Genomic DNA, 72,089 nt, shown 5'->3' on the forward strand with positions numbered 1-72,089 from the left:
GCCAGCGGCTGAACATACAATTAAAAAGGGTAGGGCTAAGGGCCGAACCCTGCGGAACACCCTGAAGAATGGGGCGAGGAGCAGAGAAAAAGGGAGGTGTGGATACTTTGAAGGTTCGATCCGTGAGAAAGGATCGAAACCACTCAAGTGCTGTCTCTCCAATTCCAGCCTCCACGAGACGTCGCAGAAGGATCTGGTGGGAAACCGTATCAAAGGCGGCACTAATATCCAATAGGATCAGTGCCGCCGTCTGACCCAGGTCCAACATCTTCCTGATATGTTCCACCACAACCAAGAGCGCAGTCTCGGTACTGTGGCCCGCACGGAACCCATTCTGGGAATTGTCCAGTATATTAGCTTCCTGCAGATGAGATGATAAAATATGATTAGCATGTGATTCTGCTAATTTAGCTAGCCAAGGGAGAAGGGAGATAGGCCGATGTGTTCGGATTTGGTAGGGTCCAGGGCAGGCTTTTTGAGAATAGGAATGATAGTCGCCTGCTTCCATGCCATGGGAACACTGCCGGTGTTAAAGGACAGATCAATCAAACTGTGCATGGCAGGGTAGCAGCACTGGGCGAGTTCCAGGAATTGAATAGGTCTCATAGGATCATCCGGGGAACCGGATTTGACTTTTGTCGTCAAGGCTTTGAACTCCTCCAGAGTAGGACTGGGGATGATTAACAGTGGTTTAGAGACCATAGGTTCAGTAATATTCTCCCTGATGGGGGACTGAGAGAATGACCTATATATGGCCTCCACCTTTTCAACAAAAAACGAGGCCAGATCCTCACAGTGAGCCAGCGAGGCTTCAAGAGTAGTAGTATCAGTCTTTTTACTTGTGAGGTCTTTGCTTACCCTGAAGATAACCTTGGTGGGATTGGTACTGTTCTTTATCTCCTGAGAATAGAAGGCAGCCCTAGCTGAACATATAGCCCGATGGTAGACTGTGGTGCAGGCCCTATAGGCCGACTTGAGGTCAGCATCATAAGTTTTACACCATGCACGTTCCGCTTTTTTGCAGGAAGATTTGAGCGTTTTGAGGGATTCGTCGTACCAAGGACTAGAGGGACTTGATCTGGTCTTACTCCACCTGGCCGGTATAAGAATATCTAATGAGTGATTTAACCACTCACAAAAGCTATCATAGCCACGGGAAACTTCAATGGGAGGTTGGGGATGATGTTTCATCAAAAGCTGGTGAAAATGCTCTAGATTCAAATTTCTCCAGGGACGTTTAAGAATGTCAGGGGTATTGTTTCTAGGGGGAGGAATAGGAGTAATGATGTGAGTTTCGATCAAATGATGATCGGTCCAGGCCATAGGTCTGGGTTGGAGCACTGAAATATTGGTGGCGAGATTCGTCAGAAAGGGATCTAACAAGTGACCACCTATATGAGTCGGTAGTTGTACCAATTGGCTTAGTTGAAATGCTTCAAGATCCGCCAGCAAGCAATGAACCGAGTTGGAGAATGGAGCTTCCATATGCAGATTAAGATCGCCGATAATCGTGAAATTAACAGTTTTCATAACTAGAGAGGAGACTACCTCCGGAAGGCTGTGACGGAAGGCGCCCTCAGGACCGGGAGGCCTATAAATTAGTAATCCCGAAAAGGTAAAGTGGGGATTCACAGTGATGTTAAAATGCGCGCTCTCACACCCTGCTATGATGGTAGGTTTCCAGGCGCAAGGATAACAAGCTTTTACCGCAACTGCGATAACTCCGCCTCTAGCATTACGGTGGAGAGAGTGCATAGTGTATCCCGCAGGGAGGGCTAAATTCATGACCGCCGTAGATTGATCATGCAGCCAGGTTTCGGTAAAGAAAAAAATATCCGGATTGTCATCTGTAATCAAAGAAAATACTTCTTGATAGTGACATGCCAGAGATCTGACATTCAGATGAAAAATTTTAAGGGTGGTTTGGGTAGCTCCGCCTAAAACAGGATCAGGCTTGTGAACACAAGGCGGTCTAGATTGAAGACTTAAAATAGGCTGCGGCATAGGGAGTTTAGAAGAGCAGGTGGGGCAGTGAAAAGGCCCACTAAGAGGATCCAGGGTGCCATGATGGCAGTCTCTTACCTCGCGGCGCAATACACGCAGGTTCCCAGCCGATATCATCTTGAGGGAGCCAGAGTCCCCTGCCCTAGCCCTGCCTTAGCGCTGACGGGCGCAGACGGGCAGGACTCTGGCGAGACTCAGGCGTAGCGAAGGCGCGACCGCTGGGCTAGACCGCTACGCTCCAGGCGAGCATTAAATAGGCGAGTGGCGGTGATAAGCGCTAGCGCGCTAACCCCCAAATCAAGGAAGGGAACAGCCTTCCCAAGATGGCGTCGTCACGTCGTCGTCACGTCGTCGTCACGTGACCCAGGAACCCCGGAGCCCGGACCCGCAAAATAGCGGTGCTTGATTTTGTAATTATATGCGGTGAGGGCCAGGGAGGGGTCGCAGCAGCAGCACCATAAAATCGGGGGAAAATAAAAAACAAATGAACTCAGATACAAAATAGGGTGATAATAAAAGCAAGAGCGCGAGCCAAAGCACAGCACTGCGCCAGGAAATCTCTGCAACGCGGTGGTCACCTTCTCCATCACATATGTCCATCACATATGTCAGCATTTCTCCATCGACGCATTCTACTCTCATGTGTCTCTCCCCATAATCCACGGAACCAACCCTTAAATCCGCGTGGATTTTCTAACCTTTCTCGTTCTAACTCATGCATTTCATCCTCCCATTCAACTAACGCCTCAAACTGAGTTGGTCTAGGTCTCGGTTCAAGTCTCATCATTTTTTCACTTAGATTTCGCAAAACAGCCAGATTAAAAGATCCTACTTCTGGGAAAGCTACTGCACCATCATTCTTTGTATATTTAGCCCAATTCTCTAACCATATACAGGTATGATCTCCACATTTTTTGCCATGTAAGAAGTGGGCGTTTTTACCGGCGGAAGCACTTTTCCTTCCCTCGTTACAATTTCTTTATCTGGTTGAAATACATTTTTTTATCTTTTAAATCATGAAGGTTTCTCCCTGTGTTCTCTGTAAAAATAATCCATATTTCTTAATTGTTTTCCTGTCTTTCAAAAGATTGCTTACTCTTCTGTTGCTGTTCCGTAACACCAGCCTATCACAGCTCGGTTCACACTAGCGCACCAATTAGAACAAGATATGTCACTTTAGTGCTAAACCAATTGCTTCGCTGCTCTCGCTGATGCACCAATCAGCCTTTACTCCGTCTTGGTCACGAGGACCAATCCCTGCGCGACACTTTTGACATCACCAGCGCTCCAGCTTCTGCAGCGCTGACTGACCCCTCCTTCACAAGGTTTATCGAGAAGCCGTATTTACAAAATATACAACTGAATCGGTTAGTAACTTACACAAAACAACTCCATTCGTCTGTTTCGCTAAACAAAAGTGATAGTTTTCTCAATCACGCAAGTATTCTGTATTTCCGGTAGACAGCGCTTACCTCTTCTCTACCACAGAATTTTACACTCGCCGATAAAGCAGCGCTTACCTCTACCTTTACCCTTCTCTCAAGCTCGGGTTAAGCTCTATTACTCACCTGGCAGTAAGTTTTAAATCAGGATACTCAATGATCCCTGTACTCGAAAGGTAAGATTTTATAGGCTGTCCTTTCTATGCATTAATCCTTTCACACGTAAAGTCCCTAAACTTATGATGTGCGACAATGCCACTTGTGATATACGACAATACCACTGCAGTATACAACAATATTACTTTTTGAAACAGACTATGTGATGTGCGACTTCACTTGCCACACTTCCTCTGCCTGCACCTGCTTCACCCAATCCTCGGAAGCCTTTTCAAGACTACATATAATGTAACACAAACTCAACAGATGTTAGTCATAATTCTATATATCAAACTCTATATATTTAACCTTATACATTATCCTAGCTAATTCTATAGCAACCAAGGCTCTGCTACCAATATATGTACTTTCTCTCTACTTCATGGATTTGTGTGATTCAAAGGAGGGCGGCTGGATCATAGCGGAGTGTCTATATTCAACTAAACTATTTACAAAATATACACCTGCGGTTTAAACTCTTTTACCATGGTTCTAGTATTAACTCAGCTTATTCAAACACACCACCATCAGTTCAATGGATCTGGCTAGTAAAAAAATAGACTAAGGATGAACAAGACCAGCTTAATTCTTCATTTCTCTGATTTTTATTTAGAAAGATTCTTTGTCATGACATATTTTATTAATGCGAAAATTAAAGTATACAGAATTTAAATTATTAATCATAAATCTCAAACATTTAATTTATTAAATGTAAGCTCAGAAAAATACATTTATTTACGTTCAAAGGACACTGGGGCATATTATCAAGCCGATAAAGTGGTGATAATGGGCTTGATAATATGCTCTATGGAATTCCAATCGAAGCTCATGTTAGATGTTCTTCACATTTAACATGAGCTTCGATTGGAATTCCATAGAGCATACTACACTTTTGGGCGAAGATTTGGGCATGGACATTGCTCAAGCTGACCAGCTCTATTGCTGTAACCAGACGTTGAAACTATCCCCCAACTACCGTCTTCGTCTCATACATTTCAAAAATCTGCACAGGCAATATCGAACTCCTGTTCAGCTACATGAACTGGGATTAATTCCTAACGATAGATGAATACGTTGCTCAGTTGCAGATTTCACTCATCTTGTGTGGTTGTGTCCTAAGGTATCAGATTTCTGGCTGGCGGTTTGTGCTGCCATCTCTGAGATTAACTCCGCACAGGTTCAGCCCGATCCTCCATTGTGCCTGCTTGGCTTTGATAAATTTTGATCCGATTGCTTCTCGCCACCTGATTGCAATGCTGCTCATCCTTGCTCAGCGCAGGGTGGCTATGTGTTGGGGTTGCAGACCAGCGCATAAGTTCACTCACTGGCTTGAAGATGCTTCGAGATACCAGACCTTGTTATCTGAATTCTGGGACCTTCTGCCTACGAGGCCCTGCCCACCTGACATGGTGCCCCTTAGTGGCATACTTACAACCCGACCACATCTGAGCGAACTGCCTCTCCTGCGCTCCCTGCTGGCACTCCGCCCGTGGCGGTCCCCTGCGCTGGTCAGTAATCGTCTTCCTCCCTGTCCCCATCTCTCTCGCCGTCCATGTGTTGCTCATGGTGCTATAGTCGTGTTGTACAGAATAATGCTTCTGCTTGATTGAGATTTCACTATTTCTATTGTATTCCGCAAATAGCTTTGATCTGATGCACAAGTGTATTTTGATTCTGCTGAATCTGACAATAAAGGTTTTGGAAAATTAAAAAAAAAACTCAGACACAAATTCTTCCACTGTCTCTCCCTTTTTTGTCCTCTTTTCCCAAAGTGGTATCGTTCCATGATGATGCTTCTCTTACGCAAGAAATGTATGTCTAGTTTTTTCAAGCTTATTTCATATTCGTTAAACCTCTGGCGTCATTGGCATTCAACTCAGCTAGATGTTCTAGGATCTTTTGCCCTTCAGCTCCTAAGAAGTGTAACAACAAAGCTACTTTCCTTTCCACCCTAGATTAGGACCACATACCACAGCATAGTTTTGAAACACTTTTTTCCACTTGTTCCATTTTAGAGGAGGCTCCCCTGTGTGCCCAAAAAGAATGGTGGAGGAGTAACCTTCTGCATGTTTTGCGTGAGAGAGGGATTTTTCTTCCTAAGAAACAATTTAAAAATATGTTTTCATCGGTGTCCCTTCGTTCTCTACAGATCTACAAAGTACACGTTCAGTCTCACCAAACAAGAGGCAGTGTGATGTAAAACCGCGGCCTCTCAGCTCACAGACAGCCAGCGGAATGGTACAATGCACTTCCCAAAAGCCTCAGGTACTACATGCTCGCTGCCAGCCTTCCACCGCAGTGAGTATGTCGCTATTCACAGTACGTCCGCCTCATGCAGTACCACAAGCAGCAGGTGCTCCTCCATAATTGCTCACAGTACCGAAGCTCCCACACTCCAGTGATAGAAATTCCTCCCGTGTTGAGGTCAAATTCCTCCTTCACACCCCCGCTCCTGTGCCTGTCCTTAGTCACCAGTGTAGAATTCACCAGGGCATGTAATTCACAGGTAGACGTTGTTTACTTAAAAGGAGAACTTTATTCAGGTAAATACAGAAGAGGACCTCAGGCACAGCTCACACCGCTGGTGCCTGCCGTCTCCACGCAGGGAGCTCGACATCGAACCTTCAGTGCGGCAACATTCCACAGGATCGCGCTAAGGGCGAGAACACTCTGGGGCAGATTTACAAGCCCCCTGCTCCTCTTTTACACCACTGTGGCGTCACTTTTGGGATGGAGCGGCGACGCAAAAGATGCGCCATGGTGTGGGGTATTTACAATGTGGCACATCTCCCAGATGCATCACGTTGTAAAGCCGTGCCCCAGAGGAGGCGTCCATCGCAGGGGGGGGGGGGGGGGGGGGGGTGAGGGGGCGTTCCGGCGCAGGAACGCCTCCCAAAAGTGGCTGAGCGAAATCTTCAAGATTTCACTCAGTCACTTTTGGGCCCATGCTGCGTCAAAACCCTGCGCCTGGTTTTGAGGGTTGACACAGCATTGTGGGGATAGGGCCCCCAGAGCATTGCTGGGGCTGTGTCGTGCTTGCGATGCAACTCCAGCAATGCATCGCTTTTACGGCACAGATTCATGACGCATCTGTTCCGTTTTTTCCGCATGGTGCACCGCATTGTAAATGCGGCGCATCCAGGGTGATGGAGCTGCGGCGCACAATAACTGGCGCATCCCTGCATATCAGCAGTCATTGTAAATCTGCCCCTCTGTTCCGAGGGGAGGGGCGCAGCCAGAGGATCTCGGTCCCCCTAAACAGAAGATACCACAGTGGTCTTTTTATTTCAAAGGGTCTCAAATACAAAAAGAGCAATCACTTGTTTGTGTCTTTTATCATTTCTGATAAAATAATTAAGCAATCCAAGAAAAGACTACAATACTCCTTAATATCTTGTACAAATACAAAACAAACAAAACAAGATGTGGAAATAGAGATAAGATGCTTGGGCTGACATTATTCCCACCTTGCCAACTACATCAAACACAAATAAAGATAAGTCCTTCAAAAGCTGTAGGACTCGGGAAAGACTTTGATTGGACATTAGAACGGTCAAATATGAACTACAATGTTTAACTCAATGCACCTTCACCACTGCAGCAATCAGGAGGCGTGAGTTGTACGTAGTGAGAAGCACACAACTAACAGAAGTGTGAGACAAATGTGCACTTATCTTGATGTGGCTAGCGCCGGATAACTGAAGAGCCGTTAAGCGGCCATAACAGTATCCCGATAATGATGTTATGTTGGGGTAACAAACATCTTTCCACCAACCCATGTGTTCCCGATATAGCCGCTTTAAGATCCAATGGCATGAGAATTAAATGGGCTGGTGTGGACCCCCAAAAGACACAAAGGGATGTGGCAATAAGATGCAGTAAAGACATAGACTATTGTTTAAGTGATGAGGTCCACCCTAGTATACTGCTCTCCAGGCTTGTAAAAATAAATGAAACACGTAGAGGGTCTTCTAACCAAGAATAAGGGGAAAACCAAGCCAGCTACTACTGGATGGTTTGATAAACAATGTTCCGAAGCTTTGCCTAAATTAAAACAGGCACTTTTTATCAAACCACGAAATATTTGACATATTCAAGAACAGCGTCAAATGGCGTTATTAGCACGGAAAAGAGAACTACAGACAGAGGCTTGGAATAAACTCAATCAAGAAGCAGATACAAAAGATAGTAAATTATTCTGGGAGACTATAAATAGCATTTTCAAATGGAAGGGAGAAGGGAGATCACTTGATCAACGGGCACCATTTACCACTCGAGGGAGTGGAAGGTCCAGTCACAGTGTGTGCCCGTGTCAATGGTTGCAACAAGGGGGTTCCTGGACTGTTCCTAAGCGTGACTGAGGGAAAGATTAGCTGGCGTGACCAAAGGTGTAAATGTGACACCCAAGGGCATCCATTTTGTTGGATGGATTGGCCTCACACACCCCGAAGGATGTCATGCTTCATCATCGGCGGTTGCTCCTCGTCGGGGAGGCGGTGCAATCCCCGACGGGCTCACCTCAAAGAGGGGCTCTTTGGCGGAGATCTTTTTCCAACTGCCTTATGGTGAGGTGCGGGTGTGTGGGCAGGGTGGTATGTGATAGTGATAAAGGGATATTAAAATGTAGCTAAGGGTACCGGAATGAACTTTATTCTGGGGGTCCCTCGCTGCAGTTAAAAACAAGGGGCTAGCTCACTAGGAGTCAACGAGTAAATTCAGGTGAACCTAGATGGGGCTAGTAGTGCAAAACGGTCGACATGTTTCTCGCAGTGGGCAGTAGTAACCCGCGATTCATCAGGACCTATAAAAGGTGATTAACCACATGCTGGTGTCATGTGTGGGTTTGTGTGTATATTACCTCTGTGAGAGTTGTCCTATGCCTAAGTATGGAAAGGAGATAAAACAACAATGGTTAAAACAATCTGCAAAAAATGCAAAATTGGTCACGCCAATGGGGAAGAATTGTGAAAAGCGTGGCATGCTGTAGGTGTACTTGTGGTTCAAGTAACAATCAACACATGCCTGAGTGGTTAAGTATGCCAACTGTCTGTAGTATGGCGTACACAACAATCACTAAGTGGGTGAAGTGGGTATTCCTGTGAAGTGTGAGGAGGTTTTTTTAAAAAAAATATATATACAAAGGAATCACATGCAGTAGCTAAGCAAGCTCTATAGTGCAACTGGGTTCATACCCTGTGAAGGTATCAGTAAGTAGCAGGGGGAGACACCCATTAAAACATGATGATTATAACATGAGCAAATTGCACATACACTCCGACTTAAGGGAGCCACAGTTCTAACAAACATTCCCATTATCCACTCACCTATTTATCAAGAACTAACTGCCACATGAGGGGTCGGCGGGATGAGGCATCAGGGATGAGTCATAAAGTCAAGACTGGGTTTGGGATTTAAAACAAAACAACACAGCCAGGCGAGCATTAATGAACTAGCAGTGTCTACTACTTCGAGTGGCTCCCAGCCTAGAGCCCTTTTGTCCCGCTGGAGCACTCACCTCTGATCTCCTGCGCCCCGGCTGCTTGACCTACCCTTCTCCGCCGAGCTCGAGTAGATGTGAGAGCTCGGCGGGAAGGGTTATTTACATTACTTGCAGCGAATCACCACGGAGCGAGCGTCCCCGCCTATCTGCGGGTCACGTGGTTACTGCCGTTCGTGGGGCGGCCATTTTAAGCTGGTCAGTCTATGGCTTTCGTTAGACTGAGTTGTGTGTCCGCGCGCCTTATAGCTGTATATAGTGCATCAGGAGCCCGTTGTTCCGGGTATTGGAGCGCGTGGGAGTTGGATTGCAAGAAAGTTAAACCTTGCTTATTTGTCGGCAATGTGTAGAGGTGTGCTCGCGATACTAGAGAGTGTTTCGGCGGCCATGATTAGATGGTGTCACAGCGCCAAAGCCCCTGGGTGAGTCACGTGATTACCGTCGTTTAGCGGGGCGGACATCTTAAACTAGTGGGTCTAACACATTAGATGGGTTTAATGTGCAGGGTCATTGATATAATGTATCAGCCAGATATCAAGCCCCTGTGGTGCTGTGGCATTAGTTTTGTTCGTGATGTGGACAATGTAGGGGGTGGTGGGAGCCCTTATTAGAGTGTTGTTATTGCAAATATACTATGCCAGATGTGCCCATAGGTGGAAATGTAGGGGGGGGGGGGGAAGATTATCATTACAGATAGCAGCCCAAAGCTGGATGTGGGGCTGCCTGGAATGGTTTGCAACGGTGTACAAAAATGGGGTTGCAATAGCTCATAGCGAATGCCAAGGGATATCTTCATTGAGTCCCAGTCTGTCAGAGGATAGACGGTGGACCCATCTCTGTTCCTTCCTAAAAAGGACATTCTTTGGGCAATTGGGGCTAGACTCGATTATTACCCACTTGACAGAGTCCTCATCATGGCCTTGGTCTACATAATGTTTACACATCTTTGTGTGTGTCCTTTTGCAACGGAAGTTGCTCCGATGTTCAATGATCCTAGTTTTGATAGGGCGGGTTGTCATTCCGACATATTGCAAACCGCAAGGACACGTGAGGAGGTAAACGCAGTGTGAGGTGTTGCAATTAGTATGGTGCCTCAGCTCCCATGTAAAGGTCTCAGAGAGCTGTATAGTTTTAGCTGTCCGGGTGTACCGGCAGACTCCACACATACCGCAGGGATAGTGGCCCGTAACTGGGGGAAGCTTCCACAGTGTCTGTTGGGTGTCTTTTATCGCCTTCTTAGGTCGGGTGCTGATGAGAATATCTTTTAGGTTCTGCGACCTCTTGAAGGCAAACCTAGGGTCTTCCATGGTCAACTCACCCGTGCTCAATATTCCCCAATGATGTTTGATAGTCTTCCTGATTTGGTTAGACCTAGGGGTGAATGTTGTCACACATGTGATGGGTTGGTTCTCAGTAAGGACCTTTTCCCGGTGCTCAAGCAGTGCCTCGCGATTGATGTTCCTTGCCCGTTTCTTGGCTCTCAGAACATCGCTTTTGGGATAACCCCTGTCAAGAAGGTTCCTGGACAAGATTGTAGATTCCTTTTTATAATCACGCACATCGCTGCAATTGCGCCTAATCCGCAGGAATTGCCCAAAGGGCAAATTAGTGCGCAAGGCCTTCGGATGGTGACTTTTATAGTGTAAGAGACTGTTGCGGTCAGTGGGTTTCCGATACATGGTAGTGCTTATTGACCCCTCGTCTAGTCTGATTGTTAGATCCAGGAAAGCGATCTCCTTGGGTGATGAGGTCATGGTGAATTTCAAATGCGGGTTCAAAGCATTGACCCACTCTAAAAACGCTTCCTGGGAAGTTGCCGGCCCTTTCCACAAGATCAGGATGTCGTCAATAAAACGTTTCCACATTTTAATGTTATTGCGGAAAGGATTGGACTCATGGTCTATGTGTGTATTTTCAAACTTGGCCATGTAGAGACAGGCTACCGAGGGAGCAAAGGTACTACCCATAGAGGTGCCTTGGGTCTGGTGGTAGAATTTGCCCTTAAATTCGAAAAAAAAATTCTGTAAGCGCTAGGGTGGCGCATTCCAAGACAAAAGATTGCGGAGTGTCTGAAGTCCAATTCTCCTGACTAAGTCTCTCCTCAATTACCTCCAGAGTGGCCCTCTGAGGAATGTTTGTGTAGAGGGCCTCTACGTCCAAGGTGATCAACAGATCAATCTCCTCAGCGTGCTGGACATTGTCCAGGATGCGTAACACGTCTGTGGTGTCCTGGATGTAGGAGGGGATGTTTTTGACAAGGGGTTGCAGAAAGTGATCACAAAATTGTGAAAGGGGCTCCAGGACTGAGTCTATCCCTGAGACGATTGGTCTCCCCGGTACCGGTCTGGTTGCTTTATGAATCTTTGGTAAGATGTAAAAATAGGGGACCCTCGGGTCCTTTTTGATGAGGAAATCTGCCTCCTTTCTCGTGATCCATTGATCACATTCTGCGCTTGTGACTAGACTCGTAATGGTAGTTAGTAAGCGCTGGGTTGGATCGTTAGGGATGGGGGTATAGTACTTATGGTTGCCCAGTTGTCTATTGCATTCTGTCTCATAGTCTTTGGTGTTCATGAGAACAGTGGCGCCGCCTTTGTCCGCTTGTTTTATAGTGATCAGAGGATCATCAGCCAGTGATCTCAAGACTGTCATCTCATCCCTGGAGATATTGCAGTGTGGTTTGTGTCTGTTCAATTTAGAGATATCTTTCAACACCGCTTGTTCGAATGTGAGCACCTCCGAGGGGACCATTCCATTGTGTGGTGTGAACGTAGATGGATTATGTAGTCCAGAGTCATCTATCTGTTCGCTGGGTTTGCCTTCAAAGAAGGCTTTTAACCTGACTTTTCTGAAGAACGACTTCAATTCCCTAGTCTCTTGGAAATGATCAATCTTAGGTGTCGGTACAAATCCTAGACCTTTTTGAAGTACCTCCACTTCTTTTTGTGAGAGGAGACGGTCAGAGAGATTGACCACGAGGCTTACTGTGGTCCTGATCGGCTCGTGCTCCTCGTGTCCATCCCTTGTGGGCGTGGTTCCTCCCATTGCACCCTCTTTTCTGGTGCGTTCCCTCTTTTTCGCCCTCGCCCTCTGCCCCAGCCTCTGCCTAAAAAAGGAGGGTGTGCAGGGTTTTGAGGGGGGTAGAACGGGGGGTACTGGGGGGCAAACGGGGGTTGGAAATGGGGGAACTGGGGATATTGCCAAAAGGGAGGGGGCCCGGTGAGGGGTCCTTGGTTAGGATAGTTAGGGTAACTTTGTTGCCCTCGGCCCCTTCCTTTTCTAGCTCTGGGCGGCATTTGTGCTGCACCATTTTCTCCACTGCTATCGGAGCCGCTGTTAGAGCCCCTTCTGGAGGAGTTATTGCTGGAGTCCGAGTTATAGTCTGTATTCTGGTTGGTCCCTGGGGGCACATAGTCATACTTCAGGTATGGATAGACCTTCTCTTTAGAGAATTTCTTGATGTCTTTTTGCAGCTTGGCAACCTTTTGGTTCATCAGAAATTCTTTGTGTTCTGCCATCTCTTTGTTAATTTCCGCTAGTTTTGTCTTAAAGCCAGGATTTTGTACCGCTGATTTCAAGGCCGCTTCAGCTGCTTGTATTCTCACTAGAAGTGCGTCTGCTAGGCGTTTGGCTGTGTTGACTATCAGGATGAGGAGGTCGTGTGTACACTTCCATGCCACCTGTGACCACTCTACCTTAAATTGACCGTCCTCCCAGAAAATCCTTGGGAAGTTCCTAACGATCAGCCCATTAGGTGCTATCTTGGCTTTAAAATATTGGGCCATCATCGTGCCGTGGATGGTTATCCTTATCCATTCCCGCTTTAGATCTGATAGGGATTGCCACTCTGTGGTATTACTCCCCGTGGCTGGTTCAGTGTCGATACCAAACAAAGATGGTATCCTCATGATAGCTGCTGCATCCTCCTCACCAAAACTCAGTCCTTGACCTTCCATAGTGGAAAAGTCAAGGGTGGCTGGTCTCGGCGGAGTGGAGTCCTTCACAGAAGGTAGGGAAGGGTGGAGGAAAAGGGAAAAAAAGGGAAGATTCCAAATGCCGGAATAGGCTCTGGACCTGGTGTGACCCACCTATTAGGTATGGGGTCAACAAGTTCGGGGGATCTGAACAATCTAACCCGCCTCGAGGAAACTCCCACGGTGTGAACCGTGCTCGAGTATTTTCAAATGGAAGGGAGAAGGGAGATCACTTGATCAACGGGCACCATTTACCACTCGAGGGAGTGGAAGGTCCAGTCACAGTGTGTGCCCGTGTCAATGGTTGCAACAAGGGGGTTCCTGGACTGTTCCTAAGCGTGACTGAGGGAAAGATTAGCTGGCGTGACCAAAGGTGTAAATGTGACACCCAAGGGCATCCATTTTGTTGGATGGATTGGCCTCACACACCCCGAAGGATGTCATGCTTCATCATCGGCGGTTGCTCCTCGTCGGGGAGGCGGTGCAATCCCCGACGGGCTCACCTCAAAGAGGGGCTCTTTGGCGGAGATCTTTTTCCAACTGCCTTATGGTGAGGTGCGGGTGTGTGGGCAGGGTGGTATGTGATAGTGATAAAGGGATATTAAAATGTAGCTAAGGGTACCGGAATGAACTTTATTCTGGGGGTCCCTCGCTGCAGTTAAAAACAAGGGGCTAGCTCACTAGGAGTCAACGAGTAAATTCAGGTGAACCTAGATGGGGCTAGTAGTGCAAAACGGTCGACATGTTTCTCGCAGTGGGCAGTAGTAACCCGCGATTCATCAGGACCTATAAAAGGTGATTAACCACATGCTGGTGTCATGTGTGGGTTTGTGTGTATATTACCTCTGTGAGAGTTGTCCTATGCCTAAGTATGGAAAGGAGATAAAACAACAATGGTTAAAACAATCTGCAAAAAATGCAAAATTGGTCACGCCAATGGGGAAGAATTGTGAAAAGCGTGGCATGCTGTAGGTGTACTTGTGGTTCAAGTAACAATCAACACATGCCTGAGTGGTTAAGTATGCCAACTGTCTGTAGTATGGCGTACACAACAATCACTAAGTGGGTGAAGTGGGTATTCCTGTGAAGTGTGAGGAGGTTTTTTAAAAAAAAATATATATACAAAGGAATCACATGCAGTAGCTAAGCAAGCTCTATAGTGCAACTGGGTTCATACCCTGTGAAGGTATCAGTAAGTAGCAGGGGGAGACACCCATTAAAACATGATGATTATAACATGAGCAAATTGCACATACACTCCGACTTAAGGGAGCCACAGTTCTAACAAACATTCCCATTATCCACTCACCTATTTATCAAGAACTAACTGCCACATGAGGGGTCGGCGGGATGAGGCATCAGGGATGAGTCATAAAGTCAAGACTGGGTTTGGGATTTAAAACAAAACAACACAGCCAGGCGAGCATTAATGAACTAGCAGTGTCTACTACTTCGAGTGGCTCCCAGCCTAGAGCCCTTTTGTCCCGCTGGAGCACTCACCTCTGATCTCCTGCGCCCCGGCTGCTTGACCTACCCTTCTCCGCCGAGCTCGAGTAGATGTGAGAGCTCGGCGGGAAGGGTTATTTACATTACTTGCAGCGAATCACCACGGAGCGAGCGTCCCCGCCTATCTGCGGGTCACGTGGTTACTGCCGTTCGTGGGGCGGCCATTTTAAGCTGGTCAGTCTATGGCTTTCGTTAGACTGAGTTGTGTGTCCGCGCGCCTTATAGCTGTATATAGTGCATCAGGAGCCCGTTGTTCCGGGTATTGGAGCGCGTGGGAGTTGGATTGCAAGAAAGTTAAACCTTGCTTATTTGTCGGCAATGTGTAGAGGTGGCCTCGCGATACTAGAGAGTGTTTCGGCGGCCATGATTAGATGGTGTCACAGCGCCAAAGCCCCTGGGTGAGTCACGTGATTACCGTCGTTTAGCGGGGCGGACATCTTAAACTAGTGGGTCTAACACATTAGATGGGTTTAATGTGCAGGGTCATTGATATAATGTATCAGCCAGATATCAAGCCCCTGTGGTGCTGTGGCATTAGTTTTGTTCGTGATGTGGACAATGTAGGGGGTGGTGGAAGCCCTTATTAGAGTGTTGTTATTGCAAATATACTATGCCAGATGTGCCCATAGGTGGAAATGTAGGGGAGGGGGGGAAAGATTATCATTACAGATAGCAGCCCAAAGCTGGATGTGGGGCTGCCTGGAATGGTTTGCAACGGTGTACAAAAATGGGGTTGCAATAGCTCATAGCGAATGCCAAGGGATATCTTCATTGAGTCCCAGTCTGTCAGAGGATAGACGGTGGACCCATCTCTGTTCCTTCCTAAAAAGGACATTCTTTGGGCAATTGGGGCTAGACTCGATTATTACCCACTTGACAGAGTCCTCATCATGGCCTTGGTCTACATAATGTTTACACATCTTTGTGTGTGTCCTTTTGCAGCGGAAGTTGCTCCGATGTTCAATGATCCTAGTTTTGATAGGGCGGGTTGTCATTCCGACATATTGCAAACCGCAAGGACACGTGAGGAGGTAAACGCAGTGTGAGGTGTTGCAATTAGTATGGTGCCTCAGCTCCCATGTAAAGGTCTCAGAGAGCTGTATAGTTTTAGCTGTCCGGGTGTACCGGCAGACTCCACACATACCGCAGGGATAGTGGCCCGTAACTGGGGGAAGCTGCCACAGTGTCTGTTGGGTGTCTTTTATCGCCTTCTTAGGTCGGGTGCTGATGAGAATATCTTTTAGGTTCTGCGACCTCTAGAAGGCAAACCTAGGGTCTTCCATGGTCAACTCACCCGTGCTCAATATTCCCCAATGATGTTTGATAGTCTTCCTGATTTGGTTAGACCTAGGGGTGAATGTTGTCACACATGTGATGGGTTGGTTCTCAGTAAGGACCTTTTCCCGGTGCTCAAGCAGTGCCTCGCGATTGTTGTTCCTTGCCCGTTTCTTGGCTCTCAGAACATCGCTTTTGGGATAACCCCTGTCAAGAAGGTTCCTGGACAAGATTGTAGATTCCTTTTTATAATCACGCACATCGCTGCAATTGCGCCTAATCCGCAGGAATTGCCCAAAGGGCAAATTAGTGCGCAAGGCCTTCGGATGGTGACTTTTATAGTGTAAGAGACTGTTGCGGTCAGTGGGTTTCCGATACATGGTAGTGCTTATTGACCCCTCGTCTAGTCTGATTGTTAGATCCAGGAAAGCGATCTCCTTGGGTGATGAGGTCATGGTGAATTTCAAATGCGGGTTCAAAGCATTGACCCACTCTAAAAACGCTTCCTGGGAAGTTGCCGGCCCTTTCCACAAGATCAGGATGTCGTCAATAAAACGTTTCCACATTTTAATGTTATTGCGGAAAGGATTGGACTCATGGTCTATGTGTGTATTTTCAAACTTGGCCATGTAGAGACAGGCTACCGAGGGAGCAAAGGTACTACCCATAGAGGTGCCTTGGGTCTGGTGGTAGAATTTGCCCTTAAATTCGAAAAAAAATTCTGTAAGCGCTAGGGTGGCGCATTCCAAGACAAAAGATTGCGGAGTGTCTGAAGTCCAATTCTCCTGACTAAGTCTCTCCTCAATTACCTCCAGAGTGGCCCTCTGAGGAATGTTTGTGTAGAGGGCCTCTACGTCCAAGGTGATCAACAGATCAATCTCCTCAGCGTGCTGGACATTGTCCAGGATGCGTAACACGTCTGTGGTGTCCTGGATGTAGGAGGGGATGTTTTTGACAAGGGGTTGCAGAAAGTGATCACAAAATTGTGAAAGGGGCTCCAGGACTGAGTCTATCCCTGAGACGATTGGTCTCCCCGGTACCGGTCTGGTTGCTTTATGAATCTTTGGTAAGATGTAAAAATAGGGGACCCTCGGGTCCTTTTTGATGAGGAAATCTGCCTCCTTTCTCGTGATCCATTGATCACATTCTGCGCTTGTGACTAGACTCGTAATGGTAGTTAGTAAGCGCTGGGTTGGATCGTTAGGGATGGGGGTATAGTACTTATGGTTGCCCAGTTGTCTATTGCATTCTGTCTCATAGTCTTTGGTGTTCATGAGAACAGTGGCGCCGCCTTTGTCCGCTTGTTTTATAGTGATCAGAGGATCATCAGCCAGTGATCTCAAGACTGTCATCTCATCCCTGGAGATATTGCAGTGTGGTGTGTGTCTGTTCAATTTAGAGATATCTTTCAACACCGCTTGTTCGAATGTGAGCACCTCCGAGGGGACCATTCCATTGTGTGGTGTGAACGTAGATGGATTATGTAGACCAGAGTCATCTATCTGTTCGCTGGGTTTGCCTTCAAAGAAGGCTTTTAACCTGACTTTTCTGAAGAACGACTTCAATTCCCTAGTCTCTTGTAAATGATCAATCTTAGGTGTCGGTACAAATCCTAGACCTTTTTGAAGTACCTCCACTTCTTTTTGTGAGAGGAGACGGTCAGAGAGATTGACCACGAGGCTTACTGTGGTCCTGATCGGCTCGTGCTCCTCGTGTCCATCCCTTGTGGGCGTGGTTCCTCCCATTGCACCCTCTTTTCTGGTGCGTTCCCTCTTTTTCGCCCTCGCCCTCTGCCCCAGCCTCTGCCTAAAAAAGGAGGGTGTGCAGGGTTTTGAGGGGGGTAGAACGGGGGGTACTGGGGGGCAAACGGGGGTTGGAAATGGGGGAACTGGGGATATTGCCAAAAGGGAGGGGGCCCGGTGAGGGGTCCTTGGTTAGGATAGTTAGGGTAACTTTGTTGCCCTCGGCCCCTTCCTTTTCTAGCTCTGGGCGGCATTTGTGCTGCACCATTTTCTCCACTGCTATCGGAGCCGCTGTTAGAGCCCCTTCTGGAGGAGTTATTGCTGGAGTCCGAGTTATAGTCTGTATTCTGGTTGGTCCCTGGGGGCACATAGTTATCCTTCAGGTATGGATAGACCTTCTCTTTAGAGAATTTCTTGATGTCTTTTTGCAGCTTGGCAACCTTTTGGTTCATCAGAAATTCTTTGTGTTCTGCCATCTCTTTGTTAATTTCCGCTAGTTTTGTCTTAAAGCCAGGATTTTGTACCGCTGATTTCAAGGCCGCTTCAGCTGCTTGTATTCTCACTAGAAGTGCGTCTGCTAGGCGTTTGGCTGTGTTGACTATCAGGATGAGGAGGTCGTGTGTACACTTCCATGCCACCTGTGACCACTCTACCTTAAATTGACCGTCCTCCCAGAAAATCCTTGGGAAGTTCCTAACGATCAGCCCATTAGGTGCTATCTTGGCTTTAAAATATTGGGCCATCATCGTGCCGTGGATGGTTATCCTTATCCATTCCCGCTTTAGATCTGATAGGGATTGCCACTCTGTGGTATTACTCCCCGTGGCATGTAACTATCGCCCGATTTCATTACTGGACTCATCGATTAAAATCATGAGCAGGATTTTATTAAAACGTCTAGAAACTTGGGCTTCTGAAAATGGCATATTATTGCAAGCCCAATATGGGTTCAGAAAGGGCAAAGGGACATTGGAGCAATGTGTCAACTTGGACTTCTCATTAACAAATACACAACTGCGAAAAGGGGGAACTTGTTTTTAGGTTTTGCAGATCTGAGTAGTGCTTTTGATCTTGGAGACCACTCTATTTTATGGCCCACACTACTTGATTGAGGTGCCCTCAAGGAAATTATTTATTTTTTACCCAGATTATACGAGAGGTTATCCTGCAAAGTACGTCATGGACCGGCTGGTGAATGCACTCCGTTTTTTACTGTGAAAAGAGGCATTCGCCAGGGTTGTGTTTTGGCCCCACTTTTATTTTCATTATTTATTAACCAAATTGATGCAATACTAAAAGAAATCCCTGCTGATGCCCCACTAGTAAATCGGAAATCAGGTCCAATTCTGCCTTATGCAGATGATGCTGTTTTACTCTCACGTACTCAAAATGGCCTTCAGTTACTTATCGATAACTTCTCAGCTTTTATTATTGGGAGGAAACTTTTAATTAATAAAACTAAGACTTTTACTATGACATGCGGTGAGAAGATCAAATCAACTCGAATCTTTTACATAGATAATTCGAAAGTGCAATCAATTAAAATGTTCTGTTATCTTGGTATAACTTTTGCAAGAGATGGGAAGTGGTTCCATGAACAAGAAAATGTACATTTTAGAATGAACAGGAGCATCAATAGTATTTTTAGGTTTTCTACTAAACTGGGAGAGCGAAGAATAAAAGACATGGTAACGATTAATAATGCAAGGTGCGTGTCATCTGCTCTATATGGGGCGGGAGTTTGGGGCTACCAAAAAGGAAAGCAACTCCAGATAGATGAGAATATATTCCTCAAACTTTTACTATGTGTACCAACCTCGGCCTCAACACAAATAATAATGTTAATGTTGTTAAAGTTAGGGAGAGTTTTATATAGCGCTCAGCTACTCCTAGGAGTATCCCGGCGCTTTCAAAACCCTCGGCGGTACAGACGGTGGAGGCAGAGCAGGGCATCTACTGAACAAAGAGCAGAGTTTTAAGGTCCTTCCTGAAAGCTAGCAAATTGCCATTGGATCTCAAAGACAGAGGCAGGGTGTTCCACAGCTGTGGAGCCAGACGTCTAAACGAACATCCCCCACACCGGGCATGCCGAATCACTGGAACAGATGCCAAGGCGGAAGACCTAAGCGATCTCGATGGCTGATAAAACACCATCCACTTTCGGATGTACGCAGCTCCTGTGCCATGAAGTGCTTTAAAGGCCACAGTGAGTGCTTTGAACACAACGCACTTTCTGATTGGGAGCCAGTGGAGGGTTTTAAGAAGGTCTCCAGCACTGGCTTGCCGATTGAGGCCAAAAATGGCACGCGCAGCAGAGTTTTGGACAATTTGCAAGCGCGTTAGGAGAAAACCCGGAAGGCCAAGATACAACACCAAGAAGTAGGACTGAATTATATTGCAGATTTAGCTGCCCTACGCCCTTTGTTATTATGGCGTTCGATTTGGGCGAAAGATGAAACTCTGTTTACCCAGTCTATTATAAGAGACTGTATGAAGTTGAAACATAGCTCCCGCATCCCATGGCTCAAATACATTTATCATTGGTATAAACTCCTGTTCAATTGTAACATTTTTCTGGAACCAGAATTTGCAGCGTCAATTTCTAAAAAAGAGCTTAAAGCAACTTTTTTGGCTCATAGTAGGGTATCCAGGGTGAGTTTAATTGCGAAACTACCAATTGTTACATTTTATCAGGAATTAAATCTTAGAAGTGGCTTCCAGTTATATTTAACTGAGGTAACAAGAAACTCCCATCGCTTTGTGTTGGCATGCCTTAGGCTGGGAATTGTCTGTCACATCGTAGCATTCCCTGATATGAAAAAGAGTTCAAATTCCGCATGCCCATGTGATGGTTTATCTATGCCGAGCTGTTGCCATTTTTTTATGTTTTGTAAGTTTTATATTTTTTTAAGGACATTTTATCTGAAACCTATCTTTTTAAAATATCATGTTCGTACCACTAAAAATGCTATGAAGTTAATATCATCTCTGGAAGGTCCAGATGTTTGTTTTTATGTCGCATCATATATTTTAAAAAGTATAGCAGCTTGGAAATCTATTATTCTCTGAATTTGCACATGATACCTCCTAAGCTCATCAAAGATGAACTTTTATGATATTTTAGTTACTTAGTTAATTGTACTTGCACTTTTGCAAGTTTTGTACAAATGTATGCTGTTGGAATATGGCACTTTATTAAGTAATTTGCACATGTTGCATATAGCACTTTTTGCGGGATTTTGCACTTTGTGTAACCTTGCACAAGTAATATAAGATTTTATTTAATTGTTTATGTATTTATTTATTTATTTATAAAGTCTTATATAGCGCGAACGTGACCCACGAGGGTATCAGAGCGCTTTACAATAGAAGAATAAACAGTGGAAGAGGTAGTCAAAACAAACAAAATGTCAAATGGTCATAATAGAGCAATAGCATCTGCAGAACAAATTACATTAGACATTGTGCTATCAGCCGTACAGATCTATATCCCACGAACAACATTAATCAGCAAACAATTGTGGAGCAACAGGGGATGTGATAAAAGACAAGCAGCCAAATACATCCCATACTTAGATTTAGGACATGAGTTTGTTCATTAGTAGACCTTTTACTTCCTTTTTGAATACAGTAAGGGATGTGATTCCACGCACTCGGGGTGGTAGAGAGTTCCAAATCTTTGGAGCAATCCCTGAGAAAGCTCTACAGCCTGTTCTCTTCTTCCTGAAGGATTGGGGTTTCAGAAGTAGAGTGGTCGCTCTTCATAGTTGTCTGCAGCCTCCTGATTTTTCCAACTTTAGTGCCAAGTAGCTGGGTGTATTGTTGTGAATTGCCTTGTGCGTCATGCACGCCACTTTAAGGTGTATTCTTGCTTCATAAGGCAACCAGTTCAGTGCTTTCAAGGTTGGTGAGATGTGATTGTTTATTTTGGTTCCTATTCATGTAGACAAAATTGCATCATGTATTATTTTAAACGTGTCTGCTTGTATGGTTGTGTTACACAAACCGAATAAAAGCACCCCCTATTTACTTTTTCAACAGCCCTCTTCTCCTTTACTTGCTCTCTGAATTTACTCTTTCTTTTCCTCTGACACTTGGAGACTTTATTGCCTAGACTATGTTAACAATTGCCGGTTATTGACTTTCTTTTTCATGATGTGTTATGTCCCCTGTAAAGCGCTCTGATATTCTCGGGTACAGTAGCGCTATATAAAACATTTCAAATAAAAAATAAATAAATAATACAAATTGTTGTCCATGGTAGCACCCACTGTAGGCCAGTGAAGTTGTCAGCATCATGATTGTGGGCAGCGAAATCACCATGACTGCATGAGGTCAGGCGTCTTTTATTCACAGCCAGAGATCTCACTCTTTCCCATTCGTCACACACAGGAGTGGATGCAAGCATGTGTAATTTGGTGCCTCGTCCTCAGTAATGGGAAGCGTTATAATGCTAATCTTGTGTTATGTATATTGTAATGATACCCCTGGTCATGCCAACCTCTCTCTGTGACACCCCGGGCCCTTGCAGCATGTCGTTGGCCCCTTCAGAAGTGAGGCTGCTGTATTTGTTTCCCCATTAAATTGATTCAAGAGACAAACAGGATTTTGATTCAATTGGGAAGTTGATTCAAACATCTGAGGCAAGAGCAAAGGGAGAAATGTGTGTTTGTAGCAAAGACAGTTAAAGTTCTTCGACTTTAAAACCGGCCCTACTTTCAACACATGGCAAAAAGGGCACCCCCAGTAAAATACTGGCACTGGCATACCAGGGTCAACACCTGGCATAAAGTGTACCTGTAATTAAATACTGGCACTGACACACTAGTGCTCAACACATGGCAAAAAGGGCACCCCCAGTAAAATACTGGCACTGGCATACCAGGGTCAACACCTGGCATAAAGTGCACCTGTAATCAAATACTGGCACTGACACACTAGTGCTCAACACATGGCAAAAAGGGCACCCCCAGTAAAATACTGGCATACCAGGGTCAACACCTGGCATAAAGGGCACCTGTAATCAAATACTGGCACTGACACACTAGTGCTCAGCACAGGGCATAAAGGGCACCCATAGTAAAATACTGGCAGTTACATACTATGAGCAACACCCGGCATAAAGGGCACCCATAGAAAAATACTGGCACTGGAACACTAGGGTCTACACATAGCATAAAATACTAGCACCTGCATACTAAGGTCAACACATGGCATACAATACTGTCTCTGGCATACTAGAGGGAAGACCTGGCAAACAGGGCAGCCACAGTAAAATACTCAGCCTGGTATACTAGGGTCAACACATGGCATAAAATACTGGCACTGGCAAATTAGAGGGAACACCAGGTAAACAGGGCAGCCACAGTAAAATACTCAGCCTGGTATACTAGGGTCAACACATGGCATAAAATACTGGCCCTGGCATACTAGAGGCAACATCTAGCACAAAGGGCACCCATAGTAAAATAGTGGCACTGACATACTAGTTCTCAACACATGTCATAAAGGGCTCCCTCATTAAAATACTTGCAGTGAAATACTAGGGTCACCACGTGGCATACCGGGGACCCATAGTAAAATGTTGGCACTGGCGTACTAGTGTCAACACATGGCAGAAATGGCACCCATAGTAAAATACTCACCCTGGCAAACTATGGTGAACACATGGCATCAAATACTGGCACAGGCATACTAGGATCAACACCTGGCATAAAGGGCACCCATACTAAAATACTGGCACAGGCATACTAGGGGAAACATCTACATAAAGGACACCCACAGTAACACGGGAGCTTGTTTCCTTCCCAGTGTAAGAATTGGCTTTTGTAGTTTGGTTTGCCCTGTTCCCATCATGCACTGGGACAGGAACAGACTAATTTGCATACAGCCAGGTTCTGAAACTGGGATGGTGCAGTGAGCTAAAAAATGGTGTTGGATCTAGCCCTGATCTCTTGACTGGGTGAGAGCTTTCTGCTTAATTCAGAGACTCTGTCCCTCACCACCCCTTGTTGTAAATATTTTTGTCCACCCTAAGCGTGGAAGGGTATTCTCAGATGTGAGACCCTTGCTCATTGCACCATCAGGATTCAAGCAAACCGGGCCGAAGACGGCTGTAATGCCAGAAACCGGTCCCCGGGAGCTTGTTTCCCTCCCAGTGTAAGAATTGGCTTTTGTAGTTTGGTTTGCCCTGTTCCCATCATGCACTGGGACAGGAACAGAATAATTTGCATACAGCCAGGTTCTGAAACTGGGATGGTGCAGTGAGCTAAAAACGGTGTTGGATCTAGCCCTGATCTCTTGACTGGGTGAGAGCTTTCTGCTTAATTCAGAGACTCTGTCCCTCACCACCCCTTGTTGTAAATATTTTTGTCCACCCTAAGCGTGGAAGGGAATTCTCAGATGTGAGACCCTTGCTCATTGCACCATCAGGATTCAAGCAAACTGGGCCGAAGACGGCTGTAATGCCAGAAACCGGTCCCCGGGAGCTTGTTTCCTTCCCAGTGTAAGAATTGGCTTTTGTAGTTTGGTTTGCCCTGTTCCCATCATGCACTGGGACCGGAACAGACTAATTTGCATACAGCCAGGTTCTGAAACTGGGATGGTGCAGTGAGCTAAAAAACGGTGTTGGATCAAGCCCTGATCTCTTGACTGGGTGAGAGCTTTCTGCTTAATTCAGAGACTCTGTCCCTCACCACCCCTTGTTGTAAATATTGGAACTGAAGCAATAGGGTCTACACATGGCATAACAATGAATCAATCAAACAATCATGGCATGTATATAGGACGCTACTCACCCGGGAGGGTCTCAAGGCGCTGGGGGAGAGGGGTATGTTACTGCTCGAACAGCCAGGTCTTGAGTTGCTTCCTGAAGGAGAGATGGTCTTGGGTTCGCCGAAGGTGAATGGGGAGGGAGTTCCAAGTCTTGGCTGCCGGGTAGGAGAAGGATCTTCCTCCGGCGGTGGCTCTGCGGATGCGTGGTACGGTGGCGAGTGCGTGGCTGGTTGATTGTAGCTGGCGCGTGAGCGTGTAGAAGGTCATGCGGTCGTTGAGGTACTTGGGGCCCAGGTCGTGGAGAGCCTTGTGTACGTGGGTGAGGAGTCTGAACGTGATTCTCTTGCTTACGGGGAGCCAGTGCAGTTCTCTCAGGTGTCCGGTGATGTGGCTGTGTCGGGGGATGTCCAGGATGAGTCGTGCGGAGGCGTTCTGGATGCGTTGGAGTCTTCTCTGTAGTTTGGCTGTGGTTCCGGCGTAGAGGGCGTTCCCGTAGTCCAGTCGGCTGGTGACGAGTGCCTGGGTGACGGTCTTCCTGGTTTCAGTGGGGATCCATCTGAAGATCTTGCGGAGCATGTGCAGGGTGTTGGAGCACGAGTAAGAAACGGCGTTGACTTGTCTGGTCATTGACAGGGAGGAGTCCAGGATGAAGCCCAGGTTGTGTGCGTGGTCCGTTGGTTTGGGAGTGGTGCCCAGGGCCGGGGGCCACCAGGAGTCGTCCCAGGCGGAGGGTGATGATCCCAGGATGAGGACTTGCGTCTTATCTGAGTTCATTTTAAGGCGGCTGTTCCTCATCCAGTCGGCGACGTCTTTCATCCCTTCGTGTAGGTTGGCTCTGGCGGTGGTGGGATTGTTGGTGAGGGAGAGGATCAGCTGGGTGTCGTCGGCGTAGGAGATGATGTTGAGGTTGTGCTGGCGTGCGATGGCTGCGAGGGGGCTCATGTAGACATTGAAGAGGGTCGGGCTGAGAGAAGATCCTTGTGGTACGCCGCAGATGACTTCGGTGGCCTCGGATCTGAATGGAGGGAGGCGGACTCTCTGGGTTCTTCCGGTGAGGAACGAGATGATCCATTCCTGCGCTTTCTCTCGGATTCCGATGTTGCTGAGGCGCTTCACTAGGGTTCGGTGGCAGACCGTGTCGAACGCTGCGAAGAGGTCCAGGAGGATGAGGGCCGCTGTTTCCCCGTTGTCGATCAGGGTTCTGATGTCGTTGGTGGCTGCGATCAGGGCGGTCTCGGTGCTGTGGTTGGCCCGAAATCCGGACTGCGAGTGGTCGAGGGATCGGTTCGTCTCGAGGAAGGCGGCAAGCTGTTTGTTGACGGTCTTCTCGATGACTTTGGCCAGAAAAGGAAGGAGCGAGATGGGATGGTAGTTCTTGAGGTCGGTGGGGTCCGCTGTTGGTTTCTTCAGGAGGGCGGTCAGCTCGGCATGCTTCCAGCTCTCCGGGAAGGTGGCGGTGTGGAAGGAGGAGTTGATGGTGTCTCGGAGATGGGGTGCGATGGTGGCGACGGCTTTGTTGAAGACGTGGTGTGGGCACGGGTCGGTTGGTGATCCGGAGTGGATGGAGTTCATCGTGCGGGTGGTGTCTTCGGTGCTGATTGGGGTCCAGTTGCAGAGGGTGGTGGTGGCGGGCGTTGGTTCGGAGGTAGGGTGCGTGGTCTCTGAGTCGAAGCTGTTGTATATGTCGGCGATCTTGCGGTGGAAGAACGAGGCGAGTGAGTCGCAGAGGTCTTGCGAGGGAGTGATGTCGTTGGTTCTGGCGCTGGGGTTGGAGAACTCTTTGACGATGCTGAAGAGTTCTTTGCTGTCGTGGGCGTTGTTGTCCAGTCGTTCTTTGAGTGCCGTCTTCTTGGTGGCGCGGATCAGCTGATGGTGTTTGCGGGTGGCGTGCTTGAGGGCGGTCCAGTTGTCTGTTGTGTGGTCGAGCAGCCAGGCTTTCTCGAGGGTGCGGCAGTTCTTCTTGGATTCCTTGAGTTCGTCAGTGAACCAGGGGGTTTTCTTGCTTCCGGGTCTGCTGGGAGGGTTCTTTAGTGGTGCGAGGTCATCGGCGCAGGTGGTCAGCCACTTGGTGAGGTTGCTGGCTGCTTCGTTGGAGTCCGTTGTGCTGGTGGGAGTGTTCTGGCTGAGGGAGGCAGTGAGCTGCTCAGCGGTGATCTTGCTCCAGCTGCGGCGGGGGACCCGTTGCGGTTGGTGGTGGGTCGTAGTTCTACTGAAGCTGAAGTGGACGCAGCTGTGATCTGTCTAGTGGAGTCCGGTGGCGTGGCTGAAGGAGACGTGCTTGCTGGATGAGAAGACGGGGTCAAGTGTGTGTCCGGCGTAGTGGGTGGGGGTGTTCACCAGTTGCTTGAGTCCGAGGTTGACGAGGTTGTCCAGCAGGGCGGTGGTGTTCCTATCGTTGTTGTTCTCCAGGTGGAAGTTGAGGTCCCCTAGGAGGATGTAGTCGGCGGAGGGAAGGGCGTGCGGGCTGATGAAGTCTGCAATGTCTTCGCTGAAATGTGTGCGTGGTCACGGTGGTCTGTAGATGAGAGTGCCTCGGAGGGTGGTCTTGGGGTCGGTGTGTATCTGGAAGTGCAGGTGCTTGGCGGCGGAGAAGGTTTTGTCAGAGTTAGTCGAGATGCGGATGGTGTTCTTGTGTACGATGGCGATGCCTCCCCCCGTCTGGTTGACGCGGTACTTCCGGGTGATCTTGTATCCGTCCGGGATGGCTGTGGCGATGTCGGGTGCTGAGGAGGCGTTCATCCAGGTTTCGGTGAGGAAGGAGACGTCCGGTGCTGACGCGTCGAGCAGGTCCCAGAGTTCCACGGCGTGCCTGTGGACGGAGCGGTGTTCAGCAGGATGCACTTCAGGTGGTTGCTGTTAGTGTTGGAGTCGGTGGGGGCGGTGCAGGTCTGGTAGCAGGTGAAGTGGCAGGCTTTGCAGGCGAAGGGTCCGTTGGTGCGTCTCGGGGTGGCTCGGTAGCAGGCAGGGTTCCGGCCGGCATTGAGTGCATTGAGAGTGGCGGCATCGTAGGTCTGTCGTGAAGTCTTGCATCGGCGGTGGGGACTAGGGGTCCTGGCGATGGGCGATGTCCAGGCGCGGACGGGCGCAGACTGGCTTACCTGTGGCGTGCCTTCGGCGCGCCCGCTGCGCGTCAACGCTGCGCATGGGAGTGGGCGTCATAAGTAGGGAGCCGGGAGGGCGGGCCGGCTGGGTCTCGGTGAATGGGCGGCGTGGGGTGGGGCTGCAGGAAGGCAGCAGCGGGAAAATCGGAGCGAGCGGCCAGCTCTGAGTTGGCTGGGGCGCTCTGGCGGCCGGTTCTCGGGTGGCTGGGGCGCTCTGGCGGCCAGTTCTCGGGTGGCTGAGGCTCTTCTGCGGCGGTCGGTGTCAGTGGGGACAGGAGGGGGTGACCAGGCCTAAGGAAGGCGCGGTGGTCACTCCTGCATACTAGCATCCTGCATACTAGAGGTGACACCTTGCATAAAAGACACCCACACTAAAATACTGGCACTGGCATACTAGGGGCAACATCGACATAAAGGACACCCATAGTAACATATTGGAACTCAAGCACTAGAGTCTACACATGGCATAACATGCTAGCACCTGCATACTAGAGGTGACACCTTGCATAAAGGACACCCATAGTAAAATACTGGCTCTGGCATGCTAGAGGCAACACCTGGCATACAGGGCACCCATAGTAAAATACTCACCCTAGTGGTCAACACATAGCATAAAGGTCACACATAGTAAAATACTGGCACAGGCATACTAGGGTCAACCCATGGCATAAAAGACTGGCGCTGGCATACTAGAGGCGACACCTAGTATACTGTGCACCCATGGTAAAATACTGGCACTAACATACTAGTGTCAACACCTGGCATAATGGGAACCCAAAGTAAAATCCTGGCACTGGAACACAAGGGTCTAGACATCGCATACAATGATGGTATCTGCATTCTAGAGGGGACACCTGACATAAAGGACACCCATAGTAAAATACTGGCATGGACATACTTGGGTCAACACCTGGCATAAAGGGCACCATAGTAAAATACTGGCAGTGGCATACTAGGGGCAACACATGGCATAAAGGTCAAACATAGTAAAATACTGGCACTGAAATACTGGAGGTGACACCTGGCATGAAGGGCGCTCATAGCAAAATACTGGCACTGGCATACTGAAGGTGACACCTGGCATGAAGTGCGCTCATAGTAAAATACTGGCATGGACATACTAGGGTCAACACCTGGCATAAATGGCACCATCGTAAAATACTGTCACTGACATACTAGGGACAAACCTTGGCATATAGAGAATCCATAGTAAAGTACAGGCACTGATATACTAGGGTCAACATATGGCATAACATTCTGGTGCTGGTATACCAGAGGGGAGACCTGGCACAAACGGCACCTATAGTAAAATACTGCCACTGACATACTAGAGGCAACACATGGTATAAAAGTCACACATAGAAACACACTGGCATTGTCATACTAGGGTCAACACATGGCATACAATAATAGCACTGGCATACTAGAGGTGATACATGGCATAAAGGTCACCCATGGTAAAATACTGGCACTGGGATAATAGGGTCAACACATGACATATAATACTAGCACTGGCATACTAGGGTTACACCTGCCACAAAGTGTACCCATAGTGAAAACTGCCACTGGCATACTAAGGTCAACACCTGGCATAAAGGGCACCAATAGTAAATTACTGGCATTGATATACAAGGGCCAACACCTTACATAAATGACACCCTTAATAAAATACTTCCACTAGCATACTAGGGTCAACACCTGGCAATCATGGTACCCATAGTAAAACACTGGAACTGGCATACTAGGGTTGGCACCAGTAATAAAGTGCACCCATACTAAAAACTGCAACTGGCATACTAGTGTCAATACTTGGCATAAAGGGCACCCATAGAAAAATACAACCATTGGCATACTAGGCCAACACCTGGGATAGAGGGCACCTATAGTAAAATTCTGGCACTGACATACTAGTGGTCAACACTTGGCATGAAGGACAATACTGGTGCTGTCATTCTAAAGGAGACACATGGCAGAAAGAGCACCCATAGTAAAATACTGGCACTGGCATACTGGGGACAAACCATGGCATAAAGGGCACCCATAGTAAAATACTGGCACTGACATACTAGGCAAACCATGACATAAATTTCTGGTGCTGGTATACTAGAGACGAGACCTGGCATAAAGGGCACCCGTAGTAAAATACTCGCACTGACATACTAGGGTCAACACCTGGCATAAAGGGAACCCAGAGCAAAATAATTGCACGGACATAATAGGGACAAACCGTGGAATAAATGGCACCCATAGTAGAATCCTACTCCTGGCATACTAGGGTCAACACATGACATAGAATAATGGCACTGGCATACTATAGGCAACACCCGGCAGAAAAAGCACTCATAGTAAAATACTGGCAATGGCATACTAGGTCAACACCTGGCATTAAGGGCACCCACAGGAAAATACTGGTGTTGACATACTAAGATCAACACATGGCATAAAATACTAGCACTGGCATACTAGAGGTGATACCTGGCATACAATCAATCAATCAATCAATCAATCACAGACATTTATATAGCGCACTACTTACCCGGAGGGTCTCAAGGCGCTACAGGTCACCCATGGTAAAATACTGGCACTGGGATAATGGGGTCAACAAATGGCATAAAATACTAGCACCTGCATACTAGAGGCAACACCTGGCATTAAGAGTGCCCATTGTAAAACACTGGCATACTAGGGTCGACACCTGCCACAAAGTGCACTCATAGAAAAATGCTGCCACTGGCATACTAGGGTCAATACCTGGCATACAGGGCACCAATAGTAAATTACAGGCACTGACATACTAGGGTCAAAAACTTACATAAATGCCACCCATAATAAAATACTGTCACTGGCATACTAGGGTCAACACATGGCATGAAGGGCACCCATATTAAAATACTGGCATTAACATACTAGGCAAACCATGGCATATAGAGAATCCATAGTAAATACTGAATCTTGCATACTAGGGTCAACACATGGCATGAAGGGCACCCATATTAAAATACTGGCATTGACATACTAGGCAAACCATGGCATATAGAGAATCCATAGTAAATACTGAATCTTGCATACTAGGGTCAACACATGGCATAACATTCTGGTGCTGGTATACTAGAGGCGAGACCTGGCATAAAGGGCACCCATAGTAAAATACTGGCACTGGTGTACTAGGATCAACACATGACATATAGGGCACCCATAGTCAAATATATTGGTTCTGGGATACTAGGGTCAACACATGGCATAAAGTACTGGCACAGGCTTACTAGGTCAAAACATGGCATAAAGGGCACTCATAGTAAATTACTGGCACTGGCATACTAATGTCAACACATGGAATAAAGGGCACCCGTAGTAAAATTCTGACACTGGCATACTAGGGACAAACCATGGCATAAAGGGCACCCATAGTAAAATTCTGACACTGGCATACTAATGTCAACACATGAAATAAAGGGCACCCATTGTAAAATTCTGACACTGGCATACTAATGTCAACACTTGGCATAAAATACTAGCACTGGCATACTAGAAGCGACACCTGCCATAAAGGCCACCCATAGTAAAATACTGGCACTAGCATACCAGAGGCAAGCCCTGGCATAAAGGGCACCATGGAAAGTTACTGCCACTGGCATACTAGGGTCAACACATGGCATAAAGGGCACCCCTAGCATAATACTGGAACTAGCATTAAGGAGGCAATACCTGGCATGAAAGGCACCCATAATTAAATACTAGCACTGGCCTTTTAGGGTCAACACCTGGCATACAGGGCACCCATAGTAAAATAGTGTCACTAGCATGCTAGGGTCAATGCCTGTCATACAGGAAATCAGTCTTTACCCTGTGCTTCATGTGAACAGTCCAGCCTGAAATGCAAAGTCAGGTATTCCCTGGACCGGAAACAAGCATCCTGGGTCTGGTGTCGGGGTAACACCCCTCATCAGCCATGATAGCTTGATTCCAGTGGCAAAGTGAGGAAGGGACCCACGTCTGGGCAGACCCTGCCAACTTAGGGTGAACAAAGCAAACACAAGGAGATGATGAAGGAAGCACTGTAACTTTTCAGACACTCACCCCCAGACACAGGTCTGGGTTGAATCCATCATTGTTCTATAGCTCCTTTCGTCACTTCTGTTCAGACCCAGCCATATGCAAATCAGACTTGACCCTGTACCTTATGGGAACAGTCATCCCACTACACTGGACCGGAATCAAGCATCCCGGGACTGGTTTTGCGGTAACATCCCTCATCAGCCAGTCCAGCTTGAATCCTGTGGCAAAGTGAGCAAAGGACCCACGTCTTTGCATAACTTGCTAACTTAGGGTGAACAAAGCATACACAAGGTGATGATAGACAAAGCTCTGATACTTTTCAGACACTCACCCCCAGTCACCGATCAGAGTTGAATCCATCATTGTTCTTTAGCTCTCTTCACCACTCCAGTTCAGACCCAGCTATATGCAAAACAGTCTTGCCCCTATGCCTCATGGGAACAGTCCAGCCCAAGTTTCAAGCCAGATCTTCTCTGGACCAGAAACAAGATTCCTGGGACAGGTTTCAGGGTAAAATCCCTCATCATCCAGGCTAGGTTGAATCCAGTGGCAAAGTGATCAAAGGACCCAAGCCTGGGCATACCCTGCCAACTTAGCATACTAGGGTCAACACCTGGCATAAAGGGCACCCATAGCAAAGTAATGGCACTGGCACACTGGGGGTAATGTGTGACATTTGAGCACTAAAGGAAACATTCCTCTGATGGCAAATGGAGGAAATTCTTGCTGTAGAGGAAGATAAGAATAGCATATGGGAGGGAGGCATCCATAAACAAAATGCTGATCCATAATATAGGTATTTTTTAAACATACGGTTTATTCTTGACATATGCATGAACCTGATGGCCCTACTTTGACACTGGCATATTGTATGTATTCTTTGGCATAAGGAGGGCACCTGTAGCATGTGTGGGGGGGAGGCACCCATGTCAAAATGTAGGATCTGGAAAAGCAGAGGTACATTTTTACATTTACGGGTCCCGAGACACCATTTTGAAAATGTAGGAGTTTATTATTGGAGAGCGGCTGGTTTCATTTGCTTAGTATACCACAAACATGCGTAAATATTTAATGAGTGTCTTTTCAGATCCTATGGCTTTGTTTTTTAGCAAAGGTATGTGAGGATTTAGCTTTAAAGTGCGCTTTTTGATCTCTTTCCCTCACTTCGCTCAATCGCTACATCTCAGGCGCCTCACCCCTTTCAAAGCTCAGCAGCCGCCACTGCTTAAGGGGCCACGTGCTTTCCCCTGTAAAAACCTGGCCATTGATCTTTCAAAATGAGGTTTCCTTTCACTCAAGACAATAGGCATCTGATATTCCCTGTTTCCTATCAAAGTAGATATAGAACAAAAGAGCAAAGCCAACATAAACTGTTTACCCTCCAATACTATTTAAGATAAGACACAGGAAAAGGTCAAAGGACTGCAGATTAGTTGCTCAGTTTGCAGGTATGTTCACCTTGGCAGCCGCATTAACAACAGATAACAATAAGAGGTCTTAAAATGTGTGCATACTTTGTAGAGATGAAATGGAAAGGAAAGCAGAGGAAAATCAGCAAGGGCAGAAACTCTCAGAAAGGGCCGCTCTGTGGAGGCAAGTGAGAGGTGTCAGCACCAGGGTTAGGATCCTCGCACCATTGCAGACGCCTACACAAGAAGCACCTTGGAAAAGACAGAAAAAGTAGCTTCTGCTGCCCAACTAGCCAAAAACGTAAAACAGGTGTAATGCTTAATTAGAGTTTACATTTATCGCTGCAGGTGTGTGAGCACTTTTGGTGAGACCAAAGTGAAAGTCAGTAGTGGACGCCTGGCCATAGATGTGATACAGCCCTGCCAGGTACCACGCACCAGGCCTTAGGCTAACGCTTTTCAGTGTGGTGGTCCGCATCACCACACTAAAATGCATTGCCATACATTTATAGCGCCTCCTCAGCAAACCCAAAGCGAGCGCTGCAATTTACACGACACTGACAGAGTAACGCTATTAGCATGCAGCAGCGCGTCTGTGCGTGCTTGCGGCAGGGCTGGGGAAGGATCAGCTCGCTCAGCTGTCTACAGTGATTCACTCAGAACCCCATGACATCAATGCCCAACAGGTGCTGCAGAGGCAGCCTTCCAGGGCACACTGTGAGGCCCACACATATAGGCCTGTCACGTGGCCTATAGGATCAATGTCGCCCTTACTACGTTCGCATCAGCACTTTACCACAAGTCTTTATTTCTGCAATCATTTCAATGACTGCTTTCACATGAGAATTCTTCGCTGTCTTTGCTCTCTTCGTGTTCCTGGGATTATGAATGAACATTATGTGCAAGGTCGAACAACAAAGCCCCTTGTTATTTTGTTTATGGTCAGGCCTTAGCCCTAAAACAAAACATACCGATGCAGCTATTGTTTAGATAAACGTGCTTTGGTTTTATTAGAATACACAAATAGGTAGCACACACGTGGAGAGGGATCTTTCCAGGGAGAAGAGCGAGGCAGCACCTATGATGTAGATTCTCAATCTATAGGCTAAGGTATGGGGTCTGCTGTCAAAGCCCAGAGATCTTCTAATATATAAGAATAATGATTCCTTGCAAGGGGAGGGAGGTTAGTCTCTATTGTCTTTCCAAGATGACGTCTCCCTTTCATGATTTAGGGACTCGCTGCTATGCTGACTGTATTTGTACTGTGCATTTTCCTATTCGTTGTGGCACGTATACTGCATGTTAGGGCACATTAGTTAAACTAAATATTTGAAACTATTGTGTTTCTCTGTCAGATCTTATTGTGGACCAGTCCAAGAGTGCGAGTGAAAGGTTGTGCCTTGTTACCTCGATTCCTAAGAGATCTGGGAGTCTTGTGTTCTGGGGTGTCTAATCATTTGTTTCTCTGTGAGTGAGAGGGAGAGCAAGTGAGAGACTATAGCTAGTCAGTGCTGGGCTTATGGGTACTAAGGTGGTAGGATGACTCAGTCCCTATACACCAAGATTCTATAATCCTGCGCATAATTCTGTTTTTGGGCAGAACCCTGCAAATGGCTGGGGCCGGCACAGGCCTCAGCATAGTGTAAGTTCGGAAGCCTGCACTCCCGGGAGCCTGCGGCCACTGCTGCAACTCCCACCGTGTTGTGCCTTGTGGCTTGGACCAGACACAGCAGCATAATGATCACCCGGGACCAATCCCCGGTGGATTTGCGTTGGCCGCTGGAGCAGCTGGTGCCTTAGTATTGCAGCTAGTTGGGATTTAAGTTTAAGATGGAAAGAAAAAAAACATTTTAATTGAGAATTAATATTATTTACATTTTATTCAACAGAAATCAATACCAACAAAAAACAGAGAGCAGCGAGTGAGATTAAAATTACATTTAGTGATGAAGTAGAAACTAAATCATTGCATGTATGAAGCAGCAGTTGATGAAATAGTTATGTATGGACATTGACTGAGTTTAAGATTTTTCACTTGTTTCAAGACACACCAGATCTCAACAGCCAATACCACGCAAGTTGTAGGGATCAGCCCTCAGTTCCCAAACTCTGCGTACAGGTTTCACATAATGCTTGCTCAGGTATAACTTTCTAGAATATTGTGATAAGCTAAAAGGATTGAGGAAGGGAGTCTCACTGTTGTCATGTGGGCCATCAAGGCTTATGATACCTTCTCACACTTCTAAGAGTCAGCCATGCTACTGACTGGCAGGTCAAGGGCTTGATTGCCCCGGTGGCCTACAAGGTTCATTACACCATCTCACTCTTCCTAGATTCAACTGTGCAACTTGCTGTCTGTTGGAAAGTGGCTAATCCAATTAACTCTGACCAATCAGGGCCGATCTCTGAAAGGCTGACGTTTGACTCATAACTTCTTGTCTGTACATTTTAGGATACATTTGACAATAGCATATTGTTGGATTTATGAATACTATTCCAGTAGGTCCTTCAATGATATTTTTTGATTTTCCTGGAGGGAAGTTTTAGTTAATAACTCCTTGCCTTCTAATATAACAACTAATACAGTAGACATAAAAGCTGGTCTAGAAAATAAAATTGCCGAGAAGTCTAAAGGAAATTTCCCCCCTCACAAAATGGCTGAAGGTACAACAACACCAGCAAACACAACGGCAATAATAGAAGAACCAGAAAAGACAGTAACAGAAGCAGACTCAATAGAACTCGCACAACCTACTGAGTATGATGGAAAATCAGGCGCTAAAACTACTAGAAATCCAACAGATGAACTTTTGGAAAAAATATGGTCTGAAATGAAAAACAAGTTTGCTATATCTGAAGCAAAGCAGGACAGGATTCAAGAAGTGTGTGAAAAGCTAGACTATAAACTAAACGCTCTAGGGGAAAGAGTCGCAGCTATAGAAGAGGAAGTAAGCGGATTGAGCAAAAAGGTGGAAAATAACAAGAAGGAGTTATACACTTTAAGACAAGAGGGGAAATTTATGAGTGATAAACTGGAATCTCTTGAAAACCAAGCGAGGAAAAATAACATAAGAATCCTGAATGTTCCAGAAAGACAAGAAGGTACGGACATAAAAAAATTCATTGTAGACTTATTAGTCGAATATTTCCCATGGAGTGACGCCAAGCTGTTAGAAGAAGATATTCAAAGAGTCCATAGAGACCCGTTCGGGAAAGTTAAAGACAGAAAAACGCCCAGAAAAATACTGATAAATTTCAAAACTTACACACTAAAAGAGAAAATCCTGAGCGAGGCCTTAAAAAAAGGAAACTACGATAAAGACTCATGGTCTTTTAGAATCAGATCAGACATGTCCAAAGCATCTCAGGACAGGCAGTGGGAGTTGGGGAAGCACATGCCAGAGCTCCAATCCCTAGGAGCCACAGTACAAATGAAGTTCCCACCATCTCTACGAATAATGTGGCGAAACAAAATGAGAAACATCAGAGAGCCTGAAGAAGTAAAAAATCTGATCAGCTTAATGAAAGATACAATCCAGATGGAAAGCGCTACAATTTGAGAAAAATTATTTTTTTGCCGACGTAAGGAAAAACAAATAAGATATTCCCGGTCCATAAAGGAAGAGCCCAAAAGGGGTCAAGATGAAAACCCCAAGAAAAAAAGAAGGAGGCTTCCCAGGGGAGGGAAAGAACAAAACACAAAATCAAAAATGTAAAAAAAAAATATACAAAACAAATCGGGTGGGGTGCAAAATGGGGGAAAAAAGAAAAAAAAATTTAAATCCTCACATACGGAAAGAAAATTGGGAAAGAACGGAACTCCGTCATGATAATATTGAAGCCATCGTGAAAAACAAACGAAATACTATAAAAATAAATAAATACAATGGGAGAAGTCAATAAAAAAATTAAAATATTATGCTGGAATGTGAATGGCATGAGAACAAAAAGTAGAAGAAACAAAATTCTTGAATACCTTAAATTATCTGAGAGCGAAATTTTAATCCTACAAGAGACTCATCTAGTGAAAGAGGAATGGGACCAAATCATGAAAAAAGTAAGATGGGCAGATATACATATTTGCACAAATCAAGGATGCAATATTAAAGGTGTAGCAATTATTCTAAAAAAATCCCTAAATGCAACCTTGGAATCTTCGGAAGTAGACATCAAAGGCAGATGGGCAGTAGCGAGAATAAAAGTGGGACTTTCAGCATTGACAATAGCAGGGTATTATGGTCCAAATCTTGATGATTCTGAGCCTCTACAGAAACTCTACACACAGTTACTATTAACCAACGCCCCAATAATTTTAGGAGGTGACTTTAACATCATCCTAGATCCTAAAACCGACAGATCCCCCCCAGGAAAAAATACGAACTCTCCTAATCTGCCAAAAATGAGGGAGTGGATCGGTATCTATAAAAAAGACCTGGATCTAATGGACATATGGAAGGAAAAAGGAGATAAGAGACTACCTTTCACTCTTCACAACAAAAGATTGGGACACAGATAATAGCAAGTCCCGACTTGACAGAATATTGCAGAGCATTTCAATTTAAAAACATCCGGTCTCTTCTTAGAATACACCAATATTACCCGGAACATTTGAAAGGAATGACAGAAGATGAGGATCATTTTCTTTTCAAATTTGGTCACCAAAAGTACTTCAAGAAAATTAAGCTAAAAGTTCTGAAGGAGGCGGCTAAACTCTGGTCACAAATCAGATTGATATTAAAAATCCCCTATTATAGTGCAATGGCACCGATATGGAACTCTCCCGGAACTCCGGAATGTTTAAAAGATGTCATGGCTACCCCCTTAAAACAATGTAACATCGAATATTGGGGTCAACTTTTGAATGGAACAACACTAATATCATGGGAAGAACTGAATAAGATTTCCAATAGAACAATATCAAAATTCAAATATTATCAACTAAACAGTTGGGCAAAGACACTGCCAAAGGACGATAAAGAAAACAAAACTGTAGAAAAAGAAATGATAAAAATCTTACCCATGAAGAAGGAGGTAGCGAAATGGTATTGGACTTTTATAGACAATGAAGAGGAAAGCTCCCAGATGGCAGAGCAAATTTGGGGAAAAGACCTAGCCTCAGAAGACCTAGTAAATATATGGGAAAACTCCATAGACAAGTGTTGGTCAACATTAAAAACAGCGGCACTAAAAAGAAACCATCTGTATACCCTTCATAGAGCCTATTGGACACCGAAAAAGCTTTCAAAATTTAAAAATGCGGGAATCAAAAAATGCCCTAAATGTGGGGAAGAGAAGGCGGATGACGTCCATATGTTCTGGAACTGCCCATCCCTGAGAACATTCTGGGAAGGAGTTGGTAAGACGTTGAACTCAATATTTCAAAAACATCTAAATGTAAGTACAACTCTTATTCTTTTCGGGATTGACAACACAACGGGGGTAGATAAACTAACAGCAATGGAAGCAAAATTACTCTTTGTACTAATGGTGATAGCCAGAAGGGAGATCTGCATTAAGTGGATAGGTCCTCTTCCCCCGACACATGCGGAATGGTTAAACTCAACCATCAAAATAAATAAATTAGACAGAAGGGGGAAAACTAGTAAGAGGTTCAAGTATTGGGAAATCATAGAGAAATATCTGACCTCCGAGGATCGGACGTAACACACTGTCCTATGATTAATGCGAAAGCGTATTCTGTGTTATAAGTATGATACTCATAGAAGTAGCCAAGGTGGCTAGCTCCCCCCCTCTCGACTACAGATATGTTAATATGTAAATGGAAAAGGTTCTCCTCTGATTAAGCAAAATAAGGAAAAACTCCCAAGTAAAGAGAGACCATTGGGCAGTGACGGTACAAAAAGGAAAGCTTCAGAGGTAGAATTCACACTTTCCAAAATACATAATAATTTCGCAATATGAGGATTTATAAAAAAAAAATAAAAATAAAAAAAAAATAACTCCTTGCCTTGTTATCCTATGTGGCTGGGGATCTGCAGTTGGGATCATGAACTGGGCAATTTCTCCAAAACCAGGGCTGACAAAACATATTTTATGGACCCTGCCTATATCTACAGGACTGCCACCAATGGAACACCTAGGGCAGACTTTAGGGGTTATAAATATGTCAAAATATTGCAGACCCTGACTTCACAGTGCTCCTAGCATGAAAGTCAATTTTGAGAAGCATTTTACTACAATGGGCAATGTGAAATGTGCACTCTCACTAAACCCAGGGCATATAAAGCCTATTTTATAAGGGTCTTCCTTATAAATACCTGAATCCCCCACCACTGGGACAACTAGGGGAGACCCTGGGGGTACTGAATATGCAGTGTATTAATTTCTAAGTGCCCCAAACCCCAATGTCGATTTTGGGCACAATTTGCATTTTAAAGTCAGTCCTGCAACACAGGGCTGCTTTGAAAATGATCTCAGGCTCCGGCAGTGCATATGTGCAAGTGTAGAAAGGGCTGCTGGCCTCTAAACTGCCATGCCGTATTATATACTAGGAACTTAAAGATAGTTTTGCCCCCCCATGCCCTATTATGTACTAAGGCTGTATAGGGGAAGTCATGTCAATCAAAGGGGTACAATAACCCATAGTGTACCTTAGTGTAAGTAGGGGTTTTCACTGTATTCTAAGTGTGTTTTCAGCATAGCACTGACCCTGGGCCTGGTTAGGCAGAGCCCAGGGACAGTTAGAGTCAGTTACAACAAGTGTCAGTCAGCAAAAATATCTGGGTTTCCCGGGCATGGGGATGACATCCACATTCTGTCCATCACCTGTTTTGTTTGCAACATTGTCCCAGCAGCGTTCAGTGCTCCTGGGACCTTGTCCACTTTTAAGAGTCAGCTATGCTACCGCCTGACATGTCCAGGACTCAGCCCTTATTATAAATGTATCTTCTATTCAATAGATCCCATTCAAACATGGTTCACCCTTATGTATATCTTACGCTCTGTCCCAAGGTCCCATGTCTAAACACCGAAAGAAATCCATATTCTTAGGCATTTATTTCCATCTACACCTTCAGCTGCCCTCTCAAGGTCCCTAGCTAGCAAAGCCCTTTAGACTGCAACTGCTTTGTTCAGGGGCCCTTAAAACTCAAACCTGCTCCTCGTGTGTCCACAAACACCAGACCTCATCGGCATCACATGTTCAACCCATATCTCTGTTCCTTTGTGTGTAATCTGCATTTAATGACCCCAGAATAAACTCACCTTTCCACTTCCTTAACTCCTTCTCATGCTCTGTTTACCACATAGGGTGAGGTAAATACTTGTGCAAACATTGCAACTTAGCTGAGTTTGTTCAACTCCTTCAGCACAAAGTCAAGCGTCCCTATTTGTATTCAGACATATAATGCTGTCCTGGAATTCTAGGAAAGTGGGATGAGTCCCTTTGGTTTCGCGAGGCTAAGTGGAGATGAACTTTTTGAATTAATTTTTCTCTGTGAACATATGAATAACTGTAATCAGTTCTTCTCTCAGCTATCACTTCTACGAATAAAGTACATTTCGCAGATTACTTCATTACTCTGATTCCCTCGTACTTACAAGTCTGAGGAGTTTTCAAATTCACCCAGGCATCACCTGTCCTAACCAAATGAAGAAACGACACCACTACGCTTCTCTACACCTGTTCTCCCACTCATTGATGCCCATGAAAAGAACGCTCATGTTGTGTCCTTTTGTCACCAGGGGCTGGATGTGAACTTTGGGAGGGATGTCAGATGTTGGCAATCGAAGCATTACCTCCTCAGGACTGCCCTCACCTCGGTCCTTCAAGCTTTGAAGACACACAAAGCAGCTCATTTGTAACACAATGGTCTAAAGAAATGCCACATGTTAGAAATGGGGATCTCTAGTTGGCAGCGGCTGGCGCTGAGGTCCAAATAGGGATCCCTCTTCCTAAGTCAGAGTAAGGGGACTACACCCTTTGATAACCCCTGCTCAACCCTGTGGTAACATAGCACGAGCAGACAGGCCTGTCTGTCTAGAGGCAGTGTGTGAAGCGTTTATGACCATACACAATACAATAGAATAATTGTTATCTTTATATAGACAGAACACGAGGCTTAAAAGCGCTCAAGGAGCCACAATGCACATAATTACAAATTCACTTCAAAAGCAATAAAGGCAATCAAAAAGCGTGTGGAATGAACTTAGTTCGAGGCTGGGGTCCACCCAACCAGGTGATGCACAATGTGCCTCAGATTTAAAGGGGCTCAGTAAGCAGCCTCACAGGGAAGCCGCGGTGATGACAGGCGGACTCACAGTGGCCATAGCTCCCAGCTGTAGCGGTCCGCGTGGTGCACTCACGATAATGCGGGACGGGGCTTAAAGGCAGGCACCCAGTGGCACACACAGGTGATAACAAGTTCCTCAAAGTGATGACTAGTGCGGGCACTCAGCGGTACAGCTCCTCAGCTGCAGCGGTCCACAATAGCGATTGCAATGATTCTCATAGGACAGTAAATGCGGGCACTCAGCGGCACAGCTCCTCCGCTGCAGCAGCCCACAATAGCGATAGCGATGCTTTTAGTAACACAGGCAAATGTGGGCTATCAGCAACCACAACTCCTCAGCTGCGGCGGCCCACAATAGGGATAACAATGACTTTCAGCCCGCATTTCCCACAGTAGAACCAGAGGCTCTGGAATTCTCAACAGAGGCCTCACCTGCGAGTAGAATTCCCCTCAAATAGGAATCTGGGCAGCTGATGGGGGAAGTCTAATGTCCCTGAGACTCCAACAGGAGGCACGCTCAAATCAGGCCCTTGGGTAGTTGCTTCAGCAAGATGGATGAAAGTTTCAAAGTCCTTTCTCTCTAGTTACACGGACAAAGGTTTGTCTTGACATCCAGAAGTAACACACCCTGTAAGGGCTTTAGCACAGATCTTTATACGCCAAAAGTCTTTGTTCTCAAAAAGTCACAAATCACTGAACCCAGCCATAACCAGTTTGGTGTGGTCCTGGGACACTTTGTTTACAAGGCTGCATCCTGCCTTTCAGGAAGAGACGGTCTGCCATCAGACGCACAGTGGGAGGTGGATCCATCATTCACCTTGCCATGCACAGCCCTGCTCAGATCAAAGGGTCACCCCTCCCCATACTCCAACTTCAGATCTCTCTATTCAATCAAGGTCGGGCTCAGCCGGCCCTGACCCTCCAAAACCAGACAGCCAATACACATAACAGCAGAGCACACTGGAAGGCTTAGGCAAGAAAATACCTACTTCCTAGAAGTGGTATTTTCAAACACAGAATATAACAATAATCTTCACTAAAAGATGCAACTTAATATTTGGAGCTCAGGCATACTAAATTCAACTTTCCTATCATGTTCCTTGGGTCAATTAGGATTATACCAATTCATACAGTCAATTTACAATAGGGAGCATTCGCGCTGTGGCACTGAATGGCTGTTTTTTCTATGTGAATGCATGTTCTGAACATGCATTCGCATACTCCAAGGTCTGCTTGACGAACGTCCAGCAAATGGTCTCCTTTACAATTTGGGCGAGTAGAAGACATACTACATGATGTGGCCATGACATAGACATACCCCTCTATAAGCAGCCATACCACGTGTGAACGACCTTGAGGTGGCCATGATATAGAGGTAAGCACTACCCAATAAGCACTCATGCTACGTGTGGACATCCTTGAAGTGGCCATGACACACACGTACCCCCACCCAAGAAGCAGCCATACCACTTGTGGACATCCTTGAGGTAACCATGATATAGAAGTAACCCCCCCAAAAGCAGCCATGCCACGTGTGGACATCCTTGAGGTGGCCATAACTTAGCAGTAACCCCCTCCAAGAAGCAGCCATGCCATGTGTGGACATCCTTGAGCTGGCCATGACTTAGCAGTACCCCCCTCCAAAAAGCAGCCATGCCACATGTGGACGTACTTGATGTGGCCATGACATAGAAGTACCCCCGCCCCAAGTAGCAGCCATTGCTCATGTGGAAATCCTTGAGGTGACCATGACATAGAAGTAACCCCCAAGAAGCAGCCATACCTTGTGTGGACATCCTTAAGGTGGCCATGACATAGACGTACCCCAAAACCAAGAAGCAGCCATACCTTGTGTGGACATCCTTAAGGTGGCCATGACATAGTAATACACCCCCAAAGAACCAACCATTCCACGTGTGGACATCTTTGAGGAGGCCATGACATAATAGAACCCCCTCAATGAACCAGCCATGCCACGTGAGACATCCTTGAGGTGGTCATGTGTACGTAAGTAGGATCTGCTTCTCATGGTTACCCCCACTTTTTGCTAAATGTGACAGTTTTTGACTAGTCTGATTGGGATCCTGCTAATCTGCTTTCTCCTTAAACTCGTAAATTATGTCCTTAGGTACACTCTAGATTGGATACTGAGGTACCCTTGTCAGTCTCTAGTATATGGTACTAAGGTACCCAGGGTTTAGGTACCCCAGAGGCCTCCCATGGGCTGAAGCATGTATTATGCCACCCATGAGAGGCTATGCAAAATGGAACTACAGGCCTGCCATAGCAGCCTGTTTAAGTTGGTGCATGCACCACTTACTTAAGATACAGGTTTACTATTTCTAAGGATCACTGCACTTAAAACCTATAAGTCACCCCAATAGCAGGCCTTAACAATCCTGAAGGCAGGGTTCCTGGTTCTAAGTGAGAGGGTGCCACTGCATGAGCAGAACACTCCTGCAGCCTATGGAGTCCATTCTCCCGGATTGTCAGTGAGACAGCCATTAACGACATATAGAGTGCCATTATATGACTGTGTGATGACCAACTCTAAAATGGCTGAAAATAACCCTGTTGTGTTTGGCGTCAAACATGTTGGAATCATACCCCCACACCCGTAACTGGTGTTGGAGATATGATTCCACCCCCCAGAAGCGAGCTTCGTTGGGTCGCTAGTGTTCCTGGTACCAGCATTCTAGTCCGGAACAGCAGAACATGGTTGCTGCCAACCAGAGACACATTACTTCCCTCTTGCTGCTGAGCCAAGCTTGAACAGGGGAAGGCAGAACAATAGACACCTTCCAGACAGGATTATGGGGCATATTACCAAGCTAAAGCGATAATTATCGCTAAGCTTGGTTAGCGGGCAAAATAATATCGCCGAGCTTCGCCTATTTTTATCGCTTAGGAGCCTTGATATTATCAAGGTTTATCTCCTAAGCGATGCATGAATATCGCTGTAAAGTCTGCGATATTCATGCATTACCCAGCAAATGCTCTTAGCCATGTTATCCACCTACCATTGGATAACATGGCTAAGAACAGCTCAGGCCAGGCGTTAGCTTTTGGAGATAATCGCGCTTAGCGTGATTATTTCCAAAAGTTGGTAATAGGAGATAAAGATGTTAGCGACTGTTTCCAGTCGCTAACATCTTGACACGCCCACTTTGCATGTCATTAGAGATAATTATCGCTGACATGCAAAATGGGCCCCTAAATGCCCGCTATCTCCTACTAGCTGTTGCTAACTGGTGTAAGCGACAGCTAGGTAATAGGGCGACACAATTATCGTCCCTTTAGCGGGAAAAATTCCCGCTAAAGCGGTGATAATGCCCTTGGTAATATGCCCCTTAGTGTATTAGGGCTGGGTGGGTGCGCTTGCCAGCAACCGAAAGTCTGCATGAGGGCACATTTGGTGTCCCTGTGCATAGTCCAGTTCGAACCAGTCCTGGGAGCTGTTGGCACTCGCTCTGGTTTGAAACTGGACAACCGACATGGGAGTAACCTCCCCACTGTCCAGACCCTCCTTTGGAAGGGTCCCCTGAATCTGTCCAACCCTCTCCTGTGGGTACAAACAGGCTACAGGCTGTAGGACCTTAGATTCAACGTGGACAAGATTCTGAACCAGAAACCACTGAACTTGGACCGTATGGACACTCTGGAATTCGCTGGACTTTGTTTGGGCCAGACTTCGTTTCCCTCTCAGTCTGAAGCATCGTCTGTGCCTGTGTACCAAGCCCTGTGGAGCATCAAGGACAACCAAAGATATCTCCCTTGGAGTGAAGGAGTCACTCCCTTGCATTCGCAGGCTGTTGTCTGATCTGCTGACCCTGAGCTCCTATGGACTCCGAAGGCATCAGCAACACAGGTGGAGGGTTTCTATCTCCCTCGAGGTCCGAGCTGCCTTCTCACCTAGTTTAAGGTCAGAATCCCTCGTAGGGCCTGAAGTACCCGAAGCCCTGTGCACCGTGTACATGTTCAAGTGCATATGCTTGTTGCGCTTCCCGAACATGTGCATTGGGCTTCGAGTAGCTGCAACCTCTGGCACCATTTCCTACCAAGAACTCCAACCTCCTCGAACCGAGAGCTCCATGGGCTTCTGTTTGGTGAAATCGCTTGAGGTCCTCTCACGACTCCTGTGCCTCCAGCCTATGGGTCCACTTGGGGGTCAACTTTGTTGTTCTTGGGCTCCCCTGGTTGCTCCTGGCCTGCCCTAACTCCCCTTGCTGTGGTGAGTCTCCTGGACCTTGCAGGTCTGAACTGTATCCTTCCTTCACCTTCTGAGTGGGTTGCCGTTGCCAAGGCTTGGTGGTGCTCCAGCTTGACCCCGACCGCTCAGTACTTGACATCCTTTGTAGGACAGCTGGTATCCAGCTCCTGGTTGTCCCCGACGTCCCCTGGTCCCCGTAGCTGCAGAGTCAAGGACTCCCGCAATGCACCTGAAGCACCCGACATCGGTGGGCACTCATCTACTTAGACCCTGGTCACTCCTGAGTGACCCAGACTCTGTCCCCTTTGCTTTCAGGTACACTTGGACAATAATCCACGTTTGGATTCCGACTGACACTTTTCTTCCTTCTGGCAGTGGCACTTCTTTGAAGTCCTCCATTGGGTTTTGACTGCAGTTTCCAAGGCCACTTCAGGCCAATGCACCCGGCTTCCCTGGGATAGGTAACTTGGGTACCTCTGTATCCATGGATGGTGTGGCTCTCCAAACTTCTAACTTCCACTGGGTTTCTCCAGCCAGGCTCTGCCTCTGGAACCCTGCAAAATCTTTTATTGCATGGCCAAATTGTAATTTACCGGAGATGCAGGGGTAACCCACTCCAGATTATTTACCTAGAAATTAATTCTGAATTGTTAGGGTGGGGAAAGTAGTTAAAATGGGCAATTGCCTCTGGAACTGGATGCATTATTCCTGTTTCCTACTGCATTTCCCTGCTTCTTATGGCACTCATGGGGAACCCTCGGAATACCTTAGCACTTCTGCATTTAAAAATTATTGGCACATTAAGGGCCTGATGAGGATCTTGGTGGACAGAGTTACTCCACCAGAAACAAGATGCAATTCCATTATATCCTACGGATTTGAGATACGGGATGTCCATCACGTTTGTGGTGGAGTATCCCATCCACCAAGATCATAATCAGCCCTAAGTATGGGAGTGAGTGAGGCCCCCTTGGTGAATCATTTACCACCCCAACCTGGGAGTCGGTATCGTTTCAATGGTTTGCAACCATATTTAAGGGTCATTGATACCGACTACTCTTGCAAATAAAAAAACATTATCCATTTATAAACCCAGTTAGTGGTTCAGAAATATTTTTCTAGAATCACTAAATGGATTTAGTACATTTAGGCAAGATTTTTACTAGTCACAACCCGGTGATTAAGTGAATCACAGTGTTTGGAACCAACAAAAAACTTTGTGTATCTGGCCCCAGGTGGGTTCTGATTCAAAAGCCATTCTAATAAATAAATGCTATTGCATTAAGGAATGATCCTGGTTTACGGTGAGCAGTTAAAAACGAGATGGTCCACATCTTAGATAATGGAAGAGCTTGGGTAAGAAAGGCATTAACTAAAACAAAACAAAAGGGCTCATCTGTCCCTTGTTGGGTAATTAAAGATAGCCACATATGGAGTGCAGGTGGTCTCTTACCACCCTGGGCCCCGGTGCCACTGCTCCTGATGCACCAATGCTGACTATGCCCCTTCTCCTCAATCAATACTATGACAGGTATGTATTTCAGGCAGTGCTCCATGTAACAGCGCACACTCACAAAGCAGCATTTACAGATTTAAAGTCCAGTCCCAATTCTGCACTAATTTAAGGATCCTAGCTCAGTGTTCCCAACAGGGAACAGCTTATACTTCCAACAGCTCTTATTAGGTACATTCTCTAAAAACGAAAGAATTTCAATTAAACATTTTCAGATCCTCTGAATCACATAAAAGGCGCTATGGGGTGATGCATCAGCCTTCATTAAAAGCTGCCTGCAGACATTTTTACTAGGAAGGGTCCTCCATTCCCCTACGCTCAATCTGTTTCTAGTCCCTATAGGTGTGATTTAAATGTGTCACTGCAAAACTAGGAAATTACTTCCCTGAAAAACTGTGCACATAAAGGTCTCTAACTAGGTCTCCCTTTTTCAAGTATCTATCTGTACTTTAAACTAGGGGATAGCGATTAATTCCGCTCTTCCGGAAGAGTTGGCGCAGATTTGGCCACTGTACGCGGCAGATTTACAAGCCCCTTGCTCCTCTTTTACGCTGCTGCGGAGCAAAAGATGCGCCATGGTGCGGGGTAATTACAACGTGACACATCTGAGAGATGCGTCACGTTGTAAAGCCCTGCGCCATTAGGCGTTCCGGCGCAGGGGCGTTCCTGCGCAGGAACGCTTCCTAAAAGTGGCTTAGCAAAATCTTCAAAATTTCACTCAGTCACTTTTAGGCCAATGCTGTGTCAAAACCCTGCGCCTGCTTGAAGCAGGCGTAAGGATTGACTCAGCATTGGAAGAATAGGCCCCCACAGTGCATTGCTGGAGCTGCGTCGCTCTTGCGACGCAACTCCAGCAATGCGCCGCATTTACGGCACAGATGTGTGACGCATCTGTGCCGTTTCTGCCCCATGGTGCGCCGCATTGTAAATGCGGCGCATCATGGGTGGTGGAGCTGCGGCGCACAATTACTGGCGCATCCCTGCTAATTCGCAGGGATGCGCCAGTAATTGTAAATCTGCCCCTAAATTTGCATGTAGCACGGAGTTTCTGACAAATTCTGTCATCCGCAATTTTGTTTTCCGGTGTGCCAATGGTCAGTTGGAGAGCGCGATCCCGTAGCGTGATTTTCGGGCGGTCGAAGAGCACCCGCAGATATTTTCCCAACGTCGGAGTTCACATCCATTCAAGGTGAGGAAGCTGCTGTTTGAGAAGTAGATCTAACCGACCAGCATCAAATCCAACTTGAGATGCGGCACCCTCTGATGCTCTGAGTGGCACCATTGGGGATGATTTTTCAACGCGGAACAAGCTCCCGGCGCTAAACATTTGTGCAAGCAGAGTGACAAGGCGATTTAGGCCTGTTTGCAAAACTCTTTGGAATGCTGCTGTGTTTTCATGTAACTCGATGGAATTCCGTGAAGTAACCTCTGTGAGTTCTGCCCACTGCTGTTCTAAATAGTATTATAGCATACCATTGCTTCGCATCACTCCCACAAAGTAACGCATCCATGTAAGAGATTTTAGGTCCCTAGAGTTGAAATCTACATGTAATGACTAATCAAACACACAATAAATGACATTACTTAATATTTAATCCTGTGTAAAAAAAGTACATGAAATAAATTATAGGTATCCTTGACAGCTACCGACGTTGATTGAAAATGATGATTCTGGGCAAATCGCTTACCCTCCCATGTCCAAAACTACAATTACATAAATCCCATCAATGTACAGTGCACCATGTCACCCCAGCTGGGATTGTGCCACATTTGTTGTGACATGACAAGATCATTTGAGGCAACTATTTGTCTCCACTGTAAACTTAGACAACTCAGGAGCATATATACAAGCCCCTATCGCCACAACAACATCACTTTTAAAGACGTTGTGGTGTTGATATGGGCTTCACCTTATTTACAAGGCAGCATTCTTGTAAATAGGGTGCAGCCTTGCATTTCAGAAGCAGCAGAGCATGTGGTTAAGAAAAGGAGGCTAACGGCACGCTCCGCCACTTCCTTGTACATATCCTCCTAAGTTTTGCAACTTCTATGTGTGCTGCACAAAGCAGCACACATACCAGTTACTACATTCTATTTTCAGATTGTTTATGTGCAGGAAGGGACTCCTTCCTGCTGCTAAACAATCGTTCCCCTCAATGTTGGCGCCCTTCAATATGGTGCAAATTAGCTCCAGTGCAGGGGAAACGTAGGGCTACACCATATTGTTGTAAATATGGTTCAGTCCCGTGTTTCAGAAGTGGCGGACCATGGCGTTAAGCCAAGGAGGCTAACGACCGCTCCGCCGCTTCCGTGTACATATCCCCCTAAGTTCTACAACTTCTATATGTGCTGCACAAAGCAGCACACATACCAGTTACTAAATTCCATTTTCAGATTGTTTATGTGCATGAAGGGACACCTTCCTGGTCATAATCAATCATTCCCCTCAATGAAGGCACCCTTTCACTATGGTTCAAGTGTTCCTGCATTTGTGCTAGGCAGCTAAATTAGTGCCAGTGCAGGGGGAAACGCAGGGCTGCACCATATTGTTGTAAATATGGTTCAGTCCCGTGTTTCAGAAGTGGCGGAGCGAGGCATTAAGCCAAGGAGGCTAACGCCGTGATTTGCCACTTCCATTGTAAATATGCTCCTCTGTGTTCTGGCCTTGGTTGTCATAAAGTAGGAACAGAGACACAGATTTATCAAGAAGTCACGCAACAGTGGACAGCAAATAAAGTTGATTCACTGCGTTGCGTGAATGGATACAGCAGAACCGTGCCATATATACTATGATTTGACGCTATTCTTCTCTCCCTGTGCTGGTGCTCTTTTAGATGCCATGTTCCAAAGCAGACACCTTGCACTGTGGTGCAAGGGTGTCTGCGTTGTGGGAAGCATAGGTTTTGATGCGGACGGAGTCCCTTCTAGCATAAAACTTTTCATGAAGGTGTTTTCCTCTTTGTATGTGTGCTGTACAGTGTAGCACACCTGCAAAGTGGGAAAACCAGGGAGACACGAAAACATGTCTGCTTGTTGCACAAGCCTCTAAGAAGTGTAGGCATCAGGTGCAAATCACAGTCTTCTTTTCTTGGTGGAGATGATTTTAATTAAACGTATATTCATTCAAACCCATAGGTGATTGCATGGGAATGCTCATGCCCACCTGTGGAATGCCCTCTTGGTGCATTGTGCATCTTTGCATTACCTAGGTTTACCATCCAATGCAAATCGATGTTTGTGTTGGATAATGATTTCCACCCGCACACTTTGGGCCTGATTCACAAAAGGCCCAGCACTCATGGCAGAGGCCCCACATTCATGCTGGAATCTTCGCACACGTGGCAGAGGCCCCGCACTCATGGTAGCATCTCTGCACTCTGCACTTGATCAACTCAGGAGGAAATGTAAGGATTATTAAAAAAAGAACATTTCATGAATGAAAAAGCCTCCGTCTTCTGTAACATTCTGACAAGGCCAAACACAGCCCCAAAAAGATCTTCAATGTCATCAAACAACAAATCTCCAAACCAATCAAGATCAAGCTCTCCCTTGACAATCACAACCTCTATTCCAAGTGGAACCCCTTTTCCAGAAATGGAGATAACAACACCTCCTCTCCCTCCACGGATATTCTTAGCAACCATCACTCCACAGGACAAAAATGGGTACAGTCATATCCAAGAGCCTCACTCCTAGAAACACAAAGTTATTCAACCCACTCCCGGAGGTGGGCATATCTGTTCTGTTGGCTATGCCCAAATCCTCCTCCTACCTAGTGGACCCAATCCCAGGCTCCCTGGCAAACAAATTCTGCCACAACTAACCCCCTCTGGAGCAAGATTATAAACAGCTTGCTTATGACTGAGGTGATGCCTGACTGTCTCAAACTCGAGAAAATAATGCCACTGCTCAAAAAACCAGGAGCAGAACCCAATGACCTCAATAACTTTAGACCGGTCTCAAATTCCCCCTTCCTAGCCAAAACTCCAGAGAGACCTGACAAGGTAGCTGCGTGAGCGCTCAGCGCGCATTTGCTCTCACCTTCGTGATTTTTAACAACTTTTGTGTTTAATTTGTTTGTATACCTGCTTTTAGACAGCGCCCTTCACTTGCACCATAATTGGCCCCCGCACTGCCGTTTTGGCGGATTTGGCTCTGGGGTGGGTGACCTGTCCGTTTTGGCTGCCATTTTGGAGTGGGGTGTGTGGATAGAGGTGTCTCTACCCTCCAGCGCTTCAGTGCGCAGGAGCAGCCTGGGAACACCTACTTAAGGCGAGTCCCTCCTGAAACCGCCCCTGACAAGGTAGCTGCGTGAGCGCTCAGCGCGCATTTGCTCTCACCTTCGTGATTTTTAACAACTTTTGTGTTTAATTTGTTTGTATACCTGCTTTTAGACAGCGCCCTTCACTTGCACCATAATTGGCCCCCGCACTGCCGTTTTGGCGGATTTGGCTCTGGGGTGGGTGACCTGTCCGTTTTGGCCGCCATTTTGGAGTGGGGTGTGTGGATAGAGGTGTCTCTACCCTCCAGCGCTTCAGTGCGCAGGAGCAGCCTGGGAACACCTACTTAAGGCGAGTCCCTCCTGAAACCGCCCCTGACAAGGTAGCTGCGTGAGCGCTCAGCGCGCATTTGCTCTCACCTTCGTGATTTTTAACAACTTTTGTGTTTAATTTGTTTGTATACCTGCTTTTAGACAGCGCCCTTCACTTGCACCATAATTGGCCCCCGCACTGCCGTTTTGGCGGATTTGGCTCTGGGGTGGGTGACCTGTCCGTTTTGGCCGCCATTTTGGAGTGGGGTGTGTGGATAGAGGTGTCTCTACCCTCCAGCGCTTCAGTGCGCAGGAGCAGCCTGGGAACACCTACTTAAAGCTCCTCCCCTAGCGCAGCGGGATTGCGCAGCGGGCGTGTCCTCGCGTGGCCGGAGTCGTGCCAGAGTCCTGCCCGTCTGCGCCCGTCCGCGCTAAGGACGCGCTGGACGTCGCGGTACTCTGTGTAAGGACTATCATACCATCCTGGGTCCACCATGCTGACGTACTCGCGGGATTGCCTGTTTGCCATCGGTCAGGTAAGCCGCTGTTGTACCCTTCCACCGGTACACCCATTGCGTGGCCCATATCATTGCTTTTGTAATGGGTGGGCTCTCGACTCTCCGCATCCTCTCCCAAGGTTTATTTCCTCGGAGACCCGCCGTACTACAGACACTCCTACTACTCTGAAGATCCTGAATTTAAACGTCAGGTCTGCGCTGAAACACTATCAGCACATCTATGACCTCATTGAGGAGGAAGCTCCAGACGTATTTGCCATGACGGAAACATGGCTACAGGACGCTGATACCGCTATTACCAATCTAGCCTGCCCACCCGGCTATTCTATGTACACCTTGAATAGGCTGTCTAGGGGTGGAGGTATCGCGTTAGTGGTAAAATCTATCTACCCTTGCGTCTGGAGTGCCCTAAACATCTCCGGGTGTGAAAGTGCCATGTTCAAGGTCTCTGTCAGCCCTGAGTTTACCCTGTCCGGGATGGTCGTTTATCGCCCACCCGGCAGTGATGTGGCGTTTAGAAATGCTTTTCCTGATACTGTTGGCCCTTTGGTCGCCGACTGTGCCAACTTTTCTATCATGGGTGACCTAAACCTACATTTCGACACCCTCTCTGGCCTGACAGTACGTTCCATCTCTTCTGACCTGGAGGCCTTTCAACTTCCCCAGATGGTTTCCCAGCCTACCCATCTGGGGGGGCATATTTTGGATCCCCTGTTTACCAATCTGTTGGGGATTCAAATTACTTCTGTCTCTCCGGTGGAATGGACAGACCACTTCTTGGTGTCCATCCTCTGCCCGGTCTCGGCCACTCCTTCCATCTCTACGGCTAGACGGGTTCAGAAGAGGGCTTGGAAAAAGCTTCGGTTAGAGGACTTTCATCGTCTTCTATTAGAGGAGCCGCTGGGCCCTTTGACGGATGTGGAAAGGGGGTATGACCTCTTCTGTTCATGGATAACTAGGGCCTTGGACTCTCTGATACCCATCGTTTCAACTAAAATCAATCCCAGAGAGTCGAGTCCCTAGTACGATGGCATTCTCCGGGCCCTAAAGGGTGCCTGTAGACGAGCAGTGAGGGCTTGGAGGAAAACCTATGGGGCTGATCTAAAAGCTGCATACGCCAAGTCCGTTAAGCTCTACCATCGAGCTATCTGCCGAGCCCGTGCGGCTTTTTATACCACCGAATTCCGGAACAGTCCGAATCCGTCTAAAGCTATCTTTAAGGCTGTAAAAGATCTCACAGCGAAGCGGACTACCTCTACGACCGTGAGCTCCCTTTCCCATTGTGAATCCCTTGCATCTTACTTCTTGGGGAAGGTCCAAGCTATATATAGGACATTCCCTAGCATAGTGTTCACTGAGGAAAATATTAATGGGGTCCACCATCAGACTACACTGCTTGTTTTCCCCCCCCTCACCTTGGATGGTTTTGACAAACTTGCGCTGCAAGTCAAATCTGGGTCCCCATCCGATCCAGTAAGTCCTGCTCTCTTCCGAGACCAAGCTTTTATGGGGCGTACAGCCGTATGCTCCCTTGTCAACCTTTCCTTGGAAACGGGAACTGTTCCATCTAAGTGGAAACAAGCTGTGGTGTCCCCGATAATTAAAAAGCCCACCCTGGACCCTTCCAAGCCCGAAAGCTATCGCCCCATTTCGTTGTTACCCTGGCCAGCCAAGATTACGGAGGCCCACGTCAACCTGGCCCTGTCTGAACATCTGACTCGGACCAATGCCCTCGACCCCACACAAAACGGATTCCGTGCTGGGCACAGTACGGAAACTGCGTTACTTGTGATGGTGGAACATCTCCGGGCAAAGTTGGATGCTGGTCAAATGGCGGCGCTTATTTTGTTAGATCTTAGCGCCGCCTTTGATACGGTAGACCACAGCATCCTCCTGCGCCGGCTCGAGGAGACTGGTCTCATATGCTGACGACACTCAGCTGGCGGTTACTCTCAGCGGGGATGCGGAGATTGAGGCCCCCAGGTTTCAGTCCGGACTGAAGGCGGTGGATAGCTGGCTGACAGGCAATTGCCTTCAGCTAAACGCCACTAAAACAGAGGTGATGGTCGTCGGGAAGGGAGTGGAGCTGTGGGGTGACCACTGGTGGCCCTCAGAGTTGGGACCTACTCCGATCCCGGTATCGGAAGTGAAAAATCTGGGGGTATGGCTGGATGCGGGCCTCTCTTTTGTAGGCCATACTAAAAGAACCGCGGCCTGTTGTTTCGGTCTCCTGAGGGGCTTGAGACCTGTTCTCAAGTTCTTTGATGCCCCGACCAGGCAGCTGGTGATCCAGGCTACTATCATCTCCCTAACAAAAGAGAGAGGGACCCCAAAACCAAAGGGATAGGGTACCACAATTGACGTTAGTCAGACAAAAATTCCCTTTGGGTAAGATAGCAACAGTACGTAGGTACTCACAGGCATACAGACAACAAATTTTTTTTTTTTCCAACGAAGCAATGTAGATAGATAGGATGCAGCAAATATGTGTGAAAACACTCTCAAAACATTTCAAATTATAAAAACAATTTATTAGAAAAACATCACATTAAATAAAAACAGAAGTTTGGGAAACATATAAAGACGGTGTAATAATCAATAAAAACAACAACATTCAGTTAAAAAGGAGTGTGCGAGAAATAAGGATAGAAACCATTCATAGAAAAACAAATTTGGTTCCCCCCTTCGTGTATATTCCTAGATTCACTCCTTAGGCGTCCTTATATGTTTCCCAAACTTCTGTTTTTATTTAATGTGATGTTTTTCTAATAAATTGTTTTTATAATTTGAAATGTTTTGAGAGTGTTTTCACACATATTTGCTGCATCCTATCTATCTACATTGCTTCGTTGAAAAAAAATTTGTTGTCTGTATGCCTGTGAGTACCTACGTACTGTTGCTATCTTACCCAAAGGGAATTTTTGTCTGACTACTATCATCTCCCGCCTGGATTACGCCAGCTCTCTCCTGGCTGGGGCTAACCAGGCTGAACTAACCCGCTTACAACGGGTTCAGAATGCTGCGGCGAGGGCGATTGTTGGCTTGCCCAGATTCTGCTCAGTGACAGGTGTCCTTCGCTCCCTACACTGGCTTCCGGTTAGGAAGCGCATCATCTTCAAGGTTTTGTGCCTTGCTTTTAAAATCTTGAGAGGTACAGGCCCGGAAATCCTGTTGAGTTGTCTGTCTTTTTATGTCCCTGCCCGTAGCCTCCGCTCTCAGGGTCTGGCCCTTGCGGTGGTTCCCAGATTCAGGCTTAGCCGTATGGGAGGCCGCTCGTTTAGGGTAATGGCTGCGTCAGCATGGAACTCCTTGCCTGTTGAAATCCGCTTGCTGGAGGACCTTCTGACCTTTCGGAGGGCTATAAAAACCTTCTTGTTTTAGCTGTTTCTTAGTTTCTGTTCTTAGCCTGTTGTTGTGTTACGTGCTACCTTGTCTCTGCGCCAGGACGCTCCTTGGCTGGAGTATCTGTGCGCACAATAAATAGTCGTAACATAACATAACATAACATGTCTGCTCTCAAAAGTTAACCAACACATAAACAAAAACAATCTCCTGGAGCCACACCAATGTGGTTTCAGAAATGGATGCACTGTGGAAACTGCTATCTTGAACATAGTAGATAACCTACACAAATACCTGGTTAAAGATTGATGTTGCCTGCTCATACTCCTAGACCTATTTGCGGCCTTTAACACAGTTGATCACAAGCTTCTCCTGGATTATTTCCGAAAAAGGATTGGTGGGGATGGGGTGGTCCAAAGCTGGCTCACATCCTTCCTATAAAACCACTGTCAACACATAAAATAAGCAATCAGGCTTCTGATACAACGGCAATAACCAGGGGTGTCTTTCAAGGCTCTGTCCTCTCCCCCACTCTGTTCAATATCCACTTGGAACCCTTGACCATCATCCTCAACCAAGCGAACATCCCCTTCCATCTATACGTTGTTGACACTCACTCTAAATGAAAGTCTCCTCACAAGATAACGTACATCGATTAAACGCTACCCTCAAATAAGTCCAACACTGGCTATCTCGAAACCACCTTAAACTCAACCAAGATAAGACAGAAATTTGGATCCTTCTAAAGACAGAGCAGAGTCCCAGATGCAAGAATGGAAAAACGTCTAGATGCGCTCAACTGCAACCTAACCCTAGCTGATACTGTCAAATCTCTAGGAATCACTCTGGACCCAAAACCAGTCATGAAAGATCACTTAAAGACTAGTGCAAAATGTGCCTTCTACCGCCTGAAACTACTGAATAAAACCAAACACTGATGCCAAATGATCTCAAATCTGCCACACAAGCACTCGTGCTGTCTAGATTGGACTGTCGGAACACCACCCTCACAGGCTCTACAACATCCCAGCTTGCACCCCTCAGAACCACTCGCAATGCAGCAGCCAGAATGATCACAGGAATAGAAAAATATGACCCCATAACCCCTGCCCTGAAGGAACTGAATTGCCTCCCAATTGAAGCTCACTGGAAGTTTAGAACAGGCTGTATTACTCACAGAGCCCTTCACAATGGAAGACCTGCTTACCCGGCCTCAAAAAGGCAGGTCAGTCAGAAAACCTAAGAAGCTCAAACACCCTACACCACATTACCCACAAAGCCCACAAACAAAAACACTGGCACGCTCCTTCTCGAAGAATGCCCCTAAAATCTGGAACTCCTCTCCAGTCCATATCAGGACAAAGTCCTCATTCTTGAGCTTCAAGAGGCAGCTAAAGGATCTCCTCCTCAGCCAGCACCTCAACTATGGGTCCTAAGCAGCCAAACATGACATGTTCTCCATACCCCTTCCCTGTTATTCCTCTTCCCTCCTGCTCAACCACTGACTTTGTTCGATTTGCGTCCTGTTCATGCTTGTTTTTTGTGATGTGAACATGTACCGATGTAAAGCGCTCTGATACCCTAGGGTCTAGCCAGCACTTTATAAATGTCTTAAATAAATATGATCTGCTGTTTAAACTCAAATGAATTGCAATTTATAATCCGCTCTAAAGGTAAAGTTGGATTTTAAAAAACAATCCTGAAAATGGGACTTTTCGAAAGTTGACATTTTCTTGTGGTAACCATATGTACATCTGCCATTGTCCTGGGTCATGTGACAGTGAAGAGATCTGCTATTTATTAGCTTTTACATTTTACCTCTAGACAGTGACACAAAAGGGACATAGGTGTGGACAAGATGGGGCATCCTAGCACGATGGCTGGAAAGGAGTTGCACCCATCCTCACTTGCACTTCAAGTACCTTCCCTGAGACAGCGACCCGCGCTGAGACAGGGAAACGCCCAAGGCGGTAGCCACGCCCACTGCGAGGCCACGCCCACTCTCAACCAGTATATAAGCGCTGAAAACAAGCGGTTATTACTTTGTTTGTATCCTCTGAGGCGGAAGCCGGAGGACTGTGACCACAATTTGCTTTTAAAATTGTCATTCTGTGCTCTTTCTTTGTGATTTTAATACCTGGGAGCTCACCTGTTTGAAGCGCTCACCTCACGCGCTGACACAGCCCCCCTCGACCTTCCCTGAGACAGCGACCCGCGCTGAGACAGGGAAACGCCCAAGGCGGTAGCCACGCCCACTGCGAGGCCACGCCCACTCTCAACCAGTATATAAGCGCTGAAAACAAGCGGTTATTACTTTGTTTGTTTGTATCCTCTGAGGCGGAAGCCGGAGGACTGTGACCACAATTTGCTTTTAAAATTGTCATTCTGTGCTCTTTCTTTGTGATTTTAATACCTGGCAGCTCACCTGTTTGAAGCGCTCACCTCACGCGCTGACACAGCCCTCCTCGACCTTCCCTGAGACAGCGACCCGCGCTGAGACAGGAAAACGCCCAAGGCGGTAGCCACGCCCACTGCGAGGCCACGCCCACTCTCAACCAGTACAAATGTGCCGGCCATACCAGCGCAGCGGACGAGCGCAGCGGGAGCGCCGTTTACGCGCCGAAGGCGCGCCTAAGGCAAGCCCGTCTGCGCCCGTCCGCGCACGGCCGGGCCTAGGGCCAGAACCCCTGCCGAACACAACTGACCCCAAGGTAAGCTACTCACGTCGAGAGCTACTAAGTCTCAGACCCCCAGCTCCCTCCTGTGAATATATCCATGATTTAAATGGACCTTTCATTCACTGCTCCCTTTGTAAACCAGTCCAACTCAAACTTCACACAAAACCCCACAAACCCCCCTCCCTCAAACTCGCCTCGCTAAACTGTCGCTCGCTCCCCAAACATGCGACACAGATCAACCATCTTATAGAGGACCTGGAGATAGACATCCTCTTCCTCACGGAAACTTGGCTTGCCATACATTCGCAATCAGATATGGCACTAGCAACCCCACCGGGCTTCCTCATCCAGTCCCTACCCCGCCCTCTAGGCAGAGGTGGTGGTGTCGCTATTATTCATCGGGACTATCTCTACTGTAAAACCAGCGATGCGCAGATCCCCGACTCTGAAAGCTTTCAGTTCACTATTAATCTTGACCCGACCAACTCACTTACAGGAGTCCTTGTGTACCATCCCCCCGGCCCCCCAGGCCCTTTCGCAAGCTCCCTCCTGGACACTGTAACAAATCAGGCCCACTCCCTATCAAATTTCATGATAGTAGGTGACCTGAACATCCATCTCGATGACCCTGCAGACCTGGTAGCTACCGACCTGATCCCCGATCTGGCGGCACTCGACATTCGCCTCCTCAACTCCGGAGCGACCCACATCAAGGGTCACCTCCTGGACCCAGTGTTCACCAGTTCCCCTTCGGTACAAATGAAGGAGGCCCTCCCCCTCCCCTGGACAGATCACTTCCTGGTCCCCTTCCAACTTCCAGGAAAATTCAGGAAACCACAAAAACCACCTACCTACATCAGGGACAGGACCTGGTCCAGACTCCCCACCGAAGAATGGGCAAGGATCCTAAAAACAACCACCCCTGCAGGCGCGGAAGACCCGACTGTCACCGACATAAAATTTAGAGAGTGGATCACCACCTCCCTGAACACAGTGCTCCCAATTAAAACTAGGGAGGACAAAAACGGTAAACCCGGTTCTGCCCCGTGGTACACCTCGGACCTCCGTCTACTTCGCAAAAACTGCAAAAAAGCCGAAAGGCTTTGGAGGAAAGACTGGCAGCACGCCAGCAAGGAAGCATACCATAACACCGTCAGACTCTACAAAGAGGCCATTAAGCACGCTAAAGCTTCCCACTACGACGCACGGATAAAAGAATCCTCCAACTCCGCCAGGGAATCCTTCTTAATAGTAAAGGAGCTGCTTAAAGTACCCAACACCCCTCTCTCCATCACCCCCCGGGTCGACCGAAGTAATGAACTTGCCTCATACTTCAATGACAAAATCTCCCGCATCCTGGCCTCCCTTCCTCCCCCCGGCCCTTCCAGCCACCTGGCCAGCCACCCATCCCCCGGACTGATCAAAAGCAACCCCCGCTCCTCCACACTTGCTACTTTCCGGCCAGTAACCAGCACAGAGGTAGAACGTACCCTGACTAAAATGAAAAGCGGATCCCCTCTGGACCCGGCACCCATCAGATTCTTGAAAACCGTGGCCCCTGTCATCGTTCCCACGGTCACGGAGCTTATCAACAGCTCGCTTGCTCAGGGATCTGTCCCTGACAGCTGGAAAAGTGCGGTGGTAAAGGCACTTCTAAAAAAACCCCAGCTCGACCCATCGGACATGTCAAACTATCGACCAATATCACTACTCCCCGGAATCAGCAAGGTAGCCGAGAAATTGGTCAACGAACAATTATCCCAGTTCTTTGAGACCAATAACGTACTACGGCAATCCCAGACTGGATTCCGCCCGGGCCATGGCACAGATACCGCCCTTCTTGCCGTTATCGAGGAGGCAAGGCGCATCCTGGATTCAGGAGGGTAAGTGGCAGTGATCCTCCTGGATCTCAGCGCAGCCTTCGACACAGTCAACCACCGTGTCCTTCTTCACCGACTCGAGGCAGCAGGGCTCTCCGGGACGGCTCTCAGCTGGATTGAATCCTTTCTCACTGGACGTACGTTCCAGGTATGGGACGACAATCACCACTCGTCCACCCTCCCCCTCACAAGCGGGGTCCCTCAGGGTTCCTCCCTGAGCCCGACGCTTTTTAATGCTTATATGGCCCCCCTTGAGGACGTGGTAACACCATTTGATATAAAAATGGTAAGCTACGCTGATGACACTCAACTGGTCGTCTCCTTATCACAACTAATCAACCACCCAGAGAATTTGACCAACTGCCTCACAGAAATCCACAGTTGGATGAGTGACTCATCATTAAAATTAAATGGGTCAAAGACGGAAGTGATGCTCCTAGGGAAACAATGGACGACCATCCCCCCAGCAATCTGGCCCGACGTATTCGGAGAAATCCCCCTCCCGAAGCATGAAATCAAGACCCTCGGTGTATGGCTCGAACCAGAGCTCACCATGAAAACGCAAGCAGCCAAAACCTCGGGCACCTGTTTCGGGCTCAAGCGCATGACTCGCAAAATTCTCCCCCTACTGCCCCCTGCTTCCAGGAAACTACTTATCCAGGGACTAGTACTGTCCCGCCTGGACTATAGCAATATGGTCTACCTGGGAGCCCCTGAGGCCACCCTGACGAAACTGCAGCGGACACAGAACGCTGCAGCACGTCTGATCACCAACCTTCCCCCTAGAGAGTCTGCCAGACCTGCCCTTAAGGCCTTGCACTGGCTCCCTGTGCGCCAAAGGGTGCAGTTCAAAGCCATGTGCACGTCACATAAGCTGATCAACGGATCTGGTCCCGCGATCCTCAGCAGCATGATCACTCCCTACAAAGCACCCAGATCCCTACGATCTGAGAATGAGCACCTGGCCAACATTCCCAGATTTAAAAAGGCACGTACAGGAGGACGACGCTTCTCTGTCCAAGCAGCTACTGGATGGAATGCCCTTCCACGCTCCCTCAGACTTGAACCCAACTACTTGACATTTCGCAAAAAGTTGAAAACACACCTATTCCCTAATTAACTGTCTCTCCTATCTTCCTCTCCCTCAAGTGGATTACAACTCCTATAGCGCGGGGATGCCCTTGGGTCACCAGGCGCTTTACAAATCGTTATTAAATTAAAAAATTTAATTAAAATTAAAGGGATCTGCTCACATACTCGAAGAAATCTGTCACCAGGCCTGGCTGCTTTTGTCCCCCCCAAGACAGTTTGGAGACTTGACAGGGAAATTGGAAGAACTTTCCTGAAACCAATGTGTGGGTAGGACAGGGAGTCACAAATGCTGGCACCAGATATAAACACTGAACCTCCCGACCCACTCATGAGAACTCTCCTGAACATATGGATATTACAGAAGAAGGACTGCCCTGCTGAAAGATGACTGTCCTGCTGCATGAAGAACTGCCTTGCTTTCTGAGTAGGTAGACTGCTGCTGCTTACCTTCATCCTAGGCAGCCTGAGTGACTCCAAGCATCAGTTGCTTTAACTCCTGTGTGAGCTATAGGGACACAATAAGCTCCAGAGGCCTCCAGGCAACTGCCCAGCTGACCTACTGCACTAGACCTGCAACTGAACCTGCCTGAGCACTGCTGATGGTCTCTGCCTGGAGTGAGTCCTGATCCCCAAGAGGTGCCTCCCATGTCCTGTGCCCTTGGTGTGACATAAGGTGAGCTCCTCCTGAAAGAAAAGAGAAATCCTGAAGGTTTGGGCTCTTTGCAACGGAAAATTGACCAGTTTGTGCCAAGATCTTGCAACACGTGCCGATCGCCAATGCAGAGTTCCGGTGAGCATCACTTCGCACTACTGCATCCTCCAGTGATGACCGGCAACACTCAATCTGCACTTCACTTTAAAGAGGTCCTGGATACTTGGCTGGTACCAGAGTGTACTCCTCCCTGCCTAACTGTGGATTCTCTCAAATCTGATGCAGCCTGAGGCAACTTTTTGCAGGACCTCTCATTGTAGCCTTTTGTAGCCCCTGATTTGTTGCTCCAATGAAAGCGACGCAGCACAATACAATTAGAGGCAGGACTTCACATTGCTGCCCCTCATATCTGCTGACTGGCAGCTTCGTTGGTACCGTTACAGCATGATTCAACTCAACGGAGGACCTAGCATCACTTCCCCTAATAGCTGCTGAATGGCAGCTTCGTTGGAACCGTTACAGCATGATTCAACTCAACGCAGGACCTGGCATCACAGCCCTCACAGCTCCCAATCAAAACTGATGCAGCACAAGGTGAAGCCTCACATCAAGGACATAAGACACACCTCTCAGCTGGACCACCGGGTCTCTGTATCTGACCATACTCCATCGTTTTTGGTCTGAACTTGTGCCTTTGTTTCAGATAACCACAGCTGACCTTTTGTGCTCTTATTTTTACCTAAATATTTAAATTCCTGCACATAAACAATCTTAAATGGTGATTTGTACCTTGTATGTGCGCTGCTTTGTTCAGCACACATAAAAGTTGAAAATCATAATTTTTAAAATGACTGTTTATGTACAGGAATGGCGTGGTATGGCCTTTTGCTGTTCTATGTGTGCTGCACAAAGCAACACACAGAAACAGCAAAAACAAAGAGAAATAAATAATTTCTCCTTGTTTCGCCATGTTAACACCAAGGTTTTTCGGTCTTAATGTTGGCGCTGCCTCCTATTTACGCCACCCTTGTAAATAGGGGGAAGCATCATTGGCACATACATACATTCATTGGCACATAGGCAGCTGTTGTTAAGGAGTGGGCCCAATCTGAACGAACTAAGGTGAATTACAGTATACAAATGTGATGGATGAAATACTTGATTTAATCTCAGCCACCAGTAACTACTTGGATTTACATTAGTCTATTGTTATCTGGCACAGCATGCCTCCTCAGTTTGCATCCCGCCATATGCAAATAAATCTTGAACCTGCTCCAGTAGAAACAGTCCAGGCCAAACATATGGGCCACGTCCACCCTTAACAATGTCAAAAGCAACCCACTACTCGTTTAGCCCTTATAAGATCTCTTCCGTTGGGTTTAGCTTGGGTCTGGTGCAGAGTGTGGACCGGACCCACGTCTGGGCATATCCATCCCGCTTGGGGCGACATGCTAAAATATACAAAAAATGATGGATGGAATACTTGAATGAATCGCAACCACTGGTAATTACTCAGGCCACATCCCAGTCCATTGCCATTTTGATCACCATGCCACTTCAGTCTGGACCCAGTCAATGCACTTGTTCCAATAAAGAAAATCCTATGTCCTCCCGGTACCAAACACAAAAAACCCAAGATCGGTTTCCCATTCAAGAGTAAAAAAAAACCAAGATCGGTACCATTCAAGAGTAAAGACACATGTTAGGATGTGTAGTGAAGGCAGGGCTCTGCTTGCACACATTGCTATGTTAACATAACCTTATTGGAAGTTCAAATGCCATTTTGCCACTTTGCAGCTTTTGCACAGGACAATACATGTAACTGTTGTAGTAGGTTAAACTGCTTGATTTTCTTCGCCTGAGAACGGTCTGTTTTTCACATCCCTAGACTTACACCGCAACCTTAGTCTGTACACTGCATGCAGCAGTCTTCAAGGTCATAATAACAATGTATGCTGTGATTCAGGTTTATCGGCCCACGCTCTAGACACAACATGCACTTAGCTGCATCCAACTGAAATTTTAGTGCCTTTAATATTGCTTTGCATGCATGATTTTGGCACTTGGAGAAAAACCTTTTCCAGTGACAGAGAGCTTTGCTGATCCTGAGATGTGATTCACCTCTGCTGATCTTGGCGGTATGGGGTTTCCCATTTAAGCCTAAAGACATTCTATTATTATTATACAACCTAGTTCCTAGCAGGGGAGGGTGGTACACAAGGCGCTATGGGACTTGTTTCCACTATCATTGTAACATGATTTCTCCCTTTGTGTTTTATGTTATGTTATGTTATGTTATGTTAAATAATATTTATAAAGCGCACGTACGCCCTTGGGCTTCATGGCGCTGAGGTACGGGAACATAACTAAGAAAGGAAAAATAGACAGCCAAATTAGGAATAAACATTATTTGAAGGCCTGTCTAAAAAGCCAAGTTTTAAAGTGATGTCTAAAAGTGAGAATGTCAGGGCTCTGTCTGAGGGGCAGAGGAAGCGTATTCCAAAGGCTGGCGGCTAAAAAGTCAAAGCAGCAGCCGCCTGAACGTTTTTTGTTAAAGGAAGGAACAATTAAGAGATCCTTCTTTGCAGAACTGAGATTAAGTGATGGGGTGTACCTGAGTACCAAGCGTTCAATAAACTTAGGGCCAGTGTGTTGAAGAGCTTTGAAAACCATGCAGCCCGTCTTAAACATGACCCTCTGCGCCACCGGGAGCCAGTGCAGTTGTTCCAGGCCAGGGGTGATAGATTGCCACTTTGGCTGCTTGAGGATCAGTCTAGCCGCTTGGTTTTGAACTAGTTGTAGTCTCTTAAGTTGGCCAAGCGGAAGTCCCAGGTAGATGCTATTAGAGAAGTCCAATCTGGACATAACCAAAGCAATGACCACCTGGATCAGGGCTGAGTGGGTAAGGAATTGGGAAATCTTTTTTATTTTCCGGAGCTGAAAGAAAGCCCCGGAGACAACAGCACCAATTTGACCCTTAAGAGAGAAGTCGGCGCTGATTATGACTCCCAAGCTTTTCACAGATGAAGATTTGAACAGGGACTGGCCCATGATGCTAGGCTAGAAATGGGGACCCCAACTTAGCTCACTTTTCCCGGCAAGATCAGTTCGGTCTTGCCTGGGTTAAGTTTGAGGTGGTTGAGGTTCATCCATCTATGGATGTGATCCATAGCATTGTGGAATTCAGTAACTGAATCTGGTGTATTGAGGGGGAATATAAGTTGTAGGTCATCAGCATAATTAAAAATGGAGACCTGATAATTCTTTAGTGAGTGAAGCAGAGGACGAAGATAAAGATTAAATAAGAGAGGTGACAGTGAGGACCCCTGTGGGACCCCACAAAAAGAAAACAATTTAGGAGCAGAAAACGGACCAAGTGTGACAGATTGTGATCGGTCAGAGACAAAGGAGGTGATCCAATTCAGGGCCGAGCCCCTGAGGCCGGCCTGCTCGACACGGCTGACCAGGATGGAATAGTCAACCGTGTCGAACGCGGCCGACAGATCGAGGAGTATCAGCGCCTGATGGATGCCTTTGTCAGTGTTCGAACGGAGCTTGTTCTGGACAGCCACGATGACGGCCTCCGTCGAGTGGCCGGGTCGGATTCCCGCCTGGTTGGGCTCCAGATACTGAGTTGTCTCGATGAAATTAGACAAACAGTTTGTTACATGAGCTTCCAGTACTTTTGAGAAAAAGGGGAGTAGGGAGATAGGTCTGTAGTTGGTAGGGATGAGAGGGTCAGTGCCTGGTTTCTTGAGAAGTGGAACAACAGAAGCATGTTTGAAGTTTTTTGGCACAGTGCCACTGGAAAGCGAGTTATTTAACACGGTAATTATGCCCTGCGGGAGGGACAGACCGATATCTCTGAGAATGAGTGGAGGGCAAGGGTCGGATGATGAGCCAGATTTGACCCGGGCTAAAAGAGTAGTCAATGTTTCTAAGGTAATAGGAGTAAATGAGTGCAGTAGCGACGGGTTAGAAGAGATATCACTTAAAGGGGTGGGTGAGGGGCAGGCCAGAATATTCTTTTTGATGGTGTCAATTTTTTCCAAAAATAAGCTGTTAAGAGAATTGCATAGCTCTTGGGTGGGGATAACAGAGGGAGTTGTTCGGTCACAGCTGCTGAGTTCATGCACTATCCTAAATATGTCTTTAGATTTGTTGTGTGAGTTAAGGATAATTCCCGAAAAATACTCGGTTTTTTGTTTGAGAATGGCTTTCTGGTAATTTTTGCGGGCTGCACAGTAGGCCACTTTATTTGGAGTAGAATAGGTAGCTCTCCATTTCCTCTCCAACTGGCGGACCTCCAGTTTCTGAGAGTTAAGTTGGGAGGTAAACCATTTGTGGGCATTATTGGGGCGAGAATGAGAGACTTTAACCCAAGGAGCATGGGTGTCTGCCGCGTTCACAAGCCTGTCCGAAAGGGATTTCTCCATCAAATCCAAATCTTGTGATAAAGAGGGTTGCGTCGCAGTCATGGTGTCGATTAATGCTGGCATGTCGATGCCCTTCCATTTGCGAAACGTCCCACCTTTCCCAGTTGTTTATGAAATTGTAACAATGCTGACTGTTTTATTTCTAATCATATGCCTGCTTATGTTTGCCAAAATACTGCATCTTAGAGCACTTAGTTAAAAATGAACATTTTAAACTTTTCCATGTCTCTGATTACTCACTTTGTGGACTGATCTATACTACTATTATAAAGAGAGAACTTGCGCCTTTTGGCCAGGTAAACTCGGGAACCACAGCACCAATCACAACACCCAATACAGCGTTGGAAAGGGTAGTTGCAGCAGAAGGACATAGGCTATGAAGACGCCCACCCTATACATTTAAAAGGTAAAAGAACCGTGCCGGCAAAGTAGTCCCTTGTGGGCGTGTCTGCATTGTGCTGTGGGTGTGTGCTGGGGGCGTGACAATCGCTGGGGGCATTCCGTCACGATTCTTGTTTTTTCTTCCCAAGTTCTATACATTCACGCTCCCTTTAAATAGTAATTCATTGGTGGTCCCATTCTCTTTGAACCACCCCAAGCACAGTTATGGGCAAAAATACAACTAAAAGGCCCTGCAAAGCATTATGGGATAAGCTTAGCATAATTTTTAGCATTCATGAAAGGGTTTCAATGTTTTTGAATTTTACTCATCAGAGACATCTTGGGACGACGAGGTGAACTGCAGCTTGATGTATTATATTTTAAATGCGATTGCATTTGCCTCATCAGGGTCATCTAGGGACGGCGAGGTGAACTGCAGCTATATATATAATTTTTTAAATGCTCTTGCATTTGCATCATCAGGGAAATCTAGAGACATGAGGTGAACTGCAGCTTGATGTGTAATATTTTAAATGCTATTGCATTTGCCTCATCAGGGACATCTAGGGACCATGAGGGGAACTGCAGCTTGATGTATAATATTTTAAATGCTATTGCATTTACCTCTTGGGGACAACTGGGGAGAAAGAGGTGAACTGCAGCTCTTTGTAGAATTATTTGGATACTATAATATTAACTCCCCACTGCTAATCTCTTCCCATAATGGTTTGCAGGGGCTTGATCTCAAAATCATCACCTCTCTCACTGCTTGCTGGAAGCTAATTTCACTTTTGTGAAATGACTATATGCATTTTAGCATGTAGAAATACTTGTTATTTTACCTTGAATATATGAGGTTTCTGTTTTAAGAATTGAAATATGACGGAACGAAATATTGCGGATTTATTGTACCAAGTTTGCGCCAATTCCGCCCACCCCTACTTTAAAAACCCCTGCACCCCATAATCATAACCCACCCTTACTCTATAAAATACCCAACACCCTTAAACACTAACCCATCTTAACCCTATAAATATACCCTGTACCCCAAAACCAAAACCTATCCCTAAACCCTAAAATACCCCTGTACCCCAAGCCCCAAACCTAGCCCATAACCCTTAAAATACCCCTGTACCCCAAAACCCAAACCTACCCCATAACCCTAAAAATACCCCTGTACCCCAAAACTCAAACCTAGCCCAGAACCTTAAAATACTCCTGTATCCCAAAACCCAAAGCTAGCCCTGAACCCTAAAAATACCCCTGTACCCCAAAACCCAAACCTAGCCCTGAACCCTTAAAATACCCCTGTACCCCAAAACCCAAACCTACCCCTGAACCCTAAAAATACCCCTATACCCCAAAACCTAAACCTAGCCCTGAACCCTAAAAATACCCCTGTACCCCATAACCCAAAACTATATCTGAACCATTAAAACACCCAAACACCCCAAAACATATACCTTAACCCCAAAACATATACCCCTATACCCATACTTGCCTTATGCAAACATTTTTAAAAAACATGCTTTTACCATTCATGCATTTACTACGAATTTCGTTGTAAATGTATGCGTGGTTAAAGCATATAAAATGTAATGCCATGCGTTATAATGGCCTTGCGGAGTCATGGTACTTTCGTAATGAAAGTATTCAGAGTGATGGTATGCGGAAACAAATTTGCGGAATAATGCGTGTTTACCCTCCCCCGTAAGTACATTGGTGGCACGGCGGCCCACATCTCCAGCAACATACTCATATTTTTTCACCACCAATTGGAAAAATGCACAGGTCTCTCTCATTGATGCCCAGCACCGACATACACTTTTAGACACACCTCCCTCCACAAGTTCTAGAATTGCGAACTTTAGAGATGGGGAGCTACGTTAGAATCTCGGCATCAGCTCAACATCCTGTGATTCCAGGCAAATCGCTTTGTCTCCCCGTGCCTACCACAAATCAGTGTGTTCTTCTGTAATGTAAATTGTGCTCATGCCATATTGTCGAGTTCGCGCTATATAATATTGCAAGGAAAATAAAGTAGGGAAACTCGAGTTCACACACTACTGAACGCGCACTCTTAAGTGCATCAGCAGTGCACTGTGAATCGGAGCGTTTCACAGGCCTGTCACAGATAAGAAATGCTATCAAAATGAAATCCTACGAAACAATATACTACCGGCCGGCAGCAATTCATACCTGGACAACGTCGGGACGGGCTGCTAGTATGAGAATAAAATGAAAGAGTGTTCTTGATTCCCACCATTCCTGTGAGTACCCTAAGTCGCATGTTCTGAGTAGTCTAATCATTGGTAACTACACTGTAGGACGGAGAGCTAATAGGACAGTGATGCTAGTCGGATAGGGGTTCTGGGTATTGAGGTGAGTTGTTTGGTACACCACAATTCATTGAGGTCCTGGTTTCCTGCGCATAGTTCCGTGCATAAGCAGAATCCCTGCAACATGGCGCACCTATTGTTTGGTCTTATATTCGAGATGCTTGAATAGTGCTTAAATTAGTACACAGCACCCTTACTCCTGTTTCCAGATGCCAGCAGTGGCGGATCAACCTACCTATATGGATAAATCATAGGTTCATTCAAGCTTGAAATATTTAAAAGGTTTGTACTTACTACCCGTTTGTGCTGCATCTTCTATAGATTGTTTTTCCTGTTTTGTATCCTCATGGGTGATATTGATATTATCCAGCATAGTTGAGTTCCCTTTCAGAATCATTTGACGATGTTTGGGGTGCCCGCTGATGGCATGGCAGTACTTTTTGTAGTGAATGCCGATGCAGCGCACCCATATGAGCTTTTCTACTCTTGGATTACGTTTCCTGCAGTGAATGCGGATGATGGTACATTCCATACTTACACTCACTCGAACGTGCCTGCAGTCTATGCACCGTATAGGACACAAGAGATTCCAATATCAGCATGGCAGCATCAAGTTTGGTTTAATGGCGCCCTCCCCCAAACCGTGGTTGTGGTTCGGTTAGGTACCTTATCAATTCCTGGGACCACTTGGTCAGTTCTGGCCGGGTTTACTCCACATCCACGTTTTCTGACATTCCCTATTGCTGAGTTAAGAGTACTCGATGCCTCTATTGTAGGGGTACATAGGGCTTTAGTGCAATACGTTTCATGCAACATCCAGGTAGGGGCACCTGGAGCCGTAGGGCAACCAGTTGGACCGGCCGGGATACAGATTAGTCCCGTCATGGTTAATTTGGTTATGGGCAATCGCCCTTAAGAAAAAGAAGAGATGCCTTTTGGCTTGCCGAGAAATTTGACCAACTAGAAGCAGTATTTCCTAATAAGTCTCCTGTGGAGAAGCACAGGATTCTAACCATTAGTTTGCAGAAAGACTTAGTACCAGAGGTGACAGATTGTGAGGACTGGGGTAAAGTATTTGCAGCAGTCTATTTGAAGTGCTTTGGCACGCCGTCTATGACTGTTCTACCCTCCGTGATCAAGAGTGTTCAGGATCAACACGGTCCGTAGGCGGATGTAGAATTGGGGATGAGACTTGTTGGAGTGTTTGACGTAGTTTCCGATCTCATCCTTGCTAATGTCAAGGGAGATGCAGTTAACTTTCAGGTGTCTAATGCTTTAAGCAATGTCCCTGAAGCTGATGAACTCTGGCAGTTGCTGAAGATTATTGCGGAGGCTTATGGGACCACTGGCCGCAATAGTTTGGGTGTTAAGCCTTTTGCTGAGACAGCAGCACAACCACAAACTCAGATGGCTAAGTGTACTAAAGACGAGTGTCCAGTTTTTCCTAAACAAAATTGGAAAAGTAAAAAACAGGGGAAAAAGCAACAGAAACAAGGTTTGCATCATGCGTCACCAATACCAGTGTCTACTGAGCGCACATATTATTTGCGCGACCTCGCGAGAATTAGGTCGTCTGATAGATTTCAGGTTCCTGGTCAACGTGCTCCTCGTTCTTCACAGGAAACATCAATCTCACAAGCCAATGGAGGAGAACACAGCAGAGGTTGGGGTCCCCCACAAGGACGTGAGCAGCCCCATCCGGCTGATGGTAAAGGCAAGCAGGACGACTTTCAACGTCAGCGATCTCAGTTTCAGAAAAAGAAAGTTGCTGCGTTAACAGCGAAGTATGCCACAGATAGTTTGAACACAGCTTCGGAACCAGAAATGGGTACTAAAGCGGCTAGACAGCGCAGCAGAGATTATAGTTGTGCGGCAAGCACTGGGTCCATATTTGAAGTTGACCGCAACTGAAACGCTTGTCACCGTATAGACAGCTCACACTAGCGTGGATCCCGCTGACAGACTATATGAAATAGTCCTTATAATTGAGGGTGACATACAACTTAAAATAAAAGGGATTTTTGGAGAAAATCTGACTCCCACATATGACATTTTGTTAGCGGAGACAGACTGGCCCCCACCTTTCGTTTTGGCCGCTCCGAGAGGGGAGGAGGTAATCCTCCCTAGTTTCGCACACACTTTGCCCAAGGAGCAGGCGCAAAATTTTGCTGAAGAGTGGGCTCTGGCGCTTGCGCCAGCTTTGTACAGTACTCAAGTAGGGTGGGATAAACTTTCGCCCAGACACGAGATTCCATTGCGGTCAAAGCCACAGCACAACCCCAATATCCCATGCGGCGAGAAGCAAAAGCTCCCGTTGTAGAAATCCCAGAACAATTGGAATATCAAGGTGTAATTGAAACAGGTGTGTCTCCCATGAATAATTCACTTTTCACTGTAACCAAGCCTGATGAGTCGTACAGCCTAGTATACGATTATCGATATTTGAACTCTCATTGTCTGACGTGCGCTGAACAGAATACCCACAGTTCTGCCCTGGTCGATAGTCTCGTGAGAAAAAGGTTTAAAACCACAGTGGACATTTCCAATGGCTTTTTTAGCCAAAATCTGTCCTTGATTTGTAGTCAATGGACAGCTTTTACCTCATGCGGCAAATAAAGCCAGTTCAAAAGATTGGCCATGGGCTACAAAAACAGCCCAGGTGTCTTTGCCGCTTGTGTGGTCTCTCTGTTAGTGAAGAAAAGATAGTGTGTTCTGAGCACTGAAAGGCATGCGCAGATGCGCGAACTGTGTGAATTGAAATAATGCAACTACTGGAAATTCCATCTCTCATCCGCACACAGGGCAAACTATTACATTGAATTTTGAGGGAGATTGTAACACTGACCACGTCATATATACCATCAAATGTCCGTGTGGATTACTATATATCGGAAAAACAGAGAGAAAATTAAAGATACAAATTTCAGAACATAAAAGCAGAATCAGAAATAAATCTACGACTTCACCACTGGCCATGCATTGGCAAAATAAACAACATACCATAGCACAACTTAGGTTTCAAATACTAGAGGTAGTACTTGCCCGTGAAGGTACTGACATGAACAGAAAATTGTTACAAATAGAGTCCTATTGGATAAAAACTCTGAATTCTCTGACCCCAGGTGGTCTTAATGACCAGACTGAACTTAGTAGCTTTTTATAAATTAAACAAATCATTGCAGGAAATATAAAACATGTTTCTGGTAGTTCGCCATTAATCAAAATTGTTTCAACACATTTATTTTATTCACATGTTTTTTTGTAAAAGGCTTCGTGTTTTCCTACAGCCTATTTGAATTACCTGTATGTTTAATTTTCTTTATCTTGAT

The sequence above is a fragment of the Lissotriton vulgaris genome, chromosome 8, assembly GCF_964263255.1.
Source record: "Lissotriton vulgaris chromosome 8, aLisVul1.2, whole genome shotgun sequence".
In the NCBI taxonomy this organism is placed as follows: Eukaryota; Metazoa; Chordata; class Amphibia; order Caudata; family Salamandridae; genus Lissotriton; species Lissotriton vulgaris.